Below are 72,089 nucleotides of genomic sequence, written 5' to 3' on the forward strand. Positions count from 1 at the left end.
TCCTACTCCTATAATCCCATACCTCACTATCTTCTCCTCCGTCATCGTTGTTGATAGCGGAGTGTGATGATGTTCAAATTACATAGCACAATGAATGACTTGTATTCTTTAAAAAATTATGGGTTTTTCTGGTTCACTTCTACTTTTTCGAATTTGACATGATAAGATTCGCTTTTTTAAAATATTATTGGTACCCCTAAATTTAATAAAAACATTTTTAAATGCCCAAAATACTCTAATACGCCTCTTTTAAATGTTTAGTTTATACATTTTGGATTGATTTTTTGGCAATAATTTGTCACGGCATTAACATAAACATCGTTTAGTTAATTGTAAACATATTCTTTTTACAAAATTTAACAGTTTAAAAATGTGATTTTTAGTGGTTTGGGTGTTTTTAGAGCATTTTAAAAAGTTTAGGGGTACCATTGATGGTTTCACAAACGCAAGGGTACCACGTAGAATTCGAGAAAACACATGGGTACCACATAGAATAACCCAAAAATTATTCTTCGGTTATCTGTTTCACAAATTCTCATTTGTGAAGGTCAATATCCGTCACAAATTTATGACGGGTCAAAAAAACCCACATAGGAGGATAAAGACTAGTCATTTGTGATTTTAAATGCATTCTACTTTTTGTCTTATCTACCCATGTGGGTGATACTTGGCCCGTCACAAGCTTGTAACGGATATATCCGTCATAAGTGAGACCTATTGTGTCGATTTATCTTTAGTTAGGCACAAAGAATGACTAAAGACGTGGTATTATTATTGAGTGGTAGGTGGACAATAGGGTAAGTCAATGATCAAATTACCTTCGAAATCAATCTCAAAAGGTAAACAGATGAATAAAAACCGAAAAGAAATAGTTAAACAAATGACAGTATTTTTTTGAGATTTTTGATTTGAGAAAAGAAAATCGTTTTATTTTAATGTGTCTAATAGTTGTTAAGTTACCATCGTGCAAATTTTTTTTGAATTGGCTCACCAAAAATTACGAGTTATGATTACGGCTACGAGTTCAAAAACTTGTGTTTAAACTAGACCTGGTAAACAGATCGGGTCGTGTCGGGTTCGTGTTCATGTCCCATATAAACGGGTCACAAACCCTTCAACCCAAACCCAACCCAATTATATCTTGTATCGTGTTCGTGTCGACTCACTTACATAAATGGGTATAAAGCCTCAAACCTAACCCGTTAATTTCGTGTCGGGTTCGTGTTGTGTTTTTGTGTCATGTCGATATTTGGAAAGTTTAAATATATTTATGTGATGGAGGATCAAGAAAAATTAGGATTAATTTAGTAAACAAGTCATTCTTGTTTAGAGAGCTCAACCCAAACCTGTAATACTACGGATTTATGAGCTATTTGGTACTCTATCAAGTAAGGCTTACTCTGTCGAGTAAGTAAGTTTTGCGTTCTGGACAGTGTTCTGCCTGATGGGTACTCGATCGAGTACCTCAGTTACTCGGTCGAGTACGTGGGTTTTTACGGGTTTCTGCCGGGTTTGATAGCTACGCGTGAAAAGATTATATAAACCTTTCCGTCAGTATTCATTTACCTTTTTACGTATTCTAAACCTTTTACAAGAGAAAACAAAACAACGTAAGATCCTTCTCTCGCATTGCTATCAAATCCAAGGGCTTGGGTCGTCGGATTGCAGAGTTCTTTACACCTTTCAGACCGTCGTATTGTGGGTAAGATCCTAGTACAATTTTTATATTTATTCGTTAGTTTTGGTTAAACCCTAATTGGGTAATTTGGGGGGTTTTGGGAGTATTTGTAATACTACAGTTTTTCCTAAGTCTGTACTCGGTCGAATATGGCTTAGTCGGCCGAGTAAGGGTGTCGTGTGTTTCTGGACAGTTCACTACCCAGGAATACTCGCCCGAGTATGGGAATACTCGACCGAGTAGAGGATACTCGGCCGAGTATACTCTATACTCGACCGAGTATCCGGTCTGACGGGTGTTATTTCCGCGGTTTCATTCAGAAAGGATTAGAGTTATATAATCGTGGATTAACAGTTTCCAATCATTTTCTCAAAACCTAAACATTTCAACGTAACTCTAGTCCTCTCCAAATCTCTCTCAAGTGCGTGGATTGTTAGCAAGTCTTCTTCATCTTTCATTGTAGCGTTGGTGTCGGTAAGTCCTTGATTTCATTAGTTCCATTGTGATCTTTTAGGGTTGCCTTAATTTGTGAATTGGGGGAAAAAGGGTTTTGCATATGGTAATTGGAGTTTATGTGATTGTTTTTAGGTGAGGACTTCGTAGAGGAGCCGTTCTTGATTGCTTTGCTTGTGTCTCATTGCAGTTGTGCTAAGGTAGGGTTTCCCTACTCGGTTTACTGTTTAATTGTTATAAGATTGTGTTTGTATGGTTGTACGATTGATTATCTGCTGATCGTTGTTGGCGTTTTGGAGTTGGTGTTGGTGTTGTGATGATTGACGGTAATGTTCGCGAGGTGCGTCCTCGGCTGAGTGGAGTCACTTGCGGGAGTGGCTTCACGCCCTAGTTTCGCCCTCTGTGGAACCCGCCACAGAAGGGGATGTGCACAATAATGAATAGGGTTAGCTCCTTGATGAGCGAGGGCTTAGGTGGAGATTGGTTGCGGTCCCCCCACTGGCGGTGAGGATTATCTGTTGCGATGGGTAATCTGGCAGGGCTACACACTTTAGTGTGTAGTCAGTTACGATGTGAGGTCGGGAGTTGGTGATGGATGATGATCAACAGTTTGCCTTTTTGTACTTGTCTTATTTTGATTATACAGTAACTGACCCCGTTGTTGTTTTGTAAAATTTGTGGTGATCCATTCGGGGATGGTGAGCAGATTGTGACAGGTGATGATGTTCACTAGCTATGGGGCCGTCGTGGGGAGTCATCACTCGAGTCTAGCTTCCGCTGTCAAGAGATTTAACATTCAGTCTTAGTTGTTGAACTTTTGTAGTAGTACTTTGGTTTTGGTTTTGGATCATGTAAACTTTAATCATTTATACTTTAATAATTGTGTTTTGGATTGGTAACTTTGATATACTAACCTCGGGCAATCGAGATGGTGACAGTCTCTCATGCTGGGGTGGTCCTGGTAAGGCACCTTGGTATGTGGGGGTGTTACAAAGTGGTATCAGAGCGACGATTCTGGCACCTAAAACTAATGAACCCAATGAACTTAGGGAGTCTAAATAAAATGAACCCGGGGAGAGTTGTTTGGAGCTACCGCAAAGACTTAGAAGACGTCCCGAAGTCGCATTAAGGCCCTTAAGATCTCAAGCCGGTCACATGGGGAGAAGTTGTGGTATGTTTGAGTCATTTGTGTGGGATATCTATAACTTGAATCATGTGAAGTTGTTGGCTGAAATGGTGAAAGTGTTGGAATATGGTAATATATGAAAGGTGAATTGCGAATTCGTATATGATAGATCTTGAGCATGAAATATGTTGAGCATGTTATCTGTTTAATACGCGGCTTTCAAAAGGGTAGTAGTACATATGTATATATCGTGATAGAAAAGCATGTTTAAGTATATTTACGATAGTTGCAGCTCGTTTTTGGCACGACTCGGCCGAGCAGGGCGGGTACTCGACCGAGTAGGGGGTACTCGGCCGAGTAACCAGGCACTCGACCGAGTGTTGTTTGGGGTGTGCGTAGCAGTAGCTACTGGTTGTGACCACTCGACCGAGTATTAGAGCATACTTGACCGAGTGGAGCATACTCGACCGAGTATCACCCATACTCGATCGAGTATGTTTTTTGTGTTTTTGACGTTGGCTACTGGAGTGGAACACTCGACCTCCTTGCTTTGATCAGCTCAAAATGCCGCCAAAGAGGTCAGCAGCGTTTATCCAAGCAACTGAGATGACCACAGAAGAGGTAGCCCGTATGATCGAGCAGCAGGATGCACTCCTTAAGGCTCTTAAGAATGTGGGTAAGGGGGCTGAGAAACCGGTGGATGCTACCCACCTGAGCACTATCATCGCCCGCTTCAATCCATCTACTTACGAGAGCACCGGAGAACCTAAGCTGCTTGATAACTGGCACGTGAGATGGAGAGTCTCCTTGAGGTTGTGAAGTGTCCGCCGGAGTTAGCTGTTGAGCAGGTAGTGTACTACCTGAGGGGTGAGGCTGCAGTTTGGTGGCAAAACGTGAAGGAAGATGCCAGGGCATACTAAAGGGACGAGGGGCTCGGTGCTATACCGTGGGCAGGTCTGAAGAGTGCCATGAGGGAGCAATTCGTGCCGGAGCACATCCGTCACAAGTTGAGTTCCGAGTTTGATTCTTTAACCATGACTAACGACATGACGGTTACGGAGTACTATCACCGGTTCCTTGAGTTGTCACGCTATGCGGAAGACATGCAGCTGGGGCAGCGAGGTTTAGCTCTTCGTTTCAAGAGGGGGTTGGCACCCAAGATCATGAATAAGTTACCAGCTGGGGTTATCACCGATCTGAAGGATGTGTACTTGAGGGTTGGGCAAGCTGAGAGGTTGGTGGACTTGTCCAAAGAGGCTATGGAGAGAACCACCACTGAAAAGAGGAAAGCAGAAAGTAAGAGTGGCAATCAGTCGAGCCACAAGAAGGGCAGCTATGGTCAGTCTAGAGCTTTTTCGGGAGGATCTGGGTTTTATGGGGGATCTCTGTAACACCCGATACTCCAAGTGCCTTACCAGAACCACTTAAAGCATGAGAATGCTACCATCTCGGTTACCCGAGGCAATGTATATCAAATAGACCATAAAAGAACGTACTTTAATAAATAAGTTTAAGTGATTACATAACAAAACCAACCGTAAAGTAAAGTACAACTGTTCTACAACCAAACTACAACTGAAATAACAAAAGTATAAAGACAACACAGCAGAAGACTACTATCAGACTCGTGGCAACTCCATCCCCAGCTCATCCCGCGCGCATCCATAGTATACCTGCTAGACAACTACTCACCACCCCCGAATGGATCACCACAGTTTTTAAAACATTTAAAGGGGTCAGTACTGATTACACAAAACAAACAGCTGCAATAAAACAATACCACAACCAATTCAATCAACCCAAACTCCATCACATCACCACACACCTGACTACACACTAGAGTGTGTAGTCCTGCCAGAATACTCATCGCAACAAGTATTCCACACCGCCAGTGAGGGACCGCAGTCGTTCCCACCTAAGCCTCGCTCATCTCATCCGAGCGATAAACCCATGTTCCTTAATGTGCACATCCCTTCTGTGGTGGGTTCCACAGAAGGCGAATCAAGGGCGTGAAGCCACTCCCGCAAGTGACTCCACTCAGCTGAGGACGCACCTCGCAAGCCACAGACAGTTATACGATAATCACATTATACTACCAACAATCACCAATTCAGAATCCAATACCAATACGATATACAACAACAACAGTCAATCAACTACCAACAATACCATGTAATCAATACTGAGTAAGAAAACCCTACCTGGAATAGCAACCACAAGACCGTCACAACAGCTAATCAATAACGTTCCTCTACGAATCCTCCTCCTATAACACATATACATACAATTACCACCAAAACCACACAATACACCCAAAACCCCCAAAACTACACAATTAAGGTTTTAACCAAACTCAACGAAATGCTATAAAAATTATACAAGAAGCTTACCCACGACACGATGAACTCAACGGCGTAAAGAACACGACGATCCGACACCTTAAGCCTTTGGGATTTGATAGCAATGTGAGAGAGGGGAGCCACATAACCTTGTTTTCTCTTTTGTGAAACTTAGAATGATGTAAAAGTAAAACGAAACTGGTAGAAATCCTTTATATACAAATCTCGCGTTGCTATCAAAACGCGACCAAATACTTGTAAAAACTAACTTACTCGATCGAGTACCCGTCAGCAGAACACTGTTTCGAAAACCAAACATACTTACTCGACAGAGTAAGCCCCACTCGATAAAGTACCCATAGACATAGAAAACCGTAGTATTACAGTCTTCCCTCCTTAAAAAGAACTTTGTACCCAAAGTTCAACCCATACTCAAAACAAATAAACATACTAACTCGATTAAGACACAACAACGCAACTAAGAACTCAAAAAAAAGCCTCAACCTATAAAACATGAACTCTTAACACCAACTCCACTACCTATGCCTACCTCCACAACACGGATCACGATATCGTATCAACTACATTATAGTCTCTCTCGACACTAACTCCATACACTACCAACTACATCCACAAACGCTGCTAGCTCCGTAACATATCATCCACTAGAAAATCCAATATCAAGACACTCATAAACATCAAACGGAATGTTACATTCTACCACCCTTAAAAGGAACTTCGTCCTTGAAGTTTACTCCCACTCATAACATCATCATCCAACTGTCAACACAATCGAAGTATTCTCACACTGCTAGACATCACACTACTACAAGCACGGCCATGACCTTTAATAAAATCAATCACAACAAAGATCCATCCTATATGCTACACCAACACTCTACTTCCAATTATACTACAACATGCACAACCATCAAACTCTCTTTTATCGCATCTTACTCCTCTTAAGATAAATGTTACGTCCTCGTAACTCACTAATACTAGATCTTGAGCTATATCTTCTCATTATCCTCATCACCACCGCATGTCAAAGAGGTTGCCTATGACCTCAACACCTATAACCATTCTTATTTCTAAGGCTCTCTTACTTAAACAGTTCTCATACCTCAATTCATTCGGCACACCACCTAACTTATACCACAAAATCCTTAGCATAACCAAAACTCCAATTGTTCCATATTACCGAAACTTGGTCCTCTATACATGCACTTATCTCCATACTCATAACTCACGATCCACACTTATTACCCACACTCACACTAGATCCTCAAGTTCCTTTCTTTCATTACCGCAAAACTCATTCATAACTTAACATGATACTAATTTCCAAAACCCTATACTCACTGTCCCAATAAAAGATATGAACCACTTGCAGCTTCCAGATCAGTACAACACATGTTCTACAAATCACTTGCCATTACTATGTCAACCAATGCCTCCTCTAAAAGAAGATCACAAGTACTCCAACAACTTCTCGCAATTGTGTCCCATCAACAGAATATTACTATATCATAACAACAACGGAAACATACCCAACTCTCTTTCATATCATACTCTACCCTCACTCCCAAGCTGAAACTGGGAAGAAACATCAATAAACAAAACAACCATCTATATGTACAAACCGAAACTCACAGGAAGCAGCATCAAACAAAACAACAATCTATGTATAACTGGTATGTACTTTCGAAAAGTCGTCTTGTAACCATCCCGCCTACACCACCACAACCGGTGATGGCATCGCAACACCGCCACCAACAACCGCACCGCAACGCGAAAATACCCGCATCACAACACGAAGTACCCTGCCCGGAGCACCACCCGAGGCACAACAACCACATCGATAGACATCACAACTTACACAATTCCCATAAATATGACTCAGGACAACTTCCCGGACAAGAAAACTTACTCAAAACTGCTTTACTATATCACAATGCAACATATTACACAGAATAAACAGATAAGAACCTCATGAATGTCATCCATACCATTTCACGGAATAAACATGTATCATGAATACACATACAAGTATAACTAGCCATGCTAGATCACCCAAACTATCACTTAGGTTACTGTACCCAACATATATTACAGAACATTCCAATAACAACTTTATAACTATAACACCACACTACTTATCGTGAGGTCAGAACCTCACACAAACGTTTATACACATCATAGACCCGTAATCACATCCAACTAGTCAATCCTGATCACGTAAGTTACCACTTGATAAAGGTTACATCTCGCCCGAGCTTAACTCGTATGCCCCTCATAACATATGCTCCCATTCACATAACCATCACCCCCTGCCAAATATAACCATACAGCTAATACTCAACTACTAGCAACCGCCTTCTAAGACCACGTCTTTTACTTCCTCACAACCGTACATATCAATCCGGCCTCTACAAAATCAACCTCTTTAGAATTATTATCTTTCTTATCTATCACCACCCTTAACCACTAGTGACAACACCGCAATACTACCACTGCTCGTATAACAAATCTCTTACACTCACTTCTAAATATAACAGTTCATTTCCTATCTTCGGTTAGCATTTCTGATGGTTATCAAATTATACCTCGCAAGTGCACGATTTTATCGTTGTACACTATTAAGGGTCGATCCCACAAGGAGTTGAAAAGATTACTAATTGTTCTAATCCGATCGTTTAGCTAAGTCGAAAATAAAAGATGATGGTTGATATACTAATGCTACCTAAAATGAAATGAGATGCAATCTAAACAAAAGCAAGATAAATGAGCAACAACGAAAGATAAATTGTAATTCAAATGATTTAAAAGCCTAAGACTCGGTTCTTCCCAAGCAATTCGCAATTCCACATGGTCAAATTTCTAGGCTAATCACAAAGGTAGTTAGGTGAGGAGGTGACGGCTCTAATTCGCCTAAGACCCCCCTCTCGGGTTCGAAATAGGACACTAGCACTACCCACCAACCCCCCTCTCGGGTTCGAAGGTCGGAATCCCTAACCCAATACCCGACTACCCCAAAAACATGCATTTTCCCAAGGTAGTCCAATATTTGCTAAGGTCATTAAGCCCAGTCAATTCCCGGGTCATCCCACTCCCTCTCTCGAGGGTCGATTTCAAACGCTAATTTAAAGGTGTCCTACCCCGGTTCTCCCTTTCGGTCTCAACCGAGGTCAACAATAGGGTCAAGTCTCGGGTATCCAAATCACAACCTAACCAGCTCTCGTTGGTGGTCAAGGGTCGTAAGTCAACACTACCCAATAGTCAACCCATAACCCATGTCAATCCTCTAAACTACCCTCACCAATTTCCCCAAATAATTAGCCTTTATGAAATTCAATTAATGAAATTACTCATGTTGGGTCAAACCGAGCCTTAGTGGAAGACTACTCACTAATCATGGTCCTAATTGCAAAATAAACAACAAAGATGGAAACTTTGGTCACAAACATGGTGAGAAGATGAAATTCACTACTAAACATGCAACAATCTAACAATGGGTGGAAGGAAAGATGATTTAATCTAATAATGAGAGAGATTTAAACCTAAAGACACAATCTTCAACCAAATCAACTCAAAGATTAAGTCTTTGAGGACAACTACCCAATGATGAACAAAAGAAAGAGGAACAAAGCAAAGATAAACAATGAAAAGAAGGACAATGAAGGAATTAACAACAACAAACAAACAACAACAATAATTTCAACATAAACAATCAAACAAACATAAAAGAAGAACAAAAATGTAAACAAATGAAAATAGGGAGAGAATTAATACCAACAAAATAGTGAAAGAGGAATTTGGATAGAAATGATAAAAGAAGGAAATCCTTCAATCTTCTTACAAACCCAAATTCAATCACTAATTGATTGAAGAACTTCTCTAATTAAAGCAAGATTAACAAAGAGATTAAGAAAGTTTAAAGCTTGAAAGGGTAAATATTCTGGATCTAGGGTTGTGTGTACAAAGGGGTTTAAGAGGGGGTATATATAGGTTATACAAAGATTAGGACCGAAATTGGAAATGGGCTTTGAAACTCGTAAATGCACTCCTACGGTCATCGGCCGGTCATTTGATTTTGGTGGGAGTTTCTGGATTTTTCATTGAAGTTTTGAAGTCATCAGTGTGCACGGCCGGTCAGCCGGCCAGATCGGTCATGACCGGTGGGACACCTTGACTTTGAAGCTTGACTTTTGCCTTGGAGGAACTCCCAGCCGGCTAGCCGTGCATGGAAGTCATTTGACCTGGTTGGGAGTTTCTGTAACATTCTTCCATTTTCTTTGTTTCTTCAGCCAACGTCGTCCTCCCAAATGGCTAGCGGCAGCAAGCCACCGGCTGGGAACACTCCTTCCTTGTTTCCTCCTTCATTTCTTGTATACAAGTGCTCCCGGTAAGCCTGGCCATTTCTTCAAGGCCTACCTCTGGTGAGAGTACCTCTCAAAGACCAATTCCTTCATTTTCCATGTAGGTGTACTCCCGGTAGGCTAGCCATTTCGGCCTACCGGCGAGGGTACATCTCAAAGATACTTCCCTTCTTCTTTCATGCAAGGCTTAGAAATCCCGTCTTTCTAGCTTCGTTTCGCCGTTCCGCCTCAATTTCGCAAGGGGGCCAAAGTGTCATAGTAAAGGGAATCGGGACTAGAAACGAGAGTAAAGGGGTACAAAACCGCCTTAAATGGGGTCGAATATGCATGAAAATAGAGGGAAAAAGAGTGCAAAATGGTCCTATATCAAACCTCCCCACACTTAGTCCTTACTCGTCCCCGAGTAAGTCCTTAAACCAAATGTACAAAGCATTATTATGATAGACATGGATGCACAATATAAGCATCACTCAACTAAACTACTACTTAAGCCGATCGAGTATTAGCGCACTCAACGCCCCTTCAACTCACAATTTGACACCCATGAGGGGAGAGTGCCCTATTGCAAGGCAAGTTGGGTCTTGCTACAAAACTTTTGACACATTCATCATGAAAGCACATAATCAACAAATAGAATGCATCTAACAAAATGATCCACCTTCCTCATCTAAGTGGTCGGATTTTTTCAAATAACAAAACATGGTCCCGGTCGGGAGTACCGTCTCAGGAGTGCCAAATGAGGTGCCAACCCCCTAAATGTGACAAAAGCAACCCTTGTGTGACCAATGCTCAAGAAACAAATTCAAGAGCGGGGAAAGGGAAGGAAGGGCAAGTCCGCTGAGAATTACAAAACCGACACAAGATTCAACCAAAGGACCCACGACTAAAGAGACCAAGGCAACGACATCCTCACGGTTTTCACTCGTCACTCAATGAAAGAACAGGGTGATTTTTGTGACAAAAAGTAACCAAAATCACTCGACTAACTCGACTAGCGAAAACGTGCCCGCAATCTAATGTGTAAGGCCGTCCTATGTCCAATGAAATGCAAACAATGATAAAAATGCATACAATATGAAGCAAAGGGTTACAACGGGGCTAAGGAGAAGGTCAAAACGGGATTGGTGCAAGCACCGTTTGGATATGTGGGGCTCAAATCAAGAATCGTCGACACATCACATCCCATTTCTTATTGCAACATATGAGACACGTCTATGCCCTAACATAGCAATGATGACCAAAACTATGCAAAAATTGCATAAACCCAACTCAAGTAGGAAAAAATTGATAAAACTCCTTTTATTTCAACAAATGGTAACGTCTACACCGTAACAACGACTCGGTTTCCCAAGCCATGCAAAAAATGTGCAAACCCGACTCATCTTTGGAAAAACATCAATTTGCCCCTTTTTATTTAGCAACGGCTTTTTCTACCCCTTTAAATGATGAGTAGGGGTGTTGCTCGCCCTCCCCTTTTTTTTTTTTTTTTTTTTTTTTTTTTTTTTTTTTTTTTTTTTTTTTTTTTTTTCTTGACAACAAACAAATATTTACAACATAACTCATTTTTCTTTTGATTTTTCATGACTTTTTCACTTTTCTATTTTGTTTTTCATTTCTTTTTCAAAACCTCTTAATTATATACAATGCCAAATGCATACCAAGTTCCGACCCAAACGGATATGTGAACTATCCATCACTATGCCCCAAATCACCTCCTACAAAAACAACTACAAAACCGACCAACTCTTGATTAAGGAAAGGTGTTTATGGAATGTAGTTAATTTGGTGGGTTTGCCAATGAAAAGGCTAAGGCTCAAAGGGGGTGAATCAAAAAGGGAGACAATGTAGGGAATAAAACAAGGCTATTTGGCTATTGTGAGGTTCATATAAACTGATTTTTGCTTCAAACCATATGCACAAAAATGTAATGCAATTTCATGATCTAAGGACGATGCGACACACTTGTGCGTAATGATGTGACACGCCTCGCGAGGAGACCTACTCTCAAACCTAGATGAGGGCGGGGTATGAATGTACCCGCCCTAGGAGGCTCTACCCTTACCTTTGAGTAGTTTAGGTCGAGCCAAAGGCCTAGTCTACGGCCCAAGGTGTCACAAGATCGGTCTAGACTCTTTGGTCAAGCTCCCCCTTCCTCGGCTAACTAAGAGGCCACGGGTGCGAGTCACGAGGAGGGGAAAGGCACAATTGGGCACAATAGTTCATCATGGGGGTACTTGGTTCCCTTCCTTTGACCATGCTCTTCCTTAAAAGCTTATTTACAAACTCAATGCAAAAGAAAGAAATGCAACAAGTATTTACATGTGAACAAATGCATGCGGAAATTCAAACAAACATGAAATGAAACGTGCAACAAATTGGCTAAACCTAGCAGCACATCAACACCAAAATTCCAAACGGTCTCCCAAGGAGACACCCAAAGCAACAAAAATTCCCATTCTCCTTTAAAATATCAAAGATACCAAAAAGAAAGAATAGTAAAAAGGAGCAAGAGATAGGAAGGATTATACCAAGCGGTCTTCAAGCTCCTTTTTGCCTCAAGTGGTCAATGCGCCGAGCCAAAAGGTTAGACAAAACATATATAAACAATGCAATTTTTTTGAATTTTTCAGAAATTTTTCAATTTTTAGGCATTTTCTTGAATTTTCTTAAATTTACAAGCATTTACAAATATATACAAATATTCACAAGAGTGATATTTCCCTCCCCACACTTGAGATGTACATTGTCCTCAATGGACAAAAGCATAGGGAGTGAATAAGAAAAAAGAAGAACATATTTTTGGAGTTTTCAATTTTTGAAAAGAAAATAACATATTTTTGTGATTTTTATTTTGAAAAATTAAAAGGACATATTTTTGGTTTTTGGTTTTTTTTTTTTTTATATATGAAAACTCCCTCCCCACACTTATTTATTTACATTACTTCCGAATGGAAATAAATGTGTGGAGGGAGTACAAATTAAAAGACATATTTTTGTTTTTTTTTTAGGCCCTCCCCACACTTATTTATAAACATGGGAGGGCAAATTAGTGAAATAAATTAACATTTTTTTTGGTTTTTTTGGTCGTTTTTCAATTTTTAGTTTGTTTTTATTTTTGAAAATGCAATGCATGCTCTATTCTATATGCTAAATTGAAATGACAATGCAAATTACGCTAAGTGAATGCAATTAGTAAATGTGACAATATATTACAAAATTGAAATCTAATGCAATCTTATATGATGCAACTAAATGAATTATCAACTAAATGCATGCGAAAAATTTAAACATGAATGAGAAATTTGGATAGAAGGGAGAAAATCATACTTGTCATTTGGATTGATTGGGAGGATAAACGAAACCATCAACTCGGGGACTAAGACCCCATGTCGTCATCATCATCTTCATCATCTTCATTACCATCACCATCATCGTCACCTTGAATTCCCCCGAACTCGGAGCCACGAATGAAATCGTCCGTGTTCAAGTGGACATTCGAGCTAAAATCCTCCATTGGTTGGCTCATGCCAACAAACATCTCCGGGTGCCCTCCGGCACCACTAGACCCGCCCTCTTGGAAGATCGAAGGGGCACCCCCGAACCACCTCGCGTCATGTCCCTCCCCTTGGGTGGTAGGCGGGGTGGGAAAGACCGGGGCACTAAAATAGTCGGGCCGCAAGTTAATATCGCCGTACTTGAAGGTCCCATCATCCGGATGTCCACCATCCGGGAATAAATAGTAGGAGGGGTGAAGGCCGGTGGGGTGTTTGTAATGGTTCCTCATACAATCGTCATAGACCGGAAATTGACCAAGAGAGGTGTCATAGTAAATCCGGTCAAGTCTTTGTTGAAGGCCATGCCGCTCGTTTGCGGCGTTTGTCATATTAATTTTCATCTCCGCCATGAAGGAAACGAGGTCGGCATGGAGAGGAGGCGATTGTTGTTGGTGTTGACTGGAGGACCCCTCTCCTTGTTGCAAGGGGCCGGGGACAAAAGGAGAAGTCGGTGTGGCATACCGCAAGGTAGACCTTGCGGGAATGATGGGTCGGCCACGAGCATACCGAAGATTTGGGTTAATTTGTTGGGGGATAGAGGGGTCTTCGAGATTTTCAATCTCAAGCAAATAATACTCCGAGTTGGGCACCACTTTCATTTTGTCGGGGTTGGGAAGAGGGATAGAATTTCGATCAACTCCATCAACCCGAATTTGCCAATAGTCGAGGCCATCATTCGGGTTGGTCTTCAACCAACCGAGGTTGTGGTGAATATAATTTTTGAACAACATTGTATCACCGATCATGGAACGCAACCCACCCAAGTTGACCCTCCGATTGAGCCTCTTCATCAAATGGGTAATGAGTCCACCCACGACAACGGCCGTATTAGAGGCCGGAGAATTGCTAAGCCGTTGTAAAGTAAGGGCCAAATGGTGGGCAATGTCAATTTTGAAAGTAGTTGGGTTGGAGCGAAGGTAAGAGCCGAGAATTTCCAATTCCTCCGTTCTGAAATTATGATTTTCCTCTCGGCCAAAGATGGTCCAACCCATGTACCTATGCCAAACCCGGATAGCCGCATTGTGGACAGTGTTGGCGGCTCTCTTGACCCCCTTAACATCATCTAAACCCGTAATAGCCTTCCATAAGGCCCCATGGTCAAATGTCTCGGGTGCCTTGTGAGGAGGGCTAGTGTCAAGCCCAAAATGGGATGCAAAGGTCGGTAGGGTCAAGGAGTAGTCCTTGTTCATCAATCTAAAGTGCAAAAAGGCTACCTTTTGGGTTTGGCGGTGTTTGTCAAGACGGAGGGAGCTCAAAAACTCCCAAGTAAGACGAACATAGGTCCGTTCATGAATTCCATACATCATTTTCATGCCCACCCCATCAAATAAATCAAGAGTAACTTGATCTAATCCTAGTTCCCTCATGGATTGACGATCAATGAAACGGGTAGGGACAATAGGGCGTTTCTTGAATAAGACAAACTTACCTTTCATTGTGATTGAGGTGAATTGGATGTCCGGGAAGTCGGGGTCGGAGCTCATATCGGTCGCCGCCGCCGCTACCGCCTCCGCCTGTTGAAGAGCCAAGTCTCCTCTCCTCACTCTCTTTTTTGGGGCCATGATTGTGATTTTTGATGGTGGTTAAAGGTTGGGAAGGAGGTTGGGAGGTTGTTGGTGGTTGAGGTGGTGGTAGGTGGTGGTAGGTGGTGGTGGGAGGGGTTGTTGAAGGAGATGAGGGAGTGGGAGTTAGGGTTAGAGTGAGAGAGAGGGGAAAAAGGGGTCGAAAATAATGAAGGAATTTGGGGATTTTGGCGTTAAAACACGATCAGAGGGCTCCCAGCCGGTCAGGAGACCGCCGGCTGGGTCACCCGGTGGGAGTTGGTGATTTTTGAAATTCCATAAAAAGGGTCAGAAAACTCCCAGCCGGTCAGGAGACCGCCGCCGTCACCGGTGGGAGAACACCCATTTCCACTTTCTTCATACGTGCATTCCCAGTAGGTGGGACGGCCGCCCGCTACCGGTGGGACTTCCTTCTTCGAGAAAACTTGATGAAAATTCCTCATAAGCGCATCCCAGTACCGGTGGACTTGGTCTACCGCCCGGCCTGCCGGGACTTCCCTTCAATCCAATTTGTCACAATTCAATTGTATATGTACTCCCAGCCGGTGGACCGGCTGCCGGCTAGCCGGCTGGGACTACGCTTCCTTGTTTTTCAACAAAAATCCAACAAACTTACAGGAACTTCCCAGCCGGTCAGGGGACCGGCCGCCGGTCACCCGGCTGGGACTCCTTCTCATCACGATTTCTTCAATAAATCCCTTTTTCCAATTCCCATCATTTATTGGCCTCGTTTTACGTGTTTTCAACTTTCAAACCCGACTCGGGACGTCGGAAAAAGGCCAATAAATGGGCAAACGCTTGTTCATCAAACAAAAACCCCAAGTCTTCAACACTCATGGCCGACAATAATCAAATTGACAAGTAGTATCCATCCAAAATTCCTCGAATTCTTCCTAAATGCATGATATATACAAAGATGCATGGGTTGCCTCCCATGAAGCGCCCTTGTTTATTGTCGTAGGCTCGACGGAGTTATGAAAATCAATCAAAAATTTGGAATAAAAGTGGCAATTGAGCTCACATTCTTGATAAGAGGGGTTCCGGCAATGTAGTGCTTTAGCCGTTGTCCATTGACCTTGAATGTTTGGTCACCATCGGAAACTTCAACCGACCCATATGGAAAAGCGCGGACCACGGTGAAAGGCCCCGACCACTTTGACTTCAATTTTCCCGAAAAGAGCTTGAACCTTGAATTAAAAAGGAGAACCAAGTCACCCTCCTTGAATTCCCTCCTTATAATAGCTTTGTCATGGAACCGCTTGGTCTTTTCCTTGTACAACCTAGAGCTCTCATAGGCCTCTAGTCGGAATTCTTCAAGCTCATTGAGGTCAAGTAGCCGCTTCTCCCCGGCGCTCTTTAGGTCAAAGTTTAGTAGACGGATGGCCCAATGTGCCTTATGCTCCAACTCAACCGGTAAATGGCAAGGCTTACCGTACACCAACCGGAACGGTGAAGTTCCTATTGGTGTTTTAAAGGCGGTCCGGTAAGCCCACAATGCATCGTTGAGCTTGGTAGACCAATCTTTCCTTGACCGGTTCACGGTCTTTTCGAGGATCATCTTGATTTCACGGTTAGAAATTTCGGCTTGGCCGTTGGCTTGTGGGTGATAGGCAAGGCTCCGCCTATGTTGCACCCCGTGCTTCTTGAGTAAAGCATCAAGAGTCCTCTCCCGGAAATGGGTTCCACGGTCACTTATCACAATTCGTGGGACTCCAAACCGGGGGAAGATGATTGTCTCCATGAGCTTGGTCACGGATTTTGCGTCACAAGTCTTTGTTGGAATTGCTTCAACCCATTTACTCACGTAGTCCACCGCAACAAGAATATACTCATTCCCATTTGATGAGGGAAAAGGGCCTTGGTAGTCAATGCCCCATACATCGAATAGCTCCACTTCAAGTATGTAGTTCATTGGCATTTCATGCCTCTTTGAGATGTTACCACTTCTTTGACACTTGTCACACTTCTTGACATAGGTGGCCACATCGTGAAATAGGGAAGGCCAAAAGAATCCACATTGGAGCACCCTCGCGGCGGTTTTTCGTGAACTACCATGCCCTCCACTTGGCATGTCGTGGCAATGAGAGATTATGGGTTGGACTTCTTCATTGGGGATGCATCTTCTAATTATCCCGTCGGCACAAGCTTTGTAGAGACACGGTTCTTCCCAAAAATATTGCTTAAGGTCATGGAAGAATTTCTTTCTCTTATGGGAATCATAACCGTGTGGGATGACCCCGGATACCAAATAATTTGCATAGTCCGCGTACCACGGGGTATCCATCAAAGCTAGTGCGAATAGTTGATCATCCGGTAATGTGTCATCAATTGGCAATCCATCCTTATCCTTGACATGGAGTAGCCGAGAAAGATGATCGGCTACCACATTTTCTACACCTTTCTTGTCTCTAATCTCGATATCGAACTCTTGCAACAATAGTATCCACCGAATCAAGCGGGGCTTTGACTCCTTCTTAATTAGCAAGTGTCTCAACGCCGTGTGATCGGTGTGCACAATAACCTTAGAGCCCACCAAATAAGAACGGAACTTGTTCATGGCATATATGACCGCCAAAAGCTCCTTTTCGGTGGTAGTGTAATGTGATTGAGCTTCATCCAAAGTCTTGCTTGCATAATATATGGCATGGAGTTTACCATTCTTCTTTTGTCCTAGCACCGCTCCCACCGCCACATCACTAGCATCGCACATCAACTCAAAAGGTTCTCCCCAAGTGGGAGGTTGCATGATTGGAGCGGTGATGAGAGCTTCCTTCAACCTATTGAATGCATCCAAACACTCATTAGTAAATTCAAATGGCACATCTTTTCCAAGCAACAAAGTTAAAGGTCGGGCAATCAAAGAAAAATCCTTAATGAATCTCCGGTAAAAACCGGCATGCCCAAGAAAACTCCTAATTCCTTTTACATTAGTGGGAGGGGGTAGTGTTTTGATCACTTCAATCTTGGCTTGATCAACTTCCAAGCCCTTACTTGACACTACATGACCCAAAACAACCCCGGATGTCACCATGAAGTGACATTTCTCCCAATTCAAGACTAGACCACTCTCTTGACATCTTTTCAAGACCTTACCCAAATTAGCTAGACATCCATCAAATGAGGTGCCTACGACCGAGAAGTCGTCCATAAACACCTCCATGATGTTCTCAACATACTCGGAAAATATAGCTAACATGCATCTTTGAAATGTAGCCGGCGCATTGCAAAGCCCAAAGGGCATGCGCCTATAAGCAAAGGTGCCGAATGGGCACGTGAATGTGGTCTTTTCTTGGTCGTTAGGGTGAATCGGGATTTGGAAAAATCCCGAAAACCCGTCAAGGTAGCAAAAGTGAGAATGTTGGGCAAGTCTTTCCAACATTTGGTCAAGGAAAGGGAGGGGGAAATGGTCTTTCCTAGTTGCCTTGTTAAGGCGCCTATAGTCTATACACATCCTCCACCCGGTTGTGACCCTTGTTGGAATGAGTTCGTTCTTATCATTGGTGACTACCGTGACCCCGCCCTTCTTCGGCACAACATGCACCGGGCTCACCCACGCACTATCGGAGATAGGGTATATTATGCTTGCATCATAAAGCTTCAACACCTCCTTCCTAACCACTTCTTTCATAGCGGGGTTAAGGCGGCGTTGAGGCTCTATGGAAGATGCACTCTCATCCTCCAAATGAATGCGATGGGTGCAAAAAGAAGGGCTAATCCCCTTGATATCATCAATTGAATACCCAATGACATCCTTGTATTTTTTCACAACATCAAGTAGCTTTTGAAGTTCGGTGTCATTGAGTGCACTATTGACAATAATAGGGTAAGTATCATTAGGGCCAAGGAAAGCATGTTTAAGAGTAGAAGGAAGAGGTTTCAACTCCACTTGAGGAGGCGTGGATCTCTCCTCTTTCTTATCATCTCTTCTCAAACTTTCAAATTCTTTTTCCGGGTCTTCTTCAATTGTTGCTTCCATAGCTAAAGCATACTCCCGGTGCTCCTTGCAATCCTTTACCTTGCCCTCAAGGAACCCTTGCAAACCCTTGTCTTCATCAAACTTCTTCATATCAACCCATTCTTCTACCACATCAATCATATAGCAAGACTTTTCTTCCGAAGGCTCTTTCATAGCCTTGTTCAAGGAGAATTCAACCTTTTCCTCTCCCACTTGTAGAGAAAGCTTCCCATTCTTCACATCAATCATGGCACCCCCCGTAGCAAGGCAAGGGCGCCCCAATATGATGGGAATATTTGAGTCTTCGGGGATGTCCATAACATAGAAATCACATGGAAATGCAAGTTTCCCCACCTTGAGCGGGACATCCTCCACAAGACCAATCGGGTATCTTACCGACCTATCGGCAAGTTGGAGAGAAACCCTTGTTGGTGAAAGCTCATAACCCTTCAATTTCTTGAAAATTTTTAGAGGCATAAGACTAATGCTTGCCCCCAAATCACACAAAGCCCTCTCAATATGCACGGTCCCAATCTTACAAGGTATGGAAAAACTCCCCGGGTCTTCAAGCTTTTGAGGAGCCTCATTCATGAGAATTGCACTACACTCCTTGGATAAGTTCACCGTAGTTGTCGGGCTCAAGGAGTTTTTGTTTGAGATGAGCTCCTTCAAGAACTTTCCATAGCTTGGAATCTCCTTTACGGCATCAATGAAAGGCATAGTTATGTTGATACCCTTCATCATATCCATGAACTTCCCATACTTTTGTTCAAGTTTGGCTCTTGCCAACCTTTGTGGAAAGGGAACCGGTGGTACATAAGTTCTTACCACTTGTTGTTGAGGCTCTTCAACCACCCTTGGTGGTTCATTAATCACTTTTGGAGTTTCCACGACAATTTCCACGAGTTCCTCTTCTCCCTCCTTTTCTTCAATTACCTTAGGAGGTTCAACCACAACTTGAGGTTCAATGACATTACCCGGTCTACTACTCTTCCTTTTCTTGACAAATTCCCGGTCTTCCAAATCTCTACCACTCCTCAAGTGGATAGCATTCATTGTTTTCGGATTTTCCTCGGTTTTACCCGGGAATTTCCCTTGTGAGGCTTGTAGTTGGCTCATTTGAGTAGCCAATTGGGAGATTTGGTTGTCCGTCATTCGTTGAGAAGCTTGCATTTGGGTCCTAAGTTGGTTGATGGATGTGGTTGCTTCTTCTTGTTTTTGGGTGGTATGGTTGATGAATTGTGTTTGATGATTCATCATTTGTTCCATCATGAGTTCCAAGTTCGACTTTGGTTGGGTGGGTTGTTGGAATGGTTGGAAATTTTGTTGGAAAGGTTGGGTGGTTTGTTGGAATGGTTGGGTGGTTGGTGGGTTAAGTGATTGAAATTGTTGTCTTGGTTGGAAGGTTCTTCCTTGGAAACCCGGTGGACCTTGGTTGAATGTCGTATTTTGCTTTTGAGCTTGAAAGTTTGGTTGTTGTGATTTTTGTTGGAAGGTTGGGTTTTGGACATTTTGAGAGCCATAGGAGAAGTTCGGGTGGGCTCTCATTCCGGGGTGATATTGGTTGTTGTTAAATGCTTGCTTGGCCGGACTAGACTCCCATATCCCGTTCACTTGCTCCATGCAACTTCCATCTCCAACCACCAAAGGACACTCATTGGGTGGGTGTCCTTGGTCTCCACAAAGCTCACAACTATAGACTTGGTTCATCATAGAAGAGTTGCTAGATGTTTTGCTTGAGCTCATCAAGGCAACTTGTTGCTTAAGCTCTTCTATCATTTCTTTTACTTCCACATTGTTGGCCGATTCGACCGTTGACTTCCCTTTCCTCTTGTGCCTATCATTGTTCCAATGAAAGGTACGAGAAGCCATTTCTTCAATAAGCTCTTTCGCCGTCTTGTGGTCTATCTTATCCAAAGCTCCCTTCCCCGAGCCGGAATCAAGGTTCATCTTCATCTCATTGTTTAACCCTTCATAGAAATTGTTGATGAGCTCATCATCCCCAATACCGTGGTGAGGACATAGCCTTTGGAGGCCCTTGTACCTCTCCCATGCTTCATAGAGGGTCTCATCTTCTTGTTGGGTGAACCCTTGGAGCTCACTCTTGATTCTTGCCGTTCGTTGGGGTGGGAAATACTTGTTGAGAAATGCCTTTGAGACATCGTCCCAAGTCCGTAGGGAGTCGGGTTCGCAACTTTTAAGCCATTCCTTGGCACTTCCCCTCAAAGAGTAAGGGAAAAGCCTAAGGCGTACGGCATCCTCCGTCACTCCGTTGGCCTTGAACATGTCGCAACTGTCCAAGAACTCGTTTAGATGTTCGTTGGGGTTTTCAGTGGCTCCCCCTCCGAATTGATTCCCTTGGACAAGTTGAAGTAAGGTGGCTTTCACATCGAAATTGTTAGCTTGAATGGGTGGTTTGACGATACTCGGATTCACCACCTTTTTAGGTGCCAAGTTGTCTCTCATAGGAACCGCGGCCATTGTTACTTCCGTTTCCGGTGTTGCAAAAGGATTTTCGAAAGCTTCAAAGACCCGTGGTTCTACTTGAAGGTTCTCAATTACTGGATTTTCTTGAGGAATCGGTGTTTCTATAAGCCCTCTTCTACGGAGTGAATTTAGTCTTCTCGCGGTTGCTTCGATCTCGTGGTCAATCGGACGTATTGGTTGACCTCTTCGAGCTCTCCTAACCATGCAAAAAGTCCTACACACTCAAGAGAGGGGTTAGTAACAAAAGACTTAGTCTAAACAAGAACGAAAACAATTAATATCTAGCCGAACTCCCCGGCAACGGCGCCAAAAACTTGATGGTTATCAAATTATACCTCGCAAGTGCACGATTTTATCGTTGTACACTATTAAGGGTCGATCCCACAAGGAGTTGAAAAGATTACTAATTGTTCTAATCCGATCGTTTAGCTAAGTCGAAAATAAAAGATGATGGTTGATATACTAATGCTACCTAAAATGAAATGAGATGCAATCTAAACAAAAGCAAGATAAATGAGCAACAACGAAAGATAAATTGTAATTCAAATGATTTAAAAGCCTAAGACTCGGTTCTTCCCAAGCAATTCGCAATTCCACATGGTCAAATTTCTAGGCTAATCACAAAGGTAGTTAGGTGAGGAGGTGACGGCTCTAATTCGCCTAAGACCCCCCTCTCGGGTTCGAAATAGGACACTAGCACTACCCACCAACCCCCCTCTCGGGTTCGAAGGTCGGAATCCCTAACCCAATACCCGACTACCCCAAAAACATGCATTTTCCCAAGGTAGTCCAATATTTGCTAAGGTCATTAAGCCCAGTCAATTCCCGGGTCATCCCACTCCCTCTCTCGAGGGTCGATTTCAAACGCTAATTTAAAGGTGTCCTACCCCGGTTCTCCCTTTCGGTCTCAACCGAGGTCAACAATAGGGTCAAGTCTCGGGTATCCAAATCACAACCTAACCAGCTCTCGTTGGTGGTCAAGGGTCGTAAGTCAACACTACCCAATAGTCAACCCATAACCCATGTCAATCCTCTAAACTACCCTCACCAATTTCCCCAAATAATTAGCCTTTATGAAATTCAATTAATGAAATTACTCATGTTGGGTCAAACCGAGCCTTAGTGGAAGACTACTCACTAATCATGGTCCTAATTGCAAAATAAACAACAAAGATGGAAACTTTGGTCACAAACATGGTGAGAAGATGAAATTCACTACTAAACATGCAACAATCTAACAATGGGTGGAAGGAAAGATGATTTAATCTAATAATGAGAGAGATTTACACCTAAAGACACAATCTTCAACCAAATCAACTCAAAGATTAAGTCTTTGAGGACAACTACCCAATGATGAACAAAAGAAAGAGGAACAAAGCAAAGATAAACAATGAAAAGAAGGACAATGAAGGAATTAACAACAACAAACAAACAACAACAATAATTTCAACATAAACAATCAAACAAACATAAAAGAAGAACAAAAATGTAAACAAATGAAAATAGGGAGAGAATTAATACCAACAAAATAGTGAAAGAGGAATTTGGATAGAAATGATAAAAGAAGGAAATCCTTCAATCTTCTTACAAACCCAAATTCAATCACTAATTGATTGAAGAACTTCTCTAATTAAAGCAAGATTAACAAAGAGATTAAGAAAGTTTAAAGCTTGAAAGGGTAAATATTCTGGATCTAGGGTTGTGTGTACAAAGGGGTTTAAGAGGGGGTATATATAGGTTATACAAAGATTAGGACCGAAATTGGAAATGGGCTTTGAAACTCGTAAATGCACTCCCCGTCCCAGGTCAATCCGAGGTCACGGTCATTGACCGGCTGGGAGTTTCCTGGATTTTTCATTGAAGTTTTGAAGTCATCAGGTGTGCACGGCCGGTCAACCGGCCGCCGGTCACTGACCGGCTGGGACACCCTTGACTTTGAAGCTTGACTTTTTGCCTTGGAGGAACTCCCAGCCGGCTAGCCGGCCGCCGGTCATTTGACCGGCTGGGAGTTTCCTGTAACATTCTTCCATTTTCTTTGTTTCTTCAGCCAATGCGTCCTCCCAGCCGGCTAGCCGGCCGCCGGGCCACCGGCTGGGAACACTCCTTCCTTGTTTCCTCCTTCATTTCTTGTATACAAGTGCTCCCAGCCGGCTAGCCGGCTGCCGGCCTACCGGCTGAGAGTACCTCTCAGCACCAATTCCTTCATTTTCCATGTAGGTGTACTCCCAGTAGGCTAAGCCATTCTTTCAGCCCTACCGGCCGAGGGTACATCTCAAAGATACTTCCTTCTTCTTTCATGCAAGGCTTAGAAATCCCGTCTTTCTAGCTTCGTTTCGCCCGTTCCCGCCTCAATTTCTGCAAGGGGGCCAAAGTGTCATAGTAAAGGGAATCGGGACTAGAAACGAGAGTAAAGGGGTACAAAACCGCCTTAAATGGGGTCGAATATGCATGAAAATAGAGGGAAAAAGAGTGCAAAATGGTCCTATATCAATTTCCTATCTCTGATACCACTTTGTAACACCCCCATACTCCAAGTGCCTTACCAGGACCACTTAAAGCATGAGAATGCTACCATCTCGGTTACCCGAGACAATGTATATCAAATAGACCATAAAAGAACGTACTTTAATATATAAGTTTAAGTGATTACATAACAAAACCAACCGTAAAGTAAAGTACAACTGTTCTACAACCAAACTACAACTGAAGTAACAAAAGTATAAAGACAACACAGCGGAAGACTACTATCAGACTCGTGGCAACTCCATCCCCAGCTAATCCCGCGCGCATCCATAGTATACCTGCTAGACAACTGCTCACCACCCCCGAATGGATCACCACAGTTTTTAAAACATTTAAATGGGGTCAGTACTGATTACACAAAACAAATAGCTGCAATAAAACAATACCACAACCAATTCAATCAACCCAAACTCCATCACATCACCACACACCTGACTACACACTAGAGTGTGTAGCCCTGCCAGAATACTCATCGCAACAAGTATTCCACACCGCCAGTGGGGGACCGCAGCCGTTCCCACCTAAGCCCCGCTCATCTCATCCGAGTGACAAACCCATGTTCCTTAATGTGCACATCCCTTATGTGGTGGGTTCCACAGAAGGCGAATCAAGGGCGTGAAGCCACTCCCGCAAGTGACTCCACTCAGCCGAGGACGCACCTCGCAAACCACGGACAGTTATACGATAATCACATTATACTACCAACAATCACCAATTCAGAATCCAATACCAATACGATATACAACAACAACAGTCAATCAACTACCAACAATACCATGTAATCAATACTGAGTACGAAAACCCTACCTGGAATAGCAACCACAAGACCGTCACAGCAGCTAATCAATAACGTTCCTCTACGAATCCTCCTCCTATAACACATATACATACAATTACCACCAAAACCACACAATACACCCAAAACCCCCAAAACTACACAATTAAGGTTTTAACCAAACTCAACGAAATGCTATAAAAATTATACAAGAAGCTTACCCACGACACGATGAACTCAACGACGTAAAGAACACGACGATCCGACACCTTAAGCCTTTGGGATTTGATAGCAATGTGAGAGAGGGGAGTCACATAACCTTGTTTTCTCTTTTGTGAAACTTAGAATGATATAAAAGTAAAAAGAAACTGGTAGAAATCCTTTATATACAAATATCGCGTTGCTATCAAAACCCGACCAAATACTCGTAAAAACTAACTTACTCGATCGAGTACGCCACCTACTCGATCGAGTGCCTCTTACTCGATCGAGTAACCCACTTACTCGTTCGAGTACCCGTCAGCAGAACACTGTTTCGAAAACCAAACATACTTACTCGACAGAGTAAGCCCCACTCGATAGAGTACCCATAGACATAGAAAACCGTAGTATTATATTCTTCCCTCCTTAAAAAGAACTTCGTCTCCGAAGTTCAACCCATACTCAAAACGACAAACATACTAACTCGATTAAGACACAACAACGCAACTAAAAACTCAAAACAAAACCTCAACCTATAAAACATGAACTCTTAACACCAACTCCACTAACTATGCCTACCTCCACAACACGGCTCACGATATCGTATCAACTACATTATAGTCTCTCTCGACACTAACTCCATACACTACCAACTACATCCACAAACGCTGCTAGCTCCGTAACATATCATCCACTAGAAAATCCAATATCAAGACACTCATAAACATCAAACGGAATGTTAAAATCTCGAGCATGGGGAAGGGGTGGTGGTCGGAGTGTTAGTGATAACTCCAACCTTACTTGCTTCAACTGTGGAGGAGTGGGTCACAAGAGGTACGACTGTACCAGTGCAAGAGTTGGAGGAGCCTCAGTACCTTATCAGGGGAGTTTTTCTTAGGGTCTGAGCCAGAGCTTTGCCAGCAACAGGCCATCCTGGTCTTGGGGTAACCGTGGAGGACAGAAGAACAATAGTGGCGGCTTCAACCGCAACAGTGGAGGATCCTATCAGCGCCCGAACAACAGTGTGACTCAGAACTCGGCAGGTAAGCCGACTACTTCTAACACCTCGGTCCAAGGTGGAGGCCAGAAAAGCAGCGGGAAGCTCTTTATGATGGACAAACAGGAAGTTGAGAACGATGCTCATGTAGTTACCGGTACCTTTCTTGTTCATAATACATCGTCTTTTGTTTTGTTTGACTCTGGGGCAACACACTCTTTTGTGTCTAGAGGCCATGCTTTGTCTATAGGTTTGGGGGAGTTTGAGCTTGTAAAGGATAGTGTGTTCATACCTTCCGGGAAGTCGGTGTCTTGTGTCAAGTTATTTAGGTATGTGTCCATGTTGGTTGGAGGGGTAGACTTACCGGTCAACTTGCTAGAGTTTCCTATGGATGAGTTTGAGGTCATCGTCGGGATATATCGGTTGGGTAAGTATGATGCTAAGATAGACTGCCGATAAAAGAAAGTGTCTTTAAAGGGGCCCAAGGGTATTAGGGTGTCATATAAGGGGTTTTTTGTGAGACCTAAGTGTAAGTTCATCACGGTTATGACCTTAAAGTCATGTTTGAGGAAGAAGTGTCCCTTGATTCTTTGCCAAGTGAGAGATCGGCGCGCGAAATAGCTGACTGCATCTGATATACATATGGTGGGAGAGTTTAATGATGTCTTTCCAGATAAGATACCGGGGTTACCACCTAAGAGAGATACCGACTTCAATGTGGAGCTTAAACCAGGGACATGTCCTATATCTAAAGCACCATATCGTATGGAACCTAAAGAACTGGAAGAGTTGAAGAAACAGTTAGATGATCTGTTAGACAAGGGATATATCCGGCCTAGTGTGTCACAATGGGGAGCACCGGTGTTGTTTGTGAAAAAGAAAGATGGGAGCATAAGGCTATGCATCGACTATAGGGAGCTGAATCGTGTCACGGTGAAGAATAAGTATCCTTTGCCAAGGATTGATGAACTTTTTGACAAGCTGAGTGGTGCAGGGGTGTTCTCTAAGATCGATTTGAGGTTGGGTTATCACCTTTTGAGGATAGCAGATGAGGATATTCCTAAGACAGCCTTCCGATCTCGTTATGGTCACTATGAGTATGTAGTGATGCCTTTTGGTTTGACGAATGCACCAACAACTTTCATGGATCTTATGAACCGGATTTTCAGCCCGTTCTTGGATAGGTTTATGGTTATCTTCATTGATGACATCTTGGTCTACTCTAAGACTAAGAAGGAGCATGAGGAACATCTGAGGTTAGTCTTGCAGACTTTACGAGATAATCAACTCTATGCCAAGTTATCCAAGTGCGAGTTTTGGTTAGAGGAAGTGGCTTTTCTGGGCCATGTGATATCTAAAAAGGGTGTGTCGGTGGATCCTAGCAAGATTGAAGCAGTGACCAAGTGGGAATCACCGAAGAATGTTGCTGAGATTCAGAGTTTCTTGGGTTTAGCTGGTTACTACAAGAGGTTCGTGAAGGACTTTTCTACGATAGCACGACCTATGACAGCTTTGATGAGGAAAGAGACCAGTTTTCGATGGGATGAGAGTTGTGAGACGACGTTCCAGACCTTAAAGGAGCGTTTGGCCACAACTCCTATCCTAGCTTTACCTGAGGGTTGTGAGAACTTTGAAGTATACACCGATGCTTCAAAGAATAGGTTGGGATGTGTTTTGATGCAGAATGGGAAGGTCATAACTTATGCGTCGAGGCAGCTGAAGCCGTATGAGAAGAACTATCCTACTCATGATTTGGAACTGGGTGTAGTTGTTTTTGCTCTTAAGATTTGGAGACATTACCTCTATGGGGCAACCTTTAAGGTGTTTTCAGATCATAAGAGTCTGAAATATATCTACACTCAGAGGGAGTTTAACATGCGACAGAGATGATGGATGAAGCTGATTGGGGACTACTATATGGAGATCATATACCACGAGGGTAAGGCTAATGTTGTTGCAGATGCTTTGAGTAGGAAGAGTGTTCACTCGTTGTGTACAACTATGTCTTTGCTGAAGCTGAGGGATGAGATGTCCAAGATGGGGATCCATATGATTCGCAAAGGGGATACCATCAGGGATTTGACAATCGAGCCAGATTTGTATGAGGATATCAAGAGAAAACAGGAACTTGATCCTAAGATCTAAGAATGGAAGTCAAGAGTGGAGAGTGGCACAGTTTCCAGGTTTTCTATCCACACAGATGAGCGTGTTCGCTTTGATAGGAGATGGTGTGTTCCTGATGATGCAGATTTGAGGAGGGTAATCATGACAGAGGCTCATTGCACTCCTTATTCGGTTCACCCAGGAGGTGACAAGCTCTATAAGGACCTCAAGAAAACTTTTTGGTGGCCTAACATGAAGAGGGATATGGCCGAGTTCGTGGCTAGGTGTCTGACATGCCAGAGAGTTAAGGGTAAGCAGTGAAGACCACAAGGTAAGATTCAGTTGCTTGAGGTACCTGAGTGGAAGTGGGAGTCGATCTCTATTGACTTTATCGTGGGGTAACCAAGGACACAGAAAGGTAACAATATGATTTGGGTGATCGTCGATCGGTTAACAAAGTCAGCTCACTTCATTCCGATGAGGGACACTTGAACTAAGATACGGCTAGCTTTGGGTTACAGGAAACATGTGGTTCAGTTACATGGTGTGCCTACAGATATAGTTTCAAATCGAGATGCGAGGTTTATATCACAGTTTTGGCAGGAGTTGCAGGATTTGATGGGTACGACCTTAAAGATGAGTACAGCTTTTCATGCTGCCACAGATGGTCAAACTGAGAGGACTATCAAGACTTTATAGGACATGTTGAGGGCTTGTGCCATGGAGTTCGGTGGGAGTTGGGAGGACAGGCTGGATTTGATTGAGTTTTCCTATAACAACAGCCATCACACCAGTATAGGAATGGCACCTTTCGAGGCTTTATATGGCAGGAAGTGCCGAAGTCCAGTTTGTTGGGATGACAGCGCAGAGGTAGTGGTTTTAGGGCCACAGATGGTGCATGATATGATTGAGCAAGTTCGGCTGATTCGTCAAAAGATGAAAGCAGCTCAGGATCGCCAGAAGAGTTATGCTGACTTGCACTGCAGGGACATCGAGTTCGCACTGGGTGACAAAGTCCTTTTGAAAGTGTCACCAATGCGAGGGGTGACGAGGTTTGGAAAGAAAGGTAAGTTAAGCCAGAAGTTTATCGGTCCATATGAGATCTTGGACCGTGTAGGTGAGGTGGCTTACATATTAGCCTTACCACCAGCTTTGGATCGAGTCCACAACGTGTTTCATGTTTCGTAGCTCCGGAAGTATGCGAGTGATCTATCACATGTGCTTGAGGTTGAGAACATCGAGCTTGATGAGTCTTTATCTTATGCCGAGGTTCCTAAAGAGATCTTATACCGCAAGGTACGCAAGACAAGGAATGGTGAGACCGTCTTACTTAAGGTGCTTTGGTCTAATCATAATGTGGAAGAGGCCACATGGGAACCCGAGGAGGCCATGGAAGAGCGTTTTCCCACCCTTTTTGATCATGTATGTTTGGTTACGGGGACTTAACCGTTGTCTTTTTAGGGGGGCAGGAGATGGTCGCATGTTTGTTTTTGAGTTAGTTTAAGTCGGTTTAGTGATGTTCTGTGTTAGTTTAGCTATGGTTCTGTCATCCGGTCGATTATATTGGGTGTTTTGTTTTATGTAGTAGGAGTTATCTGGCTCTTGTTGGTCTTATTTTGTGTGTATAGTGTGAATTTCGGGGACGAAGTTCTTTTTAAGGAGGGAAGACTGTAATACTACGGTTTTTTCTAAGTCTGTACTCGGCCGAATATGGCTTACTCGGCCGAGTAAGGGTGTCGTGTGTTTCTGGACAGTTCACTGCGCAGGAATACTCGGCCGAGTAAGGGACCACTCGACCGAGTAGAATATACTCAGCCGAGAATACTCTATACTCGACCGAGTATCCGGTCTGACGGGTGTTATTTCCGCAGTTTGATTTCAGAGTTATATAATCGTGGATTAACAGTTTCTAATAATTTTCTCAAAACCTAAATATTTCAACGTAACTCTAATCCTCTCCAAATCTTTCTCAAGTGCGTGGATTGTTAGCAAGTCTTATTCATCTTTATACACTTGGTGTCGGTAAGTCCTTGATTTGTAACACCCGCGAATTTTCCATTTTGACATTTATAATTTAATTAACCATTCTATGGTCTTATTTATATTTTAAATTATTTAATTTAATTAATTTCATTATTAAACATGATTTTTATAAATATTATATTTTTAAAGCTTAAGTTATACAAAATAAATATTTTGGTCGGATAATAATGATAATAATAATAATATTCTCCGTCTTGAGTGGTAGTGGGCTTGAGACGTAAATTCATGTGTATATCGACTCAATTTTGCTTATTGGGCCTAGTATGACCAATGGACTCACCTACTACTCCTTCCTCCTCATCAAAATAATGAGGGAAACCCTAACCCCTCCTCCTTCCTCACAATTTCAGCAACACCACCACAAACACAAACACCATTTTCATACTCTCCTCTTACAAATCTTCAAAACACCATAACTTGCTCAATTCTTATCCGAATCAAGTGATTTTCGCGTCTATCTCTTCCTCTCATCGCCCTCCATCTTTCTAGGTAAGAAAGACACCGACTTTCCTCCTTATATAGGGTTGTCGAGCCGTTTTATACATGGTACCCTTTTTCTAATTTTGATTCTTAGTCTTATTTTGTGTTTTCTTATGTTTAGGAGAAAGTTTAGTTGACCCGGAAGTGGATTCTTGAAAGGTAGACGAGTCTTTTGTGGATTTAAGTGCAAAAAGGTAACGGTGATGGGTTACTCGACATTATGTCAAATTTGTGTGTTTATATGTTGTAGTTTGTTCATATGTATGTTAAAGTTTGAATCTTTCTTGTTTCACATGTTTGTTGTTGAATGAGTTTGTATGAGAAACCATCTCATGGTTAGTTGAAGGAATTTCCAATCCTTTGGGTTACATGAATGTTTATATGGATGAATTAGTAAAGAAACCGTCTTATTCATGCTTAATAATTGTGTTTAATTATGTCACGAATTTGTTAGTTTGGAATTGTTTGAATTTGAATCGAACCTTGTGTTTTAATCCCTCTTTTATGCTTTGATTTCACCCTTATTACTTGTACAAAGTTGCTTGGGTAATATATGGTGGAATTAGGATTGTAATGGCATGATAAAAAAATGATTTGGGGATGAAGGTGAATTTGTTGTGTCGTGCAAATCAGCACCTCGGCGCAGGCTGCGCACCTCGGCGCAGGCTGCGCACTCAGCCTGGACCAGTTTTCGTAAAATGGCCATAACTTCTTTGTTACTTGTTTGTTTGAGGCATATGACCTACCGTTAGAACCGTAAGAGGATAAGCTATCACCTCCAACTGGTTTCACCTCATTATCATGTATAGAACTCAAGTTATGACCGTTTGAAGTTGACCCTTGTTGTAGTCGAGTACTAAACTTGTTGTTATAGATTGGGTTTTGAGTTTCTTGTTGGGTATGCATCTTAACTTTGGTTCTAATGCTTGTGTATGATGTGTTGAGACTCTTTTATCATGGGAGTACTTGATATTTGTTATACTCTTATACTTATACATGCTTCACATGAATTGTTTACGTTATATTCGTGCAATCATGGTTGCTCGTATTTGAGACCCAAGTGCGACGATTTACATTGTGTGACTACTTGACATTCCTTATTTATTTACCCTTCGGGCCTTTGGTACGAGTGCGTGCCATGTTCCCAGGTTGGGTTATCCTTCCGCCTTTCTTCGGACCTTGGGTTACGAGTGCGTGCCATGTCTCCGATTAGAGGTTACTCGGCCTTTGGATACGAGTGCGTGCCATGTTCCGAGTCTTGGATACGATTTGGTATCGTTTGTCGAATCGGGTGTCGCCCATCCCGAGAGTCTGGATCCAGGTTTAGACTAGGACCGTATTATGATCGTCGTCCTACCAAGAGGTTGGAGTCTAGGGGTCTGTCTTGTTTGAGTCAAAGCCTTTGTAAATGTCTTCTTTGATTATGGTCATTGGCGTGTTCTTATATACGAGAGTGCACGTCTTCTATGATTGTTTATGAGAGTCTTGGTCCTATCGGATACTAGTGGTGAGATGCAAGCCCCTAGTTGCGATATGATCGCCGGGATTGATGTTCCCATCCGTTCTTATGGTGAGATGCAAGCCATAAGTATGAATGTGACATTAGTAGCCACGTCCGTGCTATGGTTTGTTAAGAGGTTTTCAAGTAATGGCTATTGGTTTCCATCCATGTATTTTCTATTCAATTGATCCGTTGTTTACCTTCTTCATATGATTCGATGCCTAATCTCATATCCATGTTTTGGTTACCTTGAATGCATGTTTAATATAATGTACCATGCCTATCTCATTAAGAATGCAATGTGCCTATCTCATTAAGAATGCAATGTGCCTATCTCATTAAGAATGCAATATGCCTCTCTCGTTATGATTATCGTTATATTCCCTTGTTCATATTATTCAAGTATGATGCATGATCAATATGTTTAATTAAGTTCTTGCTTATGTGCATTTTGACATATTGTGGCTGGGAGAACCCTGAGTTACTCCCCACTGACTGTGGCGTTCATGTTTACATGAATGACAGGTTTGTGATGCAGATTATGGGGAAGACGTGTGAGCTAGCGAGAACGTTGAACCTTGGACCTTAGTTATAGTTTGCCTAGACTCACCTATCGTTAGACTTGTGTTTATTCGTGGGATATCTTTTCCCCAACGCACTTCGTTTTTAATTGTAAAACTTATTCATCTTACTTTTCATTTTCGTTTGATCACTTATGGTGGATTTCACACTTTAAACTTTAAAGGTTTTAAAAATCCCTTATTTTTCCGCTTAGATTTAATAGTTCTTTTGATGCCTCATCGAGGGGTGTCACAGATTTCATTAGTTCCATTGACTGATCTTTTAGGGTTGCCTTAATTTGTGAATTGGGGGAAAAAGGGGTTTTGTATATGGTAATTGGAGTTTATGTGTTTGTTGTTAGGTGAGGACTTCGTAGAGGAGCCGTTCTAGATTGCTTTGCTTGTGTCTCATTGCAGTTGTGCTAAGGTAGGGTTTCCCTACTCGGTTTACTGTTTAATTGTTATAAGATTGTGTTTTTATTGTTGTACGATTGATTATCTACTGATCGTTGTTGGTGTTTTTGAGTTGGTGTTGGTGTTGTGATGATTGATGTTAATATTCGCGAGGTGCGTCCTCGGCTGAGTGGAGTCACTTGCGGGAGTGGCTTCACGCCCTAGTTTCGCCCTCTGTGGAACTCGCCACATAAGGGGATGTGCACATTAATGAACAGGGTTATCGCTCGTTGATGAGTGAGGGCTTAGGTGGGGATTTGCTGCGGTCCCCCACCGGCGGTGAGGATTATCTGTTACGATGGGTAATCTGGCAGGGCTACACACTTTAGTGTGTAGTCAGTTACGATGTGAGATCGGGAGTTGGGGATGGATGATGATCAGCAGTTTGCCTTTTTGTACTTGTCTTATTTTGATTATACAGTAACTGACCCCGTTGTTGTTTTGTAAAATCTATGGTGATCCATTCGGGGATGGTGAACAGATTGTGTCAGGTGATGATGTTCATTAGCTATGGGGCTGTCGTGGGGAGTCATCACTCGAGTCTAGCTTCCGTTGTCAAGAGATTTAGAATCCAGTCTTAGTTGTTGAACTTTCGTAGTAGTACTTTGGTTTTGGTTTTAGATCATGTAAATTTTTTTTGGGTGAAATGTAAGAATTTCATTAAGCACAAACTTAGGCTATTACAACCTAACAATTTAAAGACATAACAATTTTAGTAGAGACATACCTCTACTTACACAATTCAATACTTTCTAACCATTTTTTATCATTATTATCTAAATGATTCTGGAAAGCACTAATCCGCATTTTAATTACATTTCTATCCAACCTTAACACAATCTCAGGCCTAACCAAACAATGCTCCACGCATACTCTATTCCTTTGCATCCAAATATGGTAATAACAAGACATGAAAGCACATAGCAAGATGCCTCTTCTTATTTTAGACCACTTCTGAAGCTATATCCACTGCAAGAGATTATCAGCTGGAATAGCTACATGACATAAACCAGCCATCCCCGATAGAATGAGTCTATTGTAGGTACAATGCTAGAATAAATGCAGATGGATCTCTGCAGCACACCCACACAGTAAGCAATCTTCACCAGGAACAATACCCAAGCCAAAAAGTTTAGCTTTAACCTGCAATGCTTCCCTGGCCAATAACCAGCAGAAGAACTTGTGCTTAGGCATTGCCCAGGTGTTCCAAACAATTCTATGCCATTCAATTGCCTGATACTTCAATCTCAGCAATTCATATCCACTCTTCACTGTGTATCCCTTAGGATCCAACAACCACTGCCCATGATTATAGCATGAACTGAATTTGTCACGAACTCTACAAACTGTTTTCCAACCCCAGCTAATATCCCCACTGGGTACATAATCAGTCCAAGCCCTGCCTTTTAAATAAATCTAGCTAATCCATTTTACCCAAAGTTTATCAGGATTAAAGTAGATCCACCACACTAATTTACCCATAGCAGCTACATTCCACACAAAACTATCTCTTAGTCCAAGACCCCCCCTCCTTCTTTGGAGAACAAATTTTTGCCCAACGGACAAGAGGTACTCTAAGTCGATCAGCTTTCCCATCCCACAAGTAGTTGTGACAGATGGTATTCAATCTATGCAACACTCCTTTAAGAATAATGAAAATGCTTATCCAATAAGTGTATAATGAAGTCAGTATTGAGTTAACAAGTACTAACCTCCAGAGTAAGATAAGTGTCTGGACCCAAAACTTGTAATTCTTGCTGTAATCTTTTCCATCAGAATTTGACCTTGAGATTTTGTTAATCTACCAGCAGTAATAGGTACTCCCAGATATTTAAATGGGAGTTGCCCTTCCTGAATCTCAGCAGTAAGCAGAATATCCTCCTTTACCCCCACAGACACCCCATTAAAATAAGCATTTGTTTTAGTGGGACTCATATGTAACCCAGAGGCCCTGGAGAAGGTAGAAAAAGCTCTAAGCAACACCATTATGGAACCCACATCACCTTTATTGAACAATAAAAGGTCATCTGCAAACATTAAGTGTGATAACTTGACTTTACCACACAGAGGATGATACCTGAATCCCATATTTTCAGTAACATACCCCAAGACTCTACTCAAGTACTCCATAGAAATAGTAAATAAAAGGGGAGACAAAGGATCCCCTTGTCTTAACCCTTTCTTCCCATGAAAGAAACCAAAAATATCTCCATTTAAAACCAAGGAGTAACTTGCAGTCTGAACACACTCCATTATCAAGGAAGTAAACTGTATAGGAAACTCTAAGGAAACCAACATCTCTTCTAAAAACTCCCAGCTGACAGAATCATATGCTTTCTTTAAATCAACTTTCATCAGGAATCTAGGAGAAACAGACTTCCTATTATATAATCTGACAATGTCCTGACAGATAAGAATATTTTAAACAATGCTCCTTCCCTTGATAAATCCTCCTTGACTATCACTGATCAACTCAGGCAACACCTCAGACAATCTATTACAAAGAAGCTTAGAAATGCATTTGTAAACTACATTGCAATAAGATATTGAACGAAATCGAGTAACATTTTGAGGCATTGCACACTTAGGAATGAGAGAAATGAGGGCATGATTTAATTTCTTAAGAAGTTTGCCAGACTTGAAAAAATCTTTTATAGCAAGAGAAACAGAAGCTGGTAGATTCCATGTTTAAAGAAGGCACTAGAATAACCATCTGTTAATCTACCAGCAGTAATAGGTACTCCCATAAGTGTAATAACATCTTTAAAGAAGGCACTAGAATATCCCAAGCATATTTAAAGAAGGCACTAGAATAACCATCTGGGCCTGCAACCTTATGGTTATGGATAGAAAACATTACCTTCTTGATCTCTTCATCAGCTACAGGGGACATAAGCAATTTTTTGTGTTCATCAGAGCACACCTTCCCCAGCTTGACCACACTATTACTGACTTTAATAACCTTCTCATAAGTACCCAAAAGAGAAGTATAAAAACTCAAGAAAGCTTCCTGAATTTTCTTTGGATCATCACATTGAAACCCCTGAGTATCCTCTATCTTAAGCACCTTATTCCTGACTTACCTTCCTTTAATAAAACTATGAAAATACTTCGTGTTATCATCTCCCTTATCAACCCAAATGGCTTTGGATTTTTGCAATAAAAACTCAGAACATGCAGTCTCCAGAAATCTAACACTGCTATTGCCTCCACCTCTTGAGAAATTAAAATAGCATTGTGAGGATCATCTCTGAGTTTTATTTGAAGAAACTCAAGGTTCATCTTAGCCCTAACAGTATTGTTGACTATATCATCAAAATTATCTTTATTCAACTGTTTTAGAGGCCATTTTAAAGATTTCAGCTTCTTGACCAGCTTGAACATTAATGTACCAGTCTAGTCTGTACCCCATACTTGCTGCACACACTCCATAAAATCCTCTGCTTTACTCCACATGTTATAATATTTGAAGCATCTCCTTGGTTTCTCACCGTTACTTTGTTCTTGCACCACATAAGGAGTATGATCAAAAACTCCTTCAGTATAAAAGTGAGCATAAATAGTACCATTAACCCTTAACCAAGCATCATTCACCAAGACTCTATCCAGTCTACTAAAAACTCTAGAGGAGGGATCTTGCTTATTTGACCAAGTATACAAAGACCCAATGGCAGAACAATCAGTGACACCACACTCAGCTACACACGGTTGGAAATCATCCATCTCCTCATAAGTGGAATTACCTCCTAACCTCTCTGAAGGGACCAAAACAGTGTTGAAATCTCCACAAATAACCCAAGGCCCCTTTATATCTCTATTATAAGCACACAACTGTAGCCATAGTGCCTTCCTTTTACACACATCATTGAAAGCAAACACCATAGTACAGTGAAAATTAGACCCAGTGCCTAAATCCTTGACCTCCATATGAATAAACTGAGCAGTATAATCTAAGAATTGCACAGTAAACATTGAAGGCTGCCAAATAACCCAAACACGACCCCCTTTGTGATAATAAGTATTAGTAGAGATGCACCGGTTAGCACAAAGATTATTTCTCATATTATTTAGTGACAAAGGTTTCACCTTTGTCTCAAGGAGACCAAACAACCCAATTTGATGATGGTGTAAAAACCACTTGATAGTGTTCTGCTTTATTGGGCTATTCAGTCCCCTAATGTTCCAAAATCCAAAATTATACATTACCCCCAAGAGGAGGTAATGCACTATCATTTAGAGTAACCACACCAATTCCAACGAGAGATAGAGATGTATTAAGGGTGTCAAGAAAAGTATCCTTACCAAACTTGACTGAACTGTACCCTTTATTCATCAACTCCTGTCTACTGAAACGAATAATCTGCTTTGCAGGTGTGTCAGCAACATGATATTTCCCATTCTTGCCCCATGTCATCTGGAACTGGTTAGGTTTCTCAATTAGAGTAATCAGACCTGACTCCTCAGAGGGAGGCAGTGAGACAGCAGGCTCAACTGGTTGTGGTCGAGCTTTAGGTCTCCACTGCTTTACAGCCTCCTTCGGAGCTTTGGCCTTTGGGACCCATGGTTGCTTCGCTTTCCTACAGTTAGCAGTAGCATGACCAACTCCTTTAAACGACGTACATAAGAGGGGCTTCCACTCAGACACAACATCAACAACAACCACACGACCATCTTCATCTAAAAATTTAAGCTTGTCAGGGATAGCTTTGCCAAAAGGAACCTCCACCATGACTCGAGCAAATCCAAGCCTAGTCTTATCCTTTGTAGAAACATTACATTGAATAAATTTCCCCAACAAACTAGCAATTCTAGGGAGACACTTCCCCCAAAATTTCAGAGGAAGATGCTCTAACCTAACCCAATCTGGAACCTCCTTGACATCCTCCTTCACTAGATCAACATCAACACTCCAAGGTCTCACAATAAGAGGCTTATTGTCGAAGAGGAAGTGCCCTTGTTGCAAGACACGATCTTTAGCAGCACTAGTGGTAAATCTTACCAGAAATACCCCATTCGGAAGGAAAGACACCTTATCAATTGGAAGATGAGCCCAGATTATCTTAACGAAACCATCTACCACTTCTACTGGAGGATTAGCACCCAATATGAAGCAGTAAACCGAGTTTGTCTAGTACTCAATTTCCTCCTTAACATCCTCAGGGGAGAAACGCAACAAATCAGTTGGTTCTTCCTTAATAACTTTCAGATGATTTTTGCCTTTACACCTACGTTGGACCACCCATTCCTGTACTTCAGAATGGAGTGACTCCAAATCATAGGGTTGAACACCAACCATCGCATTCACACTATTCGTTTTCTGGGTTTTATCCCAATATGAAGCAGTAAACCGAGTTTGTCCAGTACTCAATTTTCTCCTTAACATCCTCAGGGGAGAAACGCAACAAATCAGCTGGTTCTTCCTCAATAACTTCCAGATGATTTTTGCCTTTACGCCTACGCTGGACCACCCATTCCTGTACTTCAGAATGGAGCGACCCCAAATCATAGGGTTGAAACACCAACCATCGCATTCACATTCTTCGTTTTCTGGGTTTCATCTCCTGTAGGGCCCCTAACCACCACCGTGGATACATGCGGCACATCAGAAGACGACGCCTCATTATTCTTCGTAGACTTAGGACTTTTCGATTTCGTATTACCAGAGATTAGAGGGGGAAATTGTTCAACGTTTGAACAAGCGATTGACATATTTTGGGATTTTGATTTAGGGTTTTAGGATAATTTTTTGGGATTTTTTTGTTTAGGGTTTAAGGAAATTTAGAGCTCTTTCTCTCACTATCTCTTTATTTTTTTATTTTATTCATGTAAACTTTAACCATTTATACTTTAATAATTGTGTTTTGGATTGGTAACTTTGATATACTAACCTCGGGCAACCGAGATGGTGACGGTCTCTCATGCTGTGGTGGTCCTGGTAAGGCACCATGGTATGTGGGGGTGTCATAGTATTGTGATTATGGATTGTGATTGTATGATTATATGATGATAGGAGATGATTTCGTAGAGGAGCGCTTTTGATCTGCTATTGTGTCGATTTGTGGTGATTGCTTTCCAGGTAGGGTTTCCTACTCAGTTATTGTATACATGATTATGAGATGGTTGTTGGTTGTTGGCATTTGATTATATCGTAATATTGATGATATTGTAATTGGTTGTTGTTATTTGTCTGTGGTTTGCGAGGTGCGCCCTTGGCTGAGTGGAGTCACTTATGGGAATGGCTTCACGCCCTTGATTCGCACCTTGTGGAACCCGCCACAAGAGGGGATGTGCACATTAAGGAACATGGGTTTTCGCTCGGTAAAGATAAGTGGGGATTAAGTGGGAACGGCTGCGGTCTCCCACAGGCGGTGTGGATTACTGGTTGCGGCCGTAATCTGGCAGGACTAGACCTTCAGGCTAGTCAGATGATTGGTGATGTGACGGTGTTGGGGAATGATGTCTGATGTGACTCTTAATTGCACACATTTAGTCCCCTAATTGAACCCATTTTGCATACTAATATAGCATTTCATGACATTTTATCCGTCAATTCCTTCCTATTTTGCTTTCCTATTGCATTGTATATGTCTTGTAGGAAACAAGATAATGAGGCGGAATTCCCGTCTCTCATGCATATTCGAAAGCTTGTTGATGATCTTTGATGGACTAGTATGAAGAGGAGGCAAGAATGATGACCAAGGGTGTAGGAATAAAGAGTATATAGAAGGATCATAGGCTTAAAACAAGGATGACGAGAAGGAAGCTATTACAAGAAGAAATTGCTCGGAACTAAACCAAGAGTTACTTGTTTGGCTCTGAAAATATGCTAGATGAAATGACGTCGAAAAATCAAGTGGTCTAGACTTTTGAATAACTCCAATAGGAGTCCGGATGAGGAAATGACGTCCGTTTTACAATCCGAGCTCAAATAGACAAGCTGTCTCAGGATCCGCGCATCCCGAACTCAATCCGGGCGTCCCAGACTCAGGCCGAGCGTCCCAGACTCAAGACGAGCGTCCCAAACTCAGGCCGGGCATCCTGGACTCAGGACGAGCGGATTGTTAGGCAGTCAAGAATGGAGAAGAACCCTGTCCCAGGATCCGAGCATCCCGAGCTCAGGCGTCCCGTTGCCTAGTCCGAGCGGATCCCCTCACAGGACAAGCCGTGCTTCAAACCAATCCGCGCGGATTTCCTTGGGAGTTGCTACGTGATCCGCGCATTTTCCTCGGGACTTGCAAAGCTCTATTCAACCCTTACACATTATTATTTACTAATCTACCCTTGCTTAACCTAATGATGTACCACTATATATACTCCATTGTATTACCTAGCTAATAACGAAGCTTCTTTAGATTAGATTAAGCCTTCATTAGGAGTAGATTAGAATAGATTAGTCTTTAATCTTTCCACAAATTACACATTAATCTTTCCTCAATAATTTCTCATACAATCTTAGATTTAGCTTGGTACTTGAAGAATTCATGGGTTTGTATTGGGGAATTGACAACTCTCCACCATTAATCAAAGGGTTTCTTATATTGTTCTTCCATTTCCTTTGTTCAATTCAAGTTGTTTACATTTGGATCTCTTGCGTATGTATTTGAAGATTAAGTGACAAGTCTTCATCTTTATTCAAGGATTCTTCTTTATTTATGTTAATGTTTACTCTCTAAGTTGGTAACACTCTTAATCCCTTTTTATTTACTTATTAATCTCTTGTTTATTGTCTTGCTTAATCATCATGTTCACTTGTGTTGTGATGTTTCACACCATTGCTAGCATAATAATCATGATGAGTAGTGAGTAGTCTCTTAACTAGGATTAGTGGGGGATTAGGGGAGTTACTCATGGGATAGATTTATGCTTAATGAGTTCATATGAATGCTTGCTTAATGTTCTTCAACTTGTGCACACATCATGTTTGATGAAATGCTAGACTATGAAACCTTGCATTTTTTACCCATCTCTTATCTATTCAACAAGGCTTGTAAGATATAAACCAACTCAAGCCTTGTTAGACCTTGCATAGAGTTAAATAGGGAAACTCAAGTCGACTTGTTGGTGTTGTAAAGTCTTAACCGACTCGGCTCCGAGACGTAAGTTTCCCTAGGAATTGGTTCATCATGCATGTAGTTTAATAGGAAGAATTAAGTCGACTTGTAGGTATTGTAAAGTTACAAATGACTCGGCTCCGGGACCCAAATCTTCTTATGAATTATATGACATGAACTAACTTAATTCCAACAATAATAAATTGCTTGCATCCACATAACTCATTTATGCTATCTTACCATGATTCCCCTATGATCCCATGATATCCTAGTATCCTTTATTACTTGTTTACATCTTTATTTGCTTTATTGCTTGTTTTATTCCATTGCCTTCTTTAGTTTAGAATCATCAACCCAAATCAATTGTGACAACCCCAAGCACAACTACAATTAGATTGAACAATTTGAGTACCCCCGTCCCGTGGATCGACCCCGACTTGCTTGCTATGCTAGTAGTTGGGTATAAATGTGTTTGATGGCGGACAACGACCCACTCATCAAAATGGCGCCGTTGCCGGGGACGGTGTTGTGTATTTGAATTATTCTTTTGTCTAGTTTTAGTTGTGCTTCTTCTTGAGGAGCCTTGGTTCATTGGGAATTTCGTTTCTTGTGCTTTAACCTTGAGGAACTTGTTCCTCAAGGTTTGTTCTTACCATTTTATTGTAGTTTCCATGTTTATAGTTGTATCTTTGTCTTAGCTATGATGATGGCCCAAGGCTTCGTACATGGAGTATGTGGTGGATCTTTTGAGTTTGACTACAATGGGTATGGGGAGTTTGAGGAGCAAGTCAATACAAACCTACCTTACAACTCATACAACGAAAATCCTAACTACTACCCCAAATATTTCCACCAAAATCCCAACATCCAATATCCACAACAACCACCCGCGCAATACTCACTTTACAACCAATTCCAAATGCCATAATATGAGCACTTTCACACCCACCCACAACAAAAAGATGAGCTCAACTTTGACATTCAAAATATGGTTCTCCAAATGATGGGAGACCAACAAAATTTCTTCACACAAATTCTAGAAGAGAGCCAAAATAGGGACAATGTTCTTCAAAGCATTGTTACCCATAGTGAGGAGTTGGCAATTCGAATTGCCCAAATGAAGGCAACCCAAGCAACCACTCCCCACCAATCCTTGAGCATTGACCATGAAGGTGAATTTGAGGCAATGACCTTTGATGAAGAAGATGTGAAGTGGGAAGAGCCAATCTCCTTGAGCTCTTGTGAGTATGAAAGTGTGGTATTTGATGAGAAAGATATGAGTTTGAGTAAGCCAAGTACTCTTAGCCTTTGTGTGTATGAGGGTGTGTCATTTGATGTGAACATTGAGGTGTTGGAGAAAGAGTTAATGAGGAGGAGTGAAGCCCCCATTTATGATTCATATGAAGATAGCGATGATGACAAGCCTATGGAAGAAGCTTATGCGGAATATGTGTCTTGCAAGGACTTGTGGAATGAAGAAGAGGAATGGACTGGTGAGATTGCCTCACTTGAGGAGCCCATCCTTAAGAAGTTTGAGGTACGCTTCCATGAAGAAGATGAATGTCTCTTTCCTATTGACTATGAAGACCTTTTCGCACCCACCATGGAACCTATGGTTGTTGGAGATAATATGGTAAACCTTCTCCAAGAGCTAAAATTGTTATATAAAAGGTACTTGGTGGAGAAGCTCAAGAACAAAGCTATGAATGAGCTTACTTGTGGAGACTTGGCACCCACAATCTCAATTCCTAAGGTACCCTGTCATCAATACTATGAGAATTATATTTCTATTCTTAAAGGATTGATAAATCCAAATGCTATCATCATCACCATATTTGAGGGAGACGGGGAGAGAATGGAAGCCTCCCGATGACAAGAATTTTAAGCTTGCTAATTTGGAGAGCCAAAAAGGCTATGATGAAAAGGCCAAGGTGAAGGGGAGAAATTTCAATTAAAAGCCCCTTGTGGAGGATTGGCTCTATTCCATTTTGAAGTGGCCATGGTTCTATCTTTTCTTATTTGAGGATTGTGCTCAAGCCTTTGACCGGTTATTGAGAGCATTAAGCAACATGGACACCATCAATAACCATGGCAACAAGGAATGAGTTTGGTGGAGTCCTCTCTCAAACCACCATTTGTAAGATATCCTATCCTTTGACTTTGCATTACATTTATACTTGCATTTAGTTATATACATATACATTTAACTTGCATTTGTGAAATATTTCATATTACATTTATATTAGTTAGTTCATATAGTATAGTTTGCATTGTAATATATCCCACATATCTCATATAGTTAGTTGCATATAGTTAAATTTGCATTCATGCATAGTCACTAACGACCTAACCTCATTTCTCCTACACTAGAAATAGTGCTTAAATCGGTTTGGGGAGGTTTGATCATAGGTGAGAACATGTATAATCTAGTATAGTGTAGATTGCATCATTTGTTATATATGTCATATAGAATTGCATTTAGTTAGAACATGCATTCATTCATATCATATCATTGCATTTGTACTCCATTTCCATAAAATTAAAAATCCAAAAACATGTATTTCTTTTGCATTCCTACTCCTACATGTACATTGAGGACAATGTCCAAAATAAAGCGGGGGATGAGAATTTATATTCCATAATACAAAAAATTGAATTTTTTTGAAAAATCCCAAAAATATGTTCTTTAATTTCATAAAAACAAAATTCATAAAAATTTGAAAATTTCAAAAACCAAAAACATGTTCTTTAATTTAGTAGTGTAGAATTGTATAGATACTTGTGTTTTTGTTTTCTTCTCACAAAGATACAACACTACATTTGAGGCATTGGCAAGGGAGTGTTAAGACCGCTTGGTATGATCGTTCTAATCCCTACTTCCCTTCCATTTCTTTTCATTATCCATATGAGGAGGATGGGCTTACATGTCAAGGAGGATGTGGTGAATTTTGTTGTTGCGGTTTGTGTGCCTATGTGTTGTTAGGAGTTTGCATCTAGATTACATGGCATACTATTTGATAGAAGCATATGAATTATAGTTGTATATATGTTAGTTGCATCATGACATGTAGTTGAATGGTTAGAAATTTTTTGTGAAAATGACTATTTGGGAAGCTTGACAAGTGTATATAAGGCCCTTGTAAATAATTTTTTTCCTTGAGACTTTGTTTGATAGAATACCCCCAAGACACCATAGGATGTGTCATACTAGTATCTTTTGACCCATGGACTAAGGCCTAGTCAAGAGTACCTTGTGGTGTGATAACTCCTTGGCTACCGTTTATTCTAAGGTGACCTTTGAAGCCATGCAACCGTTCTTACACTTCTATCATCATATTTTGTCAACAAAAAGGGAATGGGCACAAAAATATCAAATTGAGTTCAAGTACCAAATCAAAATCAAATGTTTGCAAATTACATCAAATGAAAAGAAGAGCAAAAATAGACTCCTATGCTTCAATAAAAGTACCCTTACTACAAAATGGGGTTACTTTGAAAAATGTTCAAAAATGCAAAGATTGAAAAGAATTGCCAAAGTATCAAAAATGCCAAACATCAAAGAAATGGCAAGAAAATTACTCTCAAATGTCAAATGCCACAAGAAATTGGGGGGAAAAACAAATCAAAAGCAAACTACCATTGTGAAACTCAAAGCTTATTGATCACTTTTATCCATTGATCTCATTTTTGTTGCATGGTCGAGAGGGGACGACCCTTCTTCTTGTCTAGGCAAGAGGGGGAATTCCGTGATCCTACAGTGTTTCTAACACCATAAGGAGTCTACTCTTGACGAAAGCATTTAGCAATTGAGGATAAAAGTACCCTAGTTTGACACAACTTGGAGGTGATTTGTTGGTATCCTCTTAGACTTAGTAGCTTAGAGAAATGATATCTATGATGGAGTGTGTACCCTTAAATTACTTCCCTTATAGATGATTTCCGCCACTTAGATGAGAAAAGTGGCTATTCTTTTGTAGATGCATCCATTACTTGTTTTGTGTGCTTAATGCTTGAATATATCGCCATTTTGGCAAGTCCCACATTGCCTTGCAAGGAATCTTACCTCATGGATGTCTTGTTGTGAGTTGAAGGGGCAGAGTGAGACCCGCTAATTATCTCAATCGCTTATATTATTACTAGGATAGTTTAAATAGAGGTCTAGTTCTAGTCACCTCTTTACTCGGGACGAGTAAAGGTTCGGTTTGGGGATGTTTGATGTGACTCTTAATTGCGCACATTTAGTCCCCTAATTGAACCCATTTTGCATACTAATATAGCATTTCATGACCATTTTATCTGTCAATGCCTTCCTATTTTGCTTTCCTATTGCATTGTATATGTCTTGTAGGAAAGAAGATAATGAGGCGGAATTCCCGCCTCTCGCGCATATTCGGAAGCTTGGTGACGATCTTGGATGGACTAGTATGAAGAGGAGGCAAGAATGATGACCAAGGATGTAGGAATAAAGAGTATATAGAAGGATCATAGGCTTAAAAGCAAGGATGACGAGAAGGAAGCCATTATAAGAAGAAATTGCTCGGAACCAAACCAAGAGTTGCTTGTTTGGCTCTGAAAATATTCTAGATGAAACAGCGTCAAAAAATCAAGTGGTCTAGGCTTTTGAATCACTCCAATAGGAGTCCGGATGAGGAAATGACGTCCATTTTACAATCCGAGCTCAAATAGACAAGCTGTCCCAGGATCCGCGCGTCCCGAACTCAATCCGGGCATCCCAGACTCAAGCAGGGTGTCCCAGACTCAAGACGAGCGTCCCAGACTTAGGCCGGGCATCCCGGACTTAGGACGAGCGGATTGTTAGGCAGTCAAGAATGGAGAAGAACCCTGTCCCAGGATCCGAGCGTCCCGAGCTCAGGACGAGCGTCCCAGACCAGGATCCGGGTGTCCCGTTGCCCAGTCCGAGCGCATCCCCTCACAGGACAAGTCGTGCTTCAAGCCAATCCACGCGGATTTCCTTGGCAGTTGCTACATGATCCGCGCATTTCCCTCGGGACTTGCAAAGCTCTATTCAACACCTAAGCATTGTTATTTACTAATCTACCCTTGTTTAACCTAATGATGTACCACTATATATACTCCATTGTATTACCTAGCTAATAACCAAGCTTCCTTAGATTAGATTAAGCCTTCATTAGGAGTAGATTAGAATAGATTAGTCTTTAATCTTTCCACAAATTACACATTAATCTTTCCTCAATAATTTCTCATACAATCTTAGATTTAGCTGGTACTTGAAGAATTCTTGGGTTTGTATTAGGGAATTGACAACTCTCCACCATTAATTAAAGGGTTTCTTCTATTGTTCTTCCATTTCCTTTGTTCAATTCAAGTTATTTACATTTGGATCTCTTGGGTATGTATTTGAAGATTAAGTGACAAGTCTTCATCTTTATTCAAGAATTCTTCTTTATTTATGTTAATCTTTACTCTCCAAGTTGGTAACACTCTTAATCCCTTTTTATTTACATGTTAATCTCTTGTTTATTGTCTATCTTAATCATCATGTTCACTTGTGTTGTGATGTTTGACACCATTGCTAGTATAATAATCATGATGAGTAGTGAGTAGTCTCTTAACTAGGATTAGTGGGGGGATTAGGGGAGTTACTCATGGGATAGATTTATGCTTAATGAGTTCATATGAATGCTTGGTTATTATTATTCAACTTGTGCACACATCATGTTTGATGAAATGCTAGACTATGAAACCTTGCATTTTTTACCCATCTCTTATCTATTCAACAAGGCTTGTAAGATATAAACCAACTCAAGCCTTGTTAGACCTTGCATAGAGTTGAATAGGGAAACTCAAGTCGACTTGTTGGTGTTGTAAAGTCTTAACCGACTCGGTTCCGAGACGTAAGTTTCCCTAGGAATTGGTTCATCATGCATGTAGTTTAATAGGAAGAATTAAGTCGACTTGTAGGTATTGTAAAGTTACAAATGACTCGGCTCCGGGACCCAAATCTTCTTATGAATTATATGACATGAACTAACTTAATTCCAACAATAATAAATTGCTTGCATCCACATAACTCATTTATGCTATCTTACCATGATTCCCCTATGATCCCATGATATCCTAGTATCCTTTATTACTTGTTTACATCTTTATTTGCTTTATTGCTTGTTTTATTCCATTGCCTTCTTTAGTTTAGAATCATCAACTCAAACCAATTGTGACAACCCCAAGCACAACTACAATTAGATTGAACAATTTGAGTACCGCCGTCCCGTGGATCGACCCCGACTTGCTTGCTATGCTAGTAGTTGGGTAAAAATGTGTTTGATGGTGGACAACGACCCACTCATCAATGTCTGTTTATTATTATTGTCTTATCTTATATTGTGTATGCAGTAACTGACCCCGTTTAATTGTTTTAAATACTGTGGTGATCCATTCGGGGATGGTGAGCAGTCGTTGAGCAGGTATGATTTGGATGCGCGAGGGTTAGCTGGGGATGAGTCACCACGAGTCACCTAGTAGTCTTCCCCTGTTATGTCGAGACATTTGTTTTACTTTTGTTGGATTTGGTTTTGGAACAGTTGTATCATACCTTACAGTTTTTGGGTTTTGATGTATTCACTTAAACTATTTATTTAAAGTACGTTCTTTTATGGTATATTTGATATTCATTGCCTCGGGTAACCGAGATGGTAGCACTCTCATGCATTAGGTGGTCTTGGTAAGACACCTTGGTGTATGGGGGTGTTACAAAACCCGACCCAATTAAATATCGTATCGTGTTCGTATTGACCCACTTACATAAATGGGTCATTAAGCCTCAACCCAAACCCGTTAATTTCGTGTCGGGTTCATGTCGTGTTTATGTGTCGTGTCATTATTTGCCAGCTCTAGTTCAAACCCACTCTATTTACGAGCTTTACGAGATCTTTGGATTGAAAAAAAATTGCCGCTTTCTAAAATTCTCGTTAAAGTTAATTCTTTTCGTATAAAAAAGGTTTAACATAGTAAACTAAATAAAGTGTATGATTAGGCAAATCTCTTTAAATACATTATGAAATGGAAATGACATGTAGACCTGGTAAAATTTGTAACACACTTATACACCAAATTGTCTTACTAAGACCACCTTAGCATATCAAGATGCTAACATCTTGGTTGCCCGAGGTGAAGTATATCAAATAGACCAACCAAGAACGTTTATGAAAAGATAACGAACAATATAACAAAGGTACAACTGAAAGTTTACCCAAAACTATTTACAACAAAACAACTAAAAGAACTAAAGTATATAAGTCAGCGGAAGCTAGCTAAGCGAACGGTGATGACTCGACCCCCATCCAAACCCGCAACCTATCCACAGCTATACATGTTCAGTCAACTGCTCACCATCCCCGAATGGATCACCACAGTTTGGAAAACAATAAACGGGATCAGTCAACTGTATAATCAAGATAAGAATTCACAACACAATCAATACAACCAAACCAATTGTAGTATCATTCTCCAACTCCATTAGTAATCAGTAACCGGCTACACACCTACGGGTGTAGTTATACCAGGTTTCCCATCACAACAGGTAACCCTCACCGCCAGTGTGGGACTGCAGCCATGCCCACCTAAGCCCCACTCATCACAATGAGCGCACCCAGATCATTAATGTGCACATCCCCCTTGTGACGGGAGCCACAAGAGGAGAACATGAGGTTGGGACCATCTCCCGAACATGGTCCCATCACAACAATATCAATCACAATATTACTCAACCAATCTCAATCCAACTTAGCATATTAATCAATCAATCATAAACAATCTCAAATTAATTACGCAATCGACTGAGTAGGGAAACCCTACCTTATTCGCAAATCTGAATCAACAACAATAAGGATGCTAGAATTGTTCTTCTACGAACCCGTCACCTAGCAAGAATCACAATGGTACAATATCACAAACTATACTAATCAAACTTTACCCCTATCCTAATCAATTAGGTCAAACCTTAAAACATAACCACAAATTGATTAACAAGCACTAGAGATTTACCAACGAAACCGGTACGAAAAGACGAAAAGTGAAGACTCGCGATCGATCAATAGCCTTGGGAGTGATTAAGGTGATTAGAGTAATGAGGAACGTAGTTTAGGTTTTTATAAAATGAATTAGTAACTGTTAATACGAAATATATATAATCTCTAATCACCTTAATCAAACCGCGAAAATTAATCCCATCGGACCGGGACTTGGTCGAGTACCTGGGGTATTCGGCCGAGTACAACCTACTCGGTCGAGTATCTCACAACTCGGCCGAGTGTTCCCAAACTAGTAGCCTGTTTAAAAACACTCGACAGCCTACTCGACCGAGTAAGCTAAGACTAGAAAACCGTAGTATTACAGTCTTCTCTCCTTAAAACAAAATTCATCCCCGAAGTTCATACCATACCCAAAACAACATGAAAAACCAAACTACTTAAGTCAAAAGACACCAACAAAACCCAACTCAAAAGACACCGACAAAACCTAACAATAACCAACTATTGTTCACACAACCCGAAACATAACCATACCAACCTCCAAAACTACCTCCCAAAACACACATGCGATCATCTCCTAACCCCCTTAAAAGACAACGGTTACGACCCAAACCAAACATACCTTCTCGAAAAGGTATGGGCAACGTTCCCTCATACCCTCCCCCGGCTCCCAAGTAGCTTCCTCCATGTTGTGGTTAGACCATAGCACCTTAAGCAAGACGGTTTCACCATTCCTTGTCTTGCGCACCTTATGATCCAATATCGCTTTTGGTATCTCCGCATAAGTTAGAGCTTCATCCAAATCAATATTCTCATCTTCGAGCATATGTGACGGATCACTCACATATTTCCGAAGTTGTGACACATGGAACACATTGTGCACCCGATCAATAGATGGTGGTAAAGCTAGCCGATAAGCTACTTCACCTACCCGAGCCAAAATCTCATAGGGGCCTATGAATTTCTGACTCAACTTCCTTCTCTTGCCAAACCTCATAACACCCCGCATAGGTGACACTTTCAAGAGGACCTTGTCACTTACCGCAAACTCTATGTCTCCGCGATGTAGATCTGCATAAACTCTTTTGCCAATCTTGAGCTGCTTTCATCTTCAGTTGAATCAAGTGCACTTGCTCAACCATATCTTGTACCATCCGTGATCCCAAAATCACAGCTTCAGCGCTATCATCTCAACACACCGGACTTCTACACTTCCTCCTGTACAAGGCCTCAAAAGGTGTCATCCCAATGCTCGTGTGATAGATGTTGTTGTAAGAAAACTCTATCAGATCCAGTCTATCCTCCCAACTCCCACCAACTTCCATAGCACAAGCTCACAACATATCTTCCAAAGTCTTGATAATCCTCTCAATTTGACCATCTGTTGCAGGATGGAACGTCGTACTCATCTTTAAAGTTGTCCCCATCAATTCCTCCAACTCTTGCCAAAACAGTGATATAAACCTCGCATCTCTATCTAACACTATATCCTTTGGTGCCCCGTGTAACCGTACCACATGCTTCTTGTACCTAAGAGCCAATTGAATCTTACTCCAAGTATCTTTCATTGGAATAAAATGAGCTGAATTCGTCAAATGATCGACGATCACCCAAATCATGTTGTTAACCTGTTAAGTCCTCGGTAACCCCACTATGAAATCCATAGAAATTGATTCTCATTTCTTTTCCGGTACCTCAAGTGATTGAATCTTATCTTGTAGTCTCCATTGCTCTCCCTTTACCCTCTGACAAGTTAAACACCTAGCCACGAACTCGCAACATCTTTATTTATACCGAGCCACCAAATCGTCTTCTTCAAGTCCTTATAGAGCTTGTCACCACCCGGATGTACCAAATAAGGAGTGCAATGAGCCTCCATCATGATCAACTTATTCAAGTAAATGTCGCTAAGTACACACCACCTCCCATCAAAGCGAACACTGCCATCTGTATGGATAGAAAATCTCAAAACTGTGCCATCTCCTACCCTTGTCTTCCATTCCTGAATCTTGTGATTAAGTTCCTGTTTCCTCTTTATGTCATCATATAGTTCAGGCTCGATAGTCAAATCATTGATGTCATCTCCCTTGCGAATCATATGAATCCCCATCTTAGTCATCTCATCCCTCAGTCTCATCAGTGACATGGCAGTGCATAGCGAATGCACACTCTTTCTACTCAAAGCATTTGCAACCACATTGGTCTTTCCCTTGTGATAGACGATCTCCATATCATATTCTCCAATTAGCTCCATCCATCGTCTCTGACGCATGTTTAACTCCTTCTGAATGTAGATGTACTTCAAACTCTTATGATCTGAAAACACCTTAAAGGTTGCCCCGTACAGATAGTGCCTCCAAATATTTAGAGCAAAACCCGCACCCAACTCCAAGTCATGAGTAGGATAGTTCTCCTCATACGGCTTCAACTGCCTCGAAGTATAGGCAATGACGATCCCATTCTACATCAAAACATAACCCAACCCATTCTTCGAAGCATCGGTATATACCTAAAAGTTCTCACTTCCCTCGGGTAAATCCAGGATGGGAGCTGTAGTCAAACGCTCCTTTAATGTTTGGAATGCCGTCTCACAACTCTCATCCCAACGAAATCTGGTCTCTTTCCTCATCAAAGCCGTGATCGGTCTAGCGATCTTAAATAAATTCTTCACAAACCTCCTGTAGTAGCCAGCTAAACCCAAGAAAATATGGATCTCAGCAACGTTCTTTGGTGCTTCCCAGTTTGACACCACCTCGGTCTTACTAGGATCCATCGACACACCCTCTTTTGAAATCACATGACCTAGAAAAGCCACTATTTCCAACCAGAACTCATACTTGGATAACTTGGTGTATAACTGATTATCTCGCAAGGTTTAAAGTACCAACCTCAGATGCTCCTCATGTTCTTCCTTAGTCTTAGAATAGACCAAGATGTCATAAATGAAAACCACCACAAACCTATCCAGAAACGGGCTGAAAATTCTGTTCGTCAGATCCATGAACACTGCCAGTGCATTAGTCAACCCGAAAGGCGTCACTACATACTCATAGTGACCATACCGCGATCGGAAAGCTGTCTTAGGAATATCCTCATCTGCAATCCTTAGCTAGTGATAATCCGATCTCAGATCAATCTTGGAGAACACTCCAGCTCTACTCAACTAGTCAAAAAGATCATCAATTCTCGGCAAAGGATACCTGTTCTTCACGGTAACATGGTTTAGCTCTCTGTATTCGATGTATAACCTTATAATACCGTCCTTCTTTTTCACAAACAGAACTGGTGCACCCCAATGCGATACACTAGGTCGAATGTATCCCTTATCCAACAACTCGTTAAATTGCTTCTTCAATTCCTCCAACTCATTTGGCCCCATACAGTACGGAGCCTTAGATATAGGTCCCGTCCCCGGTTTAAGCTCAACACTGAAGTCAATGTTCCTCTTAGGAGATAACCCTGGTATCTCCTCCGCAAAGACATCGCCGAACTCACTAACCATTGGTATCTCTGCTAATGATGGCTCCTCTACCCGAGTATCCCTCACATAACAAAGGATCAACGGACATCTCTTCCTCAAACATGACTTTAAAGTCGTCACTGCAATCAACTTCATCTTGGGTTTTACATTAAACTCCCTATATGACACCTTGACTCCCTTAGGACCCTTTAAAGACTCTTTGTTTTGTCGACAACCTATCTTGGCCCCATACTTACCCAACCAATCCATCCCAGCGATGACCTCAAACCCATCCATAGGAAACTCAAGCATGTTAACCGATAAATCCACTTGCCCAACTACCATAGACACCTCCTTATACAACTTGTTACAAGACACTGACTCTCCCGATGGTATAAACACGTTATATATCACCAACTCATACTCCCTCAAACCCATATATAAGGCGTGACCCCTAGACACAAACGAATGGGTCGCCCCTGAATCAAACAAAACAAAAGACGATGTATTATTAACAAGAAAAGTATCAGTGACCACATGAGAATCCTCCTCAGTCTCCTGCTTGCCCATCATAAAGAGTTTGCCGTTGTTTTTCTGACCTCCACCCTAGACCGTGGTCGCTCAATTAGTAGGCTTAACCGCCGAGTTTTGAGTCACACTGTTGGTCAGACACTGATAAGACCCTCCATTATTGCGGTTGTAGCCGCCTTTGTTGTTGCCTTGGCCTCCTTGGTTGTTCCATGACCCAGTTGGCCTATTACTTGCCAAACTCTGGCTTGGAGTTTGCGAGTAATTCCCATGATATGATCTCAGAAAGCCTCCTCCTCCCCTTACAGCGCTTGTACACTTAAACCGTTTGTGACCCATCCCACCACAGTTGAAGCATTGAAGAGTGGAGTTCTCACTAGTACTCCGGCCGCCTCATCCCCCAAGCACGAGATCCCCCGCCATAGCTAGACCCTCCAGAAAAAGTCCTAGCTTGGTTGTGATTACACTACACCAAATAAAACCTTCAATAACGGTCAAATAATGCAATTACCGTTATTAAATAGAAACACGAAATCGTTATTGCAACGATGGTTGTTAAATATATACCACAGTTGTACAAACACGCGACCGTTATATAAGATCAATAACGGATCTATAATACCGTTATCACAACTCAAGAACCATTATAAAACTGTTGTTAAATATGTTAATGGCAACGGGTACTTTTAAGAAACCGTTATCAAATCTTAATAACGATTTGAATCCAGTTGTCCTAGTTTACTATTGACAACGGTTTAGTGTTTCCAAAACCATTGTTAAATATTATATATGATAACGGTTCATTTCGTTATCTTATTTAATTGAATGTCAAAATTTAACAACGGCTTTATTGCGTGCAAAACCATTGTTATATTTATCTATTGACAACGGTATGTAACCGTTATCTATTTTTATTGATGAAACTTTGACAACAGTTATGCTTAAATAAATCGTTGTAAAAGTTTTGAATTTGACAACGGTTATCGTTTGTTATCTTATATTTTTGGCGGTTTGAATGGTTGGGAAAATATGTCAACGGTTATTTATCTAAATAAAACCGTTGTCAAATAATTATTTATAACGGGTTCTTTTTAACCGTTATTATTTTTAATTATTTTTTTTTACAAAAATTGTTTTAGCTTATTCTAGCAGCTGCTGAAATGCTATTTTTTCAGCACGTTTTAGCGGTTCTTTGAAATGCTATTTTTCAAGAAATTCTTGAAAAATAGAATTCCAATGACTATGCCTTTCGCAAAAATTCAATCATGCATCAAAATATTACACCCCATGATCAATTAAACTCAGTTTAAAAACAATACAAACAGGATGATCAAAAGCCAATACACAACTTCCTCAAAAAAACAAAAGAAGCCAATACACTACAACTCTATATATACACAAGTACATAAATCATGGGAAAACTATTGAGACTCCGCTAATGAAAGAACATAACTGGCCCACATATTTCTCAACTAGGTGATGTCCTCTGGCGAATATTCTGGGGCTTTGCCGAGTATTAGTGGAAACTACAATTCAAAATATACATAATCAAAATAGATATAATACACGGAAGTATACAGAATTGAACTCAATTTACGTCTGAAATAGTATTTAAATCACAATAACCCGTATCGGAATCATAGAATAATTTCCGTTGATAACCTCCCACATAGACTGACAAACGTAAAAGGAGCATTGTTTGTCGTCGGTGCTTTAGGAGACTATTATATAAATCACACACAAATCAGCTGAATTAGATAATCAACCTCTCGCATAAACATAAATTAAATGATACGAGTAATTATTAAGAATACACTTACTAATGGCATGATAAAATTGGGATCAGTCTTGCTTTCATATTTCCCTAAGTGGACATAATCTTCTTTTTGCTTCAAAAATACTAATTCATTAATATACACACATGCCATTATTATTTGCATATATATGACTCAAGTCATACAATAACAAATGACATTATTGAAAGTTGTAAACTTACTCAGTTATCATCTTTACTATACTGTCAGAGGGTTTGCTTTCGCGAGAGTCAATACAATACACTGTTTTTGTTTCCACTTGGATTGCCAGTAGCACCCAATGCTTCATATTCAATTTGGGACATTGAACTGTTAGTTCATTTACACGCATGTAAGCATGTTAATAATAAATTTATAGAACCGTGATTCATTACAATAATCACGTACTATACATACATATTCTCATTGCAGGTGGTAAGTCATAGTTTTTTTGTCGACATCAACCGACGGGCGATACTATTGATTTTTTTTCGTATGAAATTCTGTGCACAGAGAACGCCTTAGGACTCAAGAATCCGTAGGCGTGAATTGGGAACTTCCACTCAGCAATCTGATTATTCAGGTACCTATTACGCCACATGGAACGAAGAATGTTATTGTAATTGATAATTTAAACAAACATCATTATTCATAAATGGACATGACTAAATAGTTTTATTAATAAAACTTACTTCATCCAAATCAAAATGTGAACAACATCTAAATTGTCAAGGTCGACAAATTCCATCAGTTGATTTGGGTCCAGTACGGCTATATCAACTGCGCCCATAATTTTCTCTTCAATGTTAATCATGACTACATCCCCTCTAGGTGATTTCTTTACAACCAGGCTGTGCAAAGCCTTCAGCGAAGTAGTTTTCATCTTTTCCTTATATGCACACGATTCATAATAAGAATCATAAGAAGGCTTGACTGCAACAAAAGTACCTGGCTTATACTGTATGTCGTATGGTTTTGTTTTTGGGGAAGACGTAGTCCTTTCGGTGACTTTGTCCGTTGACATAGTAGTAATTGCTTTAGCTGCCGCCATGGTTTTGCTTAACTTCTGCAAATGTAAAGATTAAAGTACTTACGATATGTTGATATTCGTACCCTAATATATTTAAGGGATATTCTACGGTGTACCCCTGTGTTTTTCGGTTTTCTATGTTGTAACCCTCATTTTTTTACATTCTACATTGTGCCCCTAAGCTTCTTACTTATTTTTCCATCATGACGTCGTTTAACTTTCCATTAACTTTATCACTATTAAACAACCGTACTTTGACCTTTATTCTGACTTGTTAATGTTGTATCACCATCCTACATGAGAAATATCACAAATAACTTTTACTAAGCACAAACTACTATTAAAAACATCTGTTATGATTCATGACAGGATAATGGAGATTTGAAAACTTTTTAGTTAGATTCGTATACTATTTGGTGGATTAATGGGTAATTCGGCAAACTAATAAGAAAATGAGTAAGTTAGCGAGTAATCGGAATGGTAAATAGATTATTTAATAGGTTAATTAAGAAACTAAGTTGACAAAGACAATAAATAAGGTCATGGTATAGACTAATGCATAGAGTTCAGGGGGACACCATAGAATTTCAAAAATGTAGGGGTATAAAATAGAAAACAGAAAAATTCGGGGGTACACGGTAGAATAATATCCCTATATTTAAAGAACAAGTAATAATTAACATCTGCATACAGGTACCTCATGGATGACGATATTGATGACGTTGTCAGGCCATTGCACATAAGAGCTTAGGGCTTCTCTCAAATAAGTGACCTCCTCATTAGGATATGGTACTTTAGTTCCCAATACTCGTCTTTATATAATTGGGACACTTCCACTTTCCTGCATTTGTCACGAAGGGGCATACCATGAACCTTAACTTGTTGAAGCCGGTCGTAATCGACCACGTGTCCCCTAGCAACAACTTTCTGTTTCCCCTGTAAATAGAACAGACGACAAGCCACCTTGCAATCGCCCTTCACGATAACTTTAATCAATTAGTACACATACATTCACTACCTTTAATAAATTTCATAAGTAAAAAACATGTATGATATGAATAATTATAATCTAGCATCTATTACCTTTTTCGGTGTTGAGAAGAACTTCTGATCATCAACTACCTCCACCTCATCTTGTGTCACGGCCTTCCTGGCTTCCTCTTCCTCTTCAACTGCATGATATTGATCATGGGCTCCCACCTCAGTCTCCTTTGCCATTTCCTTCTCCCTTGCCATGTCATCCTCGACTTCCTTCTGTACATTAACACTTGTCCATATAACACGTACTGATTTCCAAATCATATAACAAACTGTATATAAGACATAAATATTATTACCTCTTTTTCCTCCTCCTTCTCCTCCTCCTCCTCCTTCTCCTCCTCTACTTCCTTTATGACTTCTTGAAACATATCCAACTCTTCTCTGATGGCTTTTCCCCAGTTTCCAACATTCTCAGCATCAACCTGGCCATTTTCTATAGCTGTGTAGTAGAAATTAATGTCAGCATATATAGTTATAAATTATGTTGAATCAAATACAATATTTATATGATTACCTTCTTGGAATCATCACCACTCACCATCCTTCGAGGAGTTTTCCCAAAATACTTAGTGATACCAACATGCGTCGATACCGCTCTCACACGACCTGGATGCTCTGCTTTGCCGATTGCCCTAGCAAGAATGTCATCACGTCCTTAAGGCTTCCATTTTCCTTCCTGTACCTCCTTCTCACAGATCCTCTACATACACAAAAAACGATTAAACAACTAAATTTTATTTAAACTCACAATTATATAACTCCGACCACCTGTGGTAGGAGTGACATATTAAGTCAAATTTACAATTTTCTCTTTGATGTCCTTATCATATTCAGTTTCCGTCTTTTCATTCTTAGGAGTGTGACCTTCCACCCAAGTGTCGTGACGACTGAATTTTCCAAGCTTTGCCTACAATTCATTCATTCCATTGATATCCTCTCAAAATATGTATGATTACTATGAACATATATAACATCCGACTAAAACACCTAACAGTCTAATACTATAAGAATTATGTACTTACAAGTTTCGTCTTAATCAATCTATAACCACCCCGGGAACCGTAAAAAACGGTCTTTTTCTTTGAAATGTTCGCCTTGTTCCTCTCACTCATAGCCTTCATCAAATAAATTGTATTGAGAAACGTAAGCATGACAGAACACTAAACTAAGTATACTTCTTTACTTATTAAGTTACCTGAAATTTGTTAGACTGGCTATAAGCGATATAGGTATCCAATTGGTCCTGACTTATATACAGATACTTCTTTGTTGGTGGTTTCTTGTTCATCTTCCCGGTTTCCTTGTTGAACAAGTGGTTCTCAGCAATCTTTAACTTCCAAGATCTGAGGGCTTCCCCTGTCTTCTTTTTAATGTACTTATCGTACTTTTCGGGGACAACGTAAGCTAATTGCATATATGATGAGCATTGTTGGTACAAGTGTTTCGGCTAATACACATATCAAGTAGTAACTTAATTTCAGCTAAAGCATTTATTATTGTATATACATACCTTTATTCTATTTATTAGCATGATATTCCGTATTTTACTCGGTTCACTGATACGCGGCGTACCTAGAGGCACATACTATCTTACGCAACAACCAATCCAACTTGCAAAATACCCGACATTCTCACCATATGGAAGCCCCGTATCTTTATCCCATTGTAAAGGATTAGGTATCTTTGAATTTATTGCTTCTAGGGAAACCCTGTGGTGCATTCGCCCCACAGTGTGTTGCAAATTATTCTCATCACCTGAGTCATTGCCTGGCGCATTTTCATCATTTCTTTTCCGCTTTTCGACCATATCTAAAGCAGAAATTAATAAAAAAATAATAACAATGCATACTTGTAATAACAAACAAATCTAGAGAGGAGGTTTCTTACTTCTTTAAAGAGGAGAATCTGGGTTGATCTGATGGCGGCAATGGGGATGACGACAATGACTGCAACGGCGATGGGATAATCTGGTGGTTGAGGGGAAGCTCAGTGTTTGAGGATATTATGTGGGGGAGGGGAAGCTCAGAGTATATATGTGTGAATAATAAAACACTTGCAAGATCTTGTTTAATGGAAACTAATAAACACGGTATAAGAAAAATCGTTGTATTTTGCTTCTAAACAGACAACGGTTTTGTTTGAAACCGTTATTGATTAGTTTCATCTAAAACGGGTTAGAAATAACCATTGTCTTAAAGCTTTTCATTTTGTTTGATTTTACCGCCAAGAAATAAAGTATCATTTTTATATAGATAACAACGGCCTGAACCGTTATAAATGTACACGTCCTGAACAACGGTTTAAGTATAACCGTTGTATTTTATATTTCATTTTGTTTGATTTTACCGCCAAGAAATAAAGCATCATTTGGTATGATTTTTCCCTAACCCGCCGCAACAACAGAAAGAGTTTACAACAGTAGTTTGATATATAACAGCAAGACAATAATTACACATACCGTAAAATATCTTGTTTGGATTGCTGATACTTTCACGGTTGTCGGGAACGTTTTTTGGATTTGCTGGTCTCTTCATTAACCCAAATACCTTCATCATGATCATCTCGTGTATATATGTTTGGAATGTTAACATTTTCAACATCATTACCCAATTGCGATATAGCAGTGTGATGAAATCCTTCAAATTCGATGTCTTCATCATCTGGAATTCGGCGATGACAAGATAGAATAACTGACCACTTCTTATCCATAGGATCGGTAACATAAAACACTTGTTTTGCTTGTGACGCTAATATAAAAGGACCGTCCTTGTTTCTAGCTTTGTCAAAATTTACTAATGTGAATCCTAAATCATTCTTTCTAACACCATTGTTGTTGTCGACCCACTTGCACCGAAATAGAGGTATCTCAAAATCCCTGTAGTCTAAAACCAATATCTCTTGAATAACTCCATAATATTGCATTGTTATCCTAAATAGGATTTTTATCCTTTGAATTAGAAAAGTATATTGCCTCAGAATCTACGCAAACTCCACTGTTTTGTATTGTGCTCGCCTCATCTTGAATGCGAGTGTAGAAAGTGTACCCACTGATCGCTTACCCGCTATAAAATGTTGTACGAGCATCAGGACCGAAAGCGAGATGTCGTAGGTTGGGTGAGCAATCATCAATTGGGTTGTCATCATCGTAAATAGTATCCTTAAACCAGTCATTAAATTGCTTGTTATGCTGATTTGCATACCACCTTTCGTTCTTATGATGGCATTTTCCCTTAAGGTAACGCTGGTGTTCCATACTGTAAGGCTGGAAATAATCATCGTTAAAAAGAACGTATGTATGAGCTCTATGTCGCATGTCAGGTGACATATCCTTGGAAACACGACCCCTTACACCTTTTCCATTCATCAAGTCACTATGACGATTCATAGGAGCTCCAACTAACTTATCCAAGGAGAGGTTCGCGTAACAATACGAAAGAGCTTCATTGATAATTGCTCCCTTAGCAATACACCCCTCTAGACGATACCTATTAGATGTGTAATCCTTGTAAACTTTCATCAATCGTTCGAATGGGTACTGTTATTTAACATTCCGTTTGATGTGTATGAGTGTCTTGATATTGGATTTTCTAGTGGATAATATGTGGTGAGACGAAGCTAGCGACGTTGGTGGATGGTATTTGAAAGTGTATGGAGTTAGTGTCGACAGACTATAATGTGGTGAATACGATATCGTGAGTCATGTTGTGGAGGTAGGCATAGTTGGTGGAGTTGGTGTTAAGAGTTCATGTTTTATAGGTTGGGGTTTCGTTTTGAGTTCTTAGTTGCGTTGTTGTGTCTTGGTCGATTTAGTATGTTTGTTTTGAGTATGGGTTGAACTTCGGGGACGAAGTTCTTTTTAAGGGGGGAAGACTGTAATACTACGGTTTTCTATGTCTATGGGTACTCTATCGAGTGGCGCTTACTCTGTCGAGTAAGTATGTTTTTACGCAAAACAGTAGTCTGCCTGTTGGGTACTCGATCGAGTACGTGTGACACTCGATCGAGTAAGGGGCACTCGATCGAGTAAGTCACTTACTCGATCGAGTAAGTGAGTCTTACGGGTTATTATGCCGGGTTTTGATAGTAACGCGAGAAGGATATAAAAGCATCTTTCGTCAGTTTCTTGTCATTTTACCCTATTCTATGTTTTATAAGAAATAAAAACAAGTTACGTTACTCTCCTCTTTCGCATTGCTATCAAATCCTAAGGGTTAGAGTCGTCGGTTCTTTGAGTCTTTACGCCGTTGAGACCGTCGCATTGTGGGTAAGCTTCTAGTATGATTTTTATATCATTTCATTGATTTTAGTTGAAACCCTAATTGGGTAATTTGGGGGTTTTGGGAGTATTGTTGATGTTAGATTGTGATTGTATGATTGTGTGTTTATAGGAGGTGATTTCGTTGAAGAATGATTATGATTAGCTGATTGTGACGATCTTGTGATTGCTTATTCCAGGTAGGTTTTCCTACTCAGTTATTGGTTACATATGTGTTGGTTGATTGATTGTTGGTGGTTGTTGATTTATAATATTTGTCTATATCGTATTGGAATTGGTGATTGTGATTCTGTAGTTGGTTGTGATTGTTTGTCTGTGGTTCGCGAGGTGCGTCCTCGGCTAAGTGGAGTCACTTGCGGGAGTGGCTTCACGCCCTTGATTCGCCCTCTATGGAACCTGCCACAGAGGGGATGTGCACATTAAGGAACATGGGTTATCGCTCGGATGAGATGAGCGGGGCTTAGGTGGGAACGGCTGCGGTCCCCCACTGGCGGTGAGGATTACTGGTTGCGGCCCTAATCTGACAGGACTAGACCTTCAGGCTAGTCAGGTGATTGGTGATGTGACGGAGTTGGGTGATTGTTTATACTGTTGATATTGTTTTATCTTATATTGTGTAATCAGTAACTGGCCCCGTTTAAATGTTTTAAAAATTGTGGTGATCCATTCGGGGGTGGTGAGCAGTTGTTGAGCAGGTATAAGATGGACGCGCATGAGATAGATGGGTTGAGTTGCCTCGAGATGTCTAGAAGTCTTCCGCTGTGTCTTAAACAATTATTTATTTCATTTGAGTTAGCTTTTTTGGAACAGTTGTATTTCTTTTGACAGTTTTGGTTTTGGACTTGTATCGCTTTAAATATATTTAATAAAGTATGTTTCTTTATTGTCTATTTGATATACATTGCCTCGGGTAACCGAGATGGTAGGTTTTCCATGCGTGCTTTAAGTGATCCTGGTAAGGCACTTGGGGTATGGGGGTGTTACAAAGTGGTATCAGAGCGACGATTTTGGAACCTGTAACTAATGAACCCAATGAACTTAGGGAGTCAAAATAAAATGAACCTGGGTAAGAGTTGTTAGGAGCTAATGCAAAGACTTGGGAGACGTCCTAAAGTCGCGAACTCACCCTACAACTATAAACCTGTCACTATGGGGTGTCATGGGATCGTTATGTGTTTACTAATGTACTAATGTATATGATGGATGATATGTTGTTTGGAATTATTGGAAAAGTGTATGAGAAGGATGAATGATGTGGTGGAAAAAGGAAGTAGTTCATATATGATAATATGTGATGAATAATGAAGTTGTAGGATGGATGATTTATAATGTGGCATAATAGTAACATGTGAATAGGAATGTTGTGTCGTATACGTATATTTTGTTTGCGTAAAGTTATATAATAAGTTTATATGCTTGTCTACTGTTGTATCATATGCACTTGTTAGATGAAGATTGTGGTTGAAATGGATGAATTGATTGGAAAAGATGGAGTGGCAATTGCATGAGAATATGAATTTCGTGATTAAGAATATGTTTAGGTGACGAAGTGGTTTGTAATATTGTTGTATTAGTCACATGGGAATAGGAATTGTAATGTACAAGTATATTTTGGTTTTACGAAAGGTTATAGAATAAAAGCATGTGGGTAGTGCATGATGGATGTTGTTGCTTGGCTTTTGTAGATAGTAATATATGGTTAGGGATACTGGTTTTATGAGTATTGAGTTGTTTTTGTTTACTTTGTTGTTGTTTAAGTTGTTTGGAAATAAAAATCAAATAGTTATGTTGTTCGATTACAGCGAAGTGGTTTTTAAACTGTTATAACTTGAGATGTATATATCATTTTGATGTGATTATAATTGGATGTGATAGCTTGTTCTTTTACGATTCTAACGATAGGTCACACGCCCAAAATTACCAAGAAACAAGTGAGATATGGCCGTTTTACGAAAATTGGACAGTGCTGAGAACTGCGTAGGGTACTCGATCGAGTGCACTTCTTGTTACTCGATCGAGTAACCCTTACTCGATCGTGTAGCCCTGGTAATTTCTTATAAGTGCTTCTGACCTTCACCTACTCGATCGAGTAGGCTGCACTCGATCTAGTGACCCCTGTTTTGGGTCATATGCTTATCTTTTGACTTCGTCGCATATTATGTTTAATTCAAAGGTGTTCTTTTGCTTCTTTATGCATTGTTTTACGTATGTGTTGGTCCTGATGCGTAAGTTACCCAGTCTTAAGATGTAAAGAGTTGCACCTTATGGTGGGTATGAGTTTGGTGGGGAGGACATGAGTTATATGTGGTTGTGATAGATAGTGGAAAAAGAAAAGGGAGATTGGTAAGGCTTATTGAGGCATGGTGCAAGTTTTGTGAGACGTGGTGAGTGATATAATTGTGAATTTGAGTAATGTAAAGGTAAGTGTATATGAGCAAGGAGTGATGTAAGTTTATGGAACGTGAGAATGAAAACATTGAAATGAGGGATGAAAATAGTGGTAAATTGGGATGTGTGAGGATTTATCGAGGGAGATGGTTAGGATTGTGTTGGTTAAGGCTATGATTGATGGATGGTCGTTATAGAGGTATGGAAACAAATGGTGTATAGTGAGATCGAGTTATGCCGCGATGTGTAGGTAGTGGTCGAGTTTGGGAATTTGTATTATCAAGAGGTGAAACCAATGTGTGATTTCCTTGGGCAATTAAAGGTATGAAATGAGTTTTGGTTTAAAAAAAAAAAGTGAGATGGTGTGGACTGACCGTGTGGATTGATTAGTGATAAGTGTGATGGTAATAAAGAGTGAGATGGTACTGATATGAAATAATGGGATTTGAGTTTTGGAGCAATGAGACGGTAACCGGAGCACTAAAGAGTTAGGTAAAAGGAATAAGGAGTTGAATTATTAATTGGTATTATTTAGTGAAAAGTGGAAAGAAGGATGAAAGTAAGCTGAGAGAACGTCGACCAGAGTTAAGAAACATGAAGGTAAGGAAACATGGAAATGTATGATAGTATCATGAGAGGGCGTGAGTTAGTGGTTATATAGGAGTTTCAGGACAACAAGTTAGCCATGAGCTTCGAGGAATTAAGGGGAGTAAAAGTTGGAAGAGTATTTGCACGATATGAGATTTTGGATGTGACACCCCGCGATAAAGCGGAAAATATAACTGATAAATTAATGCGGAATTTAGTGAGATTTTAAAAACTTTTAAATACAAGTTAAAGATTAACACGCGGGTGTCAAAAACGAAATGAAACAAATACAATAATAGGCAACTTAGGTCATTACAACCCAAGTCTAGAAAGCGGGGAAAAGATATCCCACGAATAAACATATAAGGGGTTTCTAAACTAGAAACTAAGGTCCAAGGGTTTAGTTCTCGCTAGCCCACACGTCTTCCCCACATAAGCATCTTCACCACCTGTCATTCATGTAAACATGAACGCCACAGTCAGTGGGGAGTAACTCAAGGTTCTCCCAGCCACAATATGTCGAAAAGCAGGTAACAAACAACACTTAAACAAACATATTAATCATGCAACATATGTGAACAATGAAGAATAAAGAGATATAATGAACAATCATGGTGAAACAGGCATAATACTTTCTTAGTAGAATAGACATGGTGTATGAGGATGAATATGCAATCAAGGGAATAGAATCACCAAGTCAACCCACTCATGTGGACACGACTCAACAAGTGTAAGACATATACTTAGTATGAACTCAAACAAGACAACCCTCTAGACTCCAACCTCTTGGTAGGACGACGATCATAATACGGTCCTAGTCTAAACCTGGCCAGACTCTCGGGATGGACGACACCCGATTCGACAAACGATACCAAATCGTATCCAAGACTCGAAACATGGTACACCTAACCGTGCCCGAAAGTCGAGTAACCCCAAATCGGAACCTTGTCACCTAACCGTGACCCCCGGTCCGAAGAGGCGGAAGGAAAAATAGCCCAACTCGGAAACAATGGCACCTAACCGTGACCCAATGTCCGAGGGCAAATAAATAAGGAATGTCAAGTAGTCACACAATGTAAAATGTCACACTTGAGTCACAATAAGGATAAGAATGATCATGCAAACATCATATGACACGGGATCTTTTAATGTCACATTCATACTTATGGCTTGCATCTCACCATAAGTACAGATGGGAACATTAATCCCAACGATCTTATCGCAACTAGAGGGCTTATAGCTCACCTCTAGTATCCGATAGGACCAAGACTCTCACAACAGAACAATTCAGGACATTATCAAGAATATGAATCTTACAAGTACTTATAATAAATATCTCATACTTGTATTATATTAATGAATATTCCATTTTATAATTTAACACGCCGGTTAAATAAAATATAGCAAGTGATAATGAATAATTTACGTTATATGAAATATACGGGATAAAATGTGACCAAGTCCAAGTGACCCATTTATGAGCCCAATAAATAAATCATGTGAAATTCAATGAATGGACTAGGATAAGCCCAATAAATAAATCATGTGAAATTCAATGAATGGACTAGGATAAGCCCAATAAATAAATCATGTGACAAGCCCAACAGAATAAATAAGTAAATGCACGATATTAACTAATTACGTTATATAGAATATGAGACGGGAATTAACCAATTCAAACATACCAAATCTAATCCAATAAACCACACGAACCCAATTTATTCAACATAACTAGCGCGGCTAATTTAATAAGACAACCCCAATTAGATAAATACCGCAAGCCCAACAATTCAAAACACATGAGCCCAACCAAACAAAGCTTAATGAATCCAACAAGTGAGGCAAATGGGTCCATAAAGCCTAATCATGTAAAACCCATATATTCACTTGGTATACTCTACCAATAAAGGAGGTAAACAAAGGAGAAGGGAAAGGATAGAGGTGTGAACCCGACTATGACCGTGACCAACTCGGGTCGTTACCGTGGTCAACACAGCGCCCAACCCACGGTGGCAAACCTCACCATCCACGGCCAGCATCCACCCAACCACACGGTCAGACTACGACCACCGCAACTCACCCGAATAAACAAACACGTGAACCAAAAGACGGACGATTAACAAGCCTAAGACGGATATTACACATATATGCATACACCCATCCAAGCCACAACCTAGGCTAAGCAGAGCACGGCCAGGCCAGGTAGCCGCTGCCCAGACCACACGACGCCACTCAGCCCCCCAACAGCCACCAATACAACCCATGACTACCTAAGCAAGACGGTCACCATCACGACTCAAACAGTTCCGTTTTGGGTTCTCTTAAACCCGACACAGACGCTCATTTGGAAACGAAATTTAGACGAAATTGTTATCATTAATATGACCCGAACCCGTCGTTGATGCATAATATGTAAGCCACCCACGACAGATAAAACGGGTTCACAAAACAACCACCCAAAATGTGCCAAGCACGGTCATGGAGGGACAAACCTGCAAAACCATAAACCCGACCCAACAGAGACCGTAACAGGTCACCCACAGCCACTATTTCGACTACCACCATCGTACGACACCAATCCCGCGGCCATTAATACGACGGTCAGAGAACCAGGGGACGAACCATCCCAAAACAACCTTTACCAACAACAATTTGGGACGGAACTTTACATATGAAGGAGGTAAGACGCAAGAACCAAACTTTACCGAATAAAAGCATATAAAACGACCCATAAGATGAAAGTTCGACATTTTGTCGAGTAACCTATCACCGTTACCTTTAACTCTTTCGACGAACTCGATTTTGACTCAAGGACACTCCAGACCGCCCAAGCTTGCTCCTAGGCAACACCATACACGAATTCGGCAAGGATTATCGAGCTGATAAGGGACGGCCGAACAGAAAAAGGGGCAAGATGTCATCTTTCTTACATACAAAGAAGGAGGACGAGATGGGGAAGCCATTAGTGCAAAATTCATGGAATTTGGTTGAGGAATGAAGAAGGGATCTGAGCTTAGAGGTCGACTAAAATGGTGGTGTACGGGCTCTGTTGATTTGGTTGTTGTTGCTGCTTGTTCATACGAAAAAGAAGAAGAAAAGTGGGGTTGGGGACACTGTATAACAACAACAATAATAAAGTAATAATCATAGTACGTGTAGTATATGTAATAATATATAATAATACTAATAATAATAACAATAATAATAATAGTAGATATTTTGAAGGTTGGTGAATGTGTTGTTGGTTTTTGATTGGTCCAGATTAAAGTGGGTGCAAAGTGAAATGTGACGGTCTATAGCTAGACGGAATAAGGTCTCGAGTTTATTTTAACTTGAGACGGAAACTAATATTATTACTGTCGCTATTATTATCCGACCAAAAGATGTATACATATATTATTATATAAATCATGCCTTTAAGATATAATTTAATCGTACGTATTTTTTTATAAAAATGAGCTTTTATATATTACTTTTATAAAAATCATGCTTGACATTAAATTTATTAAATTGAGTAATTCAAAAATATGAAATAAATAAATCAAACGGTTTAATAAATTTTAAATGTCCAAATAGGAAATTCGCGGGTGTTACATTGGAGGTGAGTTAGGTGGCGATACAATTAAAGGCAGAATTGTGATGAATATTCAGGTAAATTTTGTGGATGGGTTTGATGTTCGTAATTTGGGATTTTAACCGAAGATGGGAAAGAAATGTGATATTTAGAGGTGAGTGTAAGGGATTTGTTATACGAACAGTGGTGGTGTTGTGGTGTTGTCACTAGTGGTTAAGGGTGATGATTAATAGGAAAGGTAGCTATTTTAAAGAGGTTAATTTTGTAGAGGCCGGATTGGTATGTATGGTTGTGAGGGGGTATACGATGTGATTATAGGAGGCGGTTGCTAGTACTTGGGTATTAATGGTATGGTTACATTTGGCAGGAGGTGATAGTTATGCGAATGGGAGAAGGTGTTATGAAGGGCATGCGAGTTAAGCTCGGGCGAGAGATAACCTTTATCCAGTGGTAACTTACGTGATCAGGATTGACTAGTTGGATGTGATTACGGGTCTATCATGTGTATACATGTTTGTGTGAGGTTCTGACCTCACGAGAAGTGGTATGCTGTGATAGTTATAAAGTTGCCATCTAGATGTTCTGTAATATATGTTGGGTACATTAACCTTATGGAATGATAATCAAAAGTGATAGTTTGGGTGATTTGGCATGGCTAGTTATACTTGTATGTGTATTCATGATATATGTTTATTCCGTGTAATGGTATGGGTTGTTGGGCCCTAAATTATCCTGCCTGATCAGGTACAGGCCAGGCAACAGCTAAGGACAACTTCCAGGTAAAAGATATCTAAAATCAGGCATTACTTCAACACGGATAGGCACCAAGCAGGAGTTGATAGAAGACAGGCGAAAGATGACCAGCAGCCTGAAAAGGAAAAGCACCAGGCTACTGCAGGCAACAAACAGGCAGTTTTATATATGTTCCCTACAAAAAAGGAAGACCAATTCCAGAAAGCAAAGATATAGGGAGCAGTCAAAGCAACGGCTAAGAAAGAAGCAACCATCTCCGGGTAAATAGGGCACATTCCCTATTTACCAGGAAAACCTAAACGGCACAAAGACAATTGGAAGCAACCACCTATAAATAGAAAGGAAGAGAAGACAAGAAGGATCTATCTGAAAGACCATCACTTTTACTCATATTCTTTGTATTCTTAAGCAATATATATTTCGTCACGCCCGACATAACAATACTCACGGAGGCTATCTAAAATCATAGTAACAATCACTCCGGCTTGGTGCCCGTGGTTTTTTCCCTTATTCCCAGGGTTTTTCCACGTATAAATCCTTGTGTCATTATTTGTTAGTTTGTTTTACATTTAATTATACCAATCAGGCTAGTTATTCGAGTTAGATCACCCTACATATAAATCCCTGGCAGGACGCTCTAGATCAATAAAAATCCTGCCAAAACAATTGGCGCCCACCGTGGGGCATCTAACTCAAAAATAATCAAAAGCCCACCACCAAATACCACAAAAAACTAAGAAAAAATGGCAGGAGATAGCATTGAGCAACAATTAGTCTTTGCCAAACAACAATTGTTGGAGATGGAACAACTGAAACAAAAAATGATCCAGTGAAGTGAAGTGGCAAAATTGAAAGAATCGAGAATCCAGCCTAAAGATACAAATTTGGGAGAAAAAGCTTCAGGATCAAAATTGAAAGTCCACTGGCACACCATTCTCCTCCATCATAAGGAACATTGACTTCTCCAATATTGGTACTCCAACTCCATCAAAATCCAAAGCAGGAGAAGAAATGGACTCGGAAGAACTCAGAATCAAGAACTCCAAGATCGACTAACACAGCCATTATGATGGCTATGCTCCAGAAATCCAAAAACTTCACGAGAGATTTGAAAAGATCCCAGGAATTCCTACCCCAATTGAAGAAGCAAATCCAGAAAGCTATCTTTGATTCACCCTTCGTGGATGAAATAGCAAAAATAGACCGCAAAGAAATTTGTGATTCCCTCAATGAGAATCTATGATGGAACCACGGATCCACAAAACCATGTTGCCTATTACAAGCAAAGGATCTTTGGCAGCATCAATTCCCGATGAACTACGTCAAGTCCGTATGTGTAAGGGATTTGGAACAACTCGAACGGACACGCCTTGCAATGGTACATAAAAACCGCCAAATGGAAGCATCAAGTCCTTTCTTTGACTGGTCAATTCTTTCAATCAGTTTTGCACAAAGCAGGGAACTAGAAAAGAGATCCAGTGACTGCATGCGGGGTTAAACGAAGCCTGGAGAATCCATCAGATCATACATGACAAGATTCAACAAAGAAAAAGTGTCAATCCCGGATGTGATGTTGGAACGGCCGTTGAAGCTTTCAGGCAAGGGCTACCCCTGGACAGTGACTTCTACGATGAAATGACCATGAAGCCCTGTCATACCTTTGAAGATGTCCAAGCATTAGCCATAGGCTATATCAGGCTGGAAGAAGACAAAGGCTACAAGGCGATAATGCGACAACAACTCAGGATATGACAAAACCAACAGAAAAAGCTTTAACAACAAAGGAAGCAGTTCCAGGCCATCTCCCTACACAAGACCTGACAGATCAGAAGTCAACTATACACATGAACAACGAGGTAACTCCTATACTTATCCTCCGGTCCAGGAATATAACTTCTCTGTTGACATTGCAGGATTAATCAAGAGGCTTGGCCATATGGGAGACATTGTCAAGTGGCCAAAGAAGTCAGACAACCCCAACTCAAGAAAGGACACCACCAGGTGGTGTGAATTTCACATGGACATAGGTCACACAACAGAAGAATGCCTGGGATTACGGAGACAAGTGGCTTACCTGCTAAAGAAAGGATACCTGAAAGACTTGATGCAAACAAAGAACAGGGAAGATGATGGAACAAGAAGAAACACAGAAAGGCAACAACGTGACCTACCCCCTGCACCACCCATTTATGAAGTCAAATTCATCAATGGAGGATCAAGTTTGTGGCCCTTTGACCAGTTCAATTTGCTAAGAAAATTGCCAGGAGTCAAAAATGAAATCTCCTTTTAAACCTATCAATTTACCTCAAATTACTTTTGACGACACTGATATGCAGGGCATTCCAGACCTCCACCATGACAGCCTAGTGATCACCATGCAAATAGGGACTGCACGAGTCATGAGAATCCTGGTAGATGGAGGCAGCTCAGTAAACCTGATCATGCTTGATGTCCTTAAAGCAATGAAGATTGATGAAAGCCAAATCATAAAGAAGTCTAATGTCCTAGTAGGATTCAGTGGAGAAACAAGAAACACACTGGGAGAAATACACCTGCCCACATATGTGGAAGGAGTATCTTCATATGAAAGATTTGGAGTCCTGGACTGCCTGTCATCCTATAATGCCATATTGGGAAGACCATGGATCCACAACGTAAGGGCCATACCCTCCACCTATCACCAATGCATCAAAATACCAACAGAATGGGGAGTAGCAACCATTAAAGGTGAACAAAAATCTGCCCAGGAATGTTATACTGAGTCACTGAAGCCTTCCAAGGCAGGTAAGTCCCTCGCCTAGCAATTACAGTACCCTGTCAGGACAACTCATGTGGCAGAAACCAAAATGGAAACCGATCAAGTAATCTTAGACCCGAGTACCCTGACAGGCATGTCTTTGGTAGGATCGATGTCCCCGATAATATCGGACAGAATTAGTAAATTTTCTTAAAAGTAAATCTTCATGTTTTGCCTGGTCACATTTTGATATGACAGGAATAGATGCCAATATTATTACACATAAACTAAATGTTGATGAGTCTTATAAGCCATCCAGTGAGAAAAGAAGAAAGTTTGCCATTTTGAAAGACATGCTATCATTAATGAAGAAGTAGACAAACTGTTGGACATGGGGATGATAAGAGAAGTCATGTACCCTAGTCAAGCTAGCCAACGTAGTGGTGGTTCAAAAGAAGAATGGCAAGTGGAGAGTTTGTGTAGACTACACAGACCTCAATAAAGCCTGTCCAAAAGACCCATTTCCACTCCCACACATAGACGCAATGGTGGATGCTACAAAGAGACATGAACTCGACATTCATGGATGCCTCAAGTGGATTCAATCAAATCAAGATGCACCCATCGATCAGAACATCTTTGCATTTATCACGGAAAGGGGCATATCTTGCTACACAAAGAATGCCCTT

At 40.8% G+C, this 72,089-nt stretch overlaps 3 protein-coding genes, 1 long non-coding RNA gene and 1 other non-coding gene across 5 annotated transcripts in view; 2 read left to right on the plus strand and 3 right to left on the minus strand.

Moving 5' to 3' along the window:
- LOC141638516 (uncharacterized) overlaps positions 1-133 on the minus strand; it is a 5,316-nt gene extending 5,183 nt beyond the window's left edge. Inside the window, exon 1 of the mRNA XM_074447927.1 lies at positions 1-133. This exon is cut by the window's left edge and continues 138 nt beyond it. Within this exon, the coding sequence (XP_074304028.1) occupies positions 1-45 (45 nt within the window). The 5' untranslated portion in view covers positions 46-133.
- A 20,918-nt stretch (positions 134-21,051) lies between these two features.
- On the plus strand, positions 21,052-21,158 carry LOC141638590 (small nucleolar RNA R71). The gene has a single exon (XR_012542137.1). It is a non-coding gene; the product is annotated as a small nucleolar RNA R71 (small nucleolar RNA).
- Positions 21,159-30,500: 9,342 nt separating this feature from the next.
- On the plus strand, positions 30,501-32,900 carry LOC141638404 (uncharacterized). Its single transcript, XR_012542083.1, has 3 exons — positions 30,501-30,664; positions 30,777-30,849; positions 32,682-32,900. It is a non-coding gene; the product is annotated as an uncharacterized LOC141638404 (long non-coding RNA).
- A 1,319-nt stretch (positions 32,901-34,219) lies between these two features.
- LOC141638273 (uncharacterized) lies at positions 34,220-36,553 on the minus strand. Its single transcript, XM_074447680.1, has 4 exons — positions 36,344-36,553; positions 36,030-36,179; positions 34,882-35,572; positions 34,220-34,572 (listed from the first exon to the last, which is right to left on the minus strand). The coding sequence occupies exons 1-4, from the start codon at positions 36,551-36,553 to the stop codon at positions 34,220-34,222; spliced, it is 1,404 nt and encodes a 467-aa protein (XP_074303781.1).
- A 12-nt stretch (positions 36,554-36,565) lies between these two features.
- LOC141638274 (uncharacterized) lies at positions 36,566-37,231 on the minus strand. Its single transcript, XM_074447681.1, has one exon. The coding sequence runs from the start codon at positions 37,229-37,231 to the stop codon at positions 36,566-36,568; it is 666 nt and encodes a 221-aa protein (XP_074303782.1).
- Between the last annotated feature and the right edge of the window lie 34,858 nt (positions 37,232-72,089).

This window comes from Silene latifolia, unplaced genomic scaffold, assembly GCF_048544455.1.
Source record: "Silene latifolia isolate original U9 population unplaced genomic scaffold, ASM4854445v1 scaffold_20.1, whole genome shotgun sequence".
In the NCBI taxonomy this organism is placed as follows: domain Eukaryota; kingdom Viridiplantae; phylum Streptophyta; class Magnoliopsida; order Caryophyllales; family Caryophyllaceae; genus Silene; species Silene latifolia.

Coding starts and splice junctions, on each gene's coding strand:
- LOC141638274 (XM_074447681.1), bottom strand. CDS start 37,231: ATGAGAAATAATCTTTGTGCTAACCGGTGCATCTCTACTAATACTTAT.
- LOC141638273 (XM_074447680.1), bottom strand. CDS start 36,553: ATGTTCAAGCTGGTCAAGAAGCTGAAATCTTTAAAATGGCCTCTAAAA. Junction 35,573..36,029: donor CTGATGAAGAGATCAAGAAG/GTAATGTTTTCT, acceptor CTTATCTGTCAG/GACATTGTCAGATTATATAA. Junction 34,573..34,881: donor ACACTTATCTTACTCTGGAG/GTTAGTACTTGT, acceptor TTTATTTAAAAG/GCAGGGCTTGGACTGATTAT.